Genomic DNA, 71,674 nt, shown 5'->3' with positions numbered 1-71,674 from the left:
TTAGAGTCCGACCACGAGGTTAAAGAAACCTTTGTTTAACTTTAGAGGCTTGGAGTCTTTCGGAAGAAACAAATACATTCGTCGCGAGGTGAAGTGTGCCCACTTAGTCCCCGAGCCTGACAGTAGGTGACGTAGTCACGTGGTGCCAGGCTCAGAAAATATTGAACTAGCCGAGCAGGTAACCAGTCCCCGAGCGTAGCCTCGAGATGAAAAACAAACACATTCACCGCAAGGTGAAGTGTGCCCACTTAGTCCCCGAGCCTGACAGTAGGTGACGTAGTCACGTGGTGCCAGGCTTAGAAAAAAGTAATCCACCCGAGCAAGTAGCCAGTCCCCGTGTGTCGGGCGTAAATATCGGATGAATCAAACCGTGGAGAAAAAATCAGAGTAATGGCTGTGCAGCATCGGGTACTGAGCCTCATTAAATTGCGGAGAAATCGGTGAATGTGTGGCGGCGATAAATGAGCGACGTGGGCTACTGTTGCGTGATAGCCCAATTTGCGGCCCATTAAACCGCTTTGGTGGAGTCAAAATAGCGCTAATGGTGAGAACGGTTTCCCAAAATCCCTCAGGCGCAATGAAAACTGGAAGAAGTGCTTTATAACCGCGCCGCCACATACATCGCCTCCTACCTCACTCAATCTGCCTTTCTTCCTTCCTTCGTAAACCCTACGCTCCACATTCCGCACCATCGCGAGCACTCGCCTCCAACCCAGTTCCAATCCAGAGAGAATGGCGCCGAAAAAAGGAGCCGCAAAGCCGAAGAAAGTGGCCACCGGAGCCAGCCGCGACGAGGAGTGGGTGCCGTCGAAGACGTCAGCGGCGGATCTCAATAAGATGGTGTCGGCGGGCATTCTCCCAGACCGCCTCACTGTTGGATGGCGGCCGGCTAGTGGTGAACCCTTCCCAACACCACATACTGATGAGGCTGTAGTATTTGAAGATTATTTCTGGCAAGGATTAGGGTTTCCTGTCCACCCCTTTTTGAGGGATCTTATGGAGTTTTGGGCGATTAGCCTCTGTAATCTGCATCCCAACACCATTCTGCATGTGTCTATCTTTATCCATTTCTGCGAGGCATTTCTCGGTGTTCTTCCACACTTCAACCTCTTCAGGCACCTGTTCTGTTTGAAGAAGAAGGGGGGCAGCGGTTCCAAGGTGGTCGGCGGCGTGTGTACCTGCAACTCAGGGATGGGATGGCCAGCGAATATATCAGTGTACCGCTAAATACCTCCCTTAAAGGTTGGAATGCCAGATGGTTCTATATCAAACAAAGTCACCCAATGATTCGATGCGACGTCCACCACATCCCGGTTAATCATAGTAACTGGTCGGAGAGACCCAACAATGCTGACATGGAGCAGGTAATGGAACTTCTGGACTTGATTAAGGGCATGGAGCTTAGGGGTGAACTGGTGGCGGCTAGCTTCATAGTGCGGCGCGTCCAGCCCTACAAAGAGAGGGCCCACCCGACATTTGACTATAAAGGTGACAACGACGGTACCCGGGAAAACACAGACCGTCTGACGAAGAAAGAAGTAATAGACCGTGCCATGGACCTATTTACTTCCAATGTCTCATTCAGTTGGCCAAAAGGAACGAAGGCTTTCAACTGTACCAATCCCCCTCCTCAGGTAACCCTTTCACCTTGCATTTTTAGGCATCAATTTTCGAGCAAAGGACTGACTTACTTATGTAAAGATCCATTCGCAGGATAGGGCAATATACTTTTCAAACGTGCCGAGAGTGGATTGGCCGAAAGGAGTGGACATCCGACGGTCGCTACAATCCGAAGAGGAGGAGCAGAGCACCTCGTCGGATAGTCCATCCCAAGCATTGGAGAAGATCCACAAGAAAAGACCGGCAGTAGATGAGCCGGTCCAAAAAAGGAGAAAAACCGCAAGCTCTACTGCACCAAAATCGGGTGGCATCTCGCTTGGAGAAGACCGAACCGTTCGACCACGAAGAAACACTGTGCTGGAGTGGTCGGACGATGACGAGGGCCAGGCAGCGCATCCGCTGAGCACGAAAGAGCCATCTACGGATGCTGAAGCTCCCGAGCAGCGGACAGGGAGAAGCTATGTGCGAGCAACGACAGACGTCCTAGCAGCGCAGACGACCAAAGTCCCCGAGCAGCAAGAGGGGATAACCGCAGAGCAGCACACAGAGGTGGCCCCGGGGCACCAAGCAGAGCGGCACTCTGTTGCAGAGGAGCAGGAGTCCTCCCATCAGGCGGAACAAGCAGCAGCGCCTGGGGGATCAGGCAGGCATCGCCGGTTCAAGAAATTTAATCGGAAGGCCAAACTGTAAGTATATTTGCCTTGGAGTAATAATATTGTTCTTTGAATTTTCTTGATTACTGAAATACCGATACTACACAGGGCGACGCCGAGGCCCGTACCCTCAGTAGAAAAAATGGCAACTTCCCCTATCCGGGAGTCCCCGAGTGCTCGGCCAACAGAGGACGGGCCAGCTGCTGCTACGAGCGGTCCTGGCGACGGTGAATCATTGGCGCACGCGACAGGCGCATTGGTGACCGCGACCGAGTCTACGACCGAAAAGGTCGGTACTTTGGAAGCGGAAACTGCAGCTGTTGTTGATGCACCGGAGGCTGAGGATGCAGCTCCGTCGACGGTCGAGGAGCAACCTTCACCACCCGCAGCGATGCCAGGAGTGGTCGGAGCAGCTGTCCGACCACGGAGTCCCCCAGTGGTGCCTCAATCGACGGCGGAGGAGGACGAGGTTGTGGAGATCGAGCGTGCCACGCCCAAGCCCCAGTCCGTCTGGATTCTCCGAAAACGCGGGGAGGAGGTGGTAGTTGTCGAGGAAGAAGACACCACCAGGGAGATAAAGAGGTTAAAATCTGCTGTTGCTGGTGTTATGACTCAAATCGAGGTGAGTACCGCACCTAAAACACTGATATATGTTGTTGGAAACCATGGCTTATCTCTAGTATTGTTCATCCGCAGGGGATAGCTCGAACAGCCGAGCAGCGGCATCAACTGATGAAGAGGATGGAACCCCTCGCCGAGGAAAACAAGAAGCTCTAGGAGGCGTTAAATCTTTTGGAGAAGAATATTAAGAGGGCCCAGCGCGAGCGGGACCTTGCAGAGTCTAACTCACTTGACCTTGAACATCAGAAAGGGGTTCTGTCCGAACAATTAACGGCTGCATCCGAGCAGTTGCAGAAGAAGTCCGAGCAACTGGCGATTGTATCCGAGGAGCTTAAAAATATGTCCGAGCAATTGGGCAAGAAAAACGGAGAACTCAAAAATAAATCTGAGCAACTCGATCGGAAATGCCAGTAGTTCGAGGATGTATCCAAGCAGAAATCCGGTATGCCTTACTACATAATGTACTTTGCAATAGTTTGCCAATCCGCTGTTATGATAACTGTTGTGCTTGCAGAGCAAGACGCAGAACTCGGCCAGCTTCGCCAGACCGTCGAGCAAATTCGACAAGAGAAAGCGAAAGAGTCGGAGCGAGTAGCCAAACTGGCCGAAGAACTGAAAGGTAGATACCCCCTGATCGGAAGTAATGTTGTAGTACTTTTATGGTATGATGAACCATTCTAATTTTTGTAGATTACCGCCATAAAACAAGGGCACAATTCGATGTGCTAGTACAGGAAGCCAAAGTCCAGAAAGACAACTTCAAAACTATATCTGCCGCAATAGCACCAGTACTCGACCGCGTCGACATTGAACCGGCACCCCGTCCCGACAGCAGGCAGCAAGGGCCAGACACCATCATTCAGAGATGCAAGGCAGCGTGGGAGAACTTCAAAAATTTCAACCATGACGCCGTTTTGACCGCCGCTACTCATGCCCTTGCAGTGGTTCGGTCCCACTATCCGTCTATCGACATCCAGTCGATTGGTGGTGGGTTCGCAGATGGGCTGAGCGACGCGCAAACCCAGCAACTGGAGGATGATGTTGAAGATGCGGCGAAAATGCTTGTCGGCGATATAGACCTATTTGGCGAAACAGAAGCTAGCGGCGAATCTTAACGAACTGCTCGGATACTGTCGCCTGTATTACTTACTTTATTTAGCGCTGAAGAGTCGTTTGTATTAATAACCCGACGCCGTTATGCATAATATAAGCAGTGTTTGATCAGTTAGTTTTAACTAAACCTGATGCTTTAGCTAGCCCGTAATTCGCGGGGCACGTAGCCCGTGTGCATGTTGGAAAAACAAGCGTTTACCATAGGACCATAGCCTACCACCTGATACGCAGAGCACGGAGCCCATAGCACGTCTGGTGGGATGTTAGAGCCTTGGTTTCCTCCATAATTATCAAAGCAAAACTCATGCCGCCCAGCGGCCGATTTCAGTAACTTGCCGAGAAAAATAGTTAAAGTGGCGTCCGAGCAGTTAGTCTATGCCTGAAATCTAAGCCTTGATTAGCCCATAGTCCATAACGTCGAGCGCAGAGACCCTGACACGTGTAGGATTAACAAGTATGACCAAGGAACCGCAGCCGACCAACCAAAACGCAGAGCGTGGAGCCCCTTAGCGCGTGTAGGAAGTAATCGGAGACTGGGTCTTCCCCATAGAAAACAGAAAAGATAAACGTGTGTTGCTTGGCGAGCTATGTTACGAAATTTGGAGTGCAAAAAATCGTTGTCGTTTTTAGGAGGAAAAACTTATGTAATTCGGAGAAAACATAACAGGCGATTTTTGGAGAAATCATGTTCGTCGATTTTTGGAGTAATCGTGTTCGGCGATTTTTGGAGTAATCGTGTTCGGCGATTTTTGGAGTAATCGTGCTCGGCGATTTTTGGAGTAATCGTGTTCGGCGATTTTTGGAGTAATCGTGTTCGGCGATTTTTGGAGTTATCGTATTCGGCGATTTTTGGAGTAATCGTGCTCGGCGATTTGGGCGTACTTGGCGAGCGTATTGGAGGTCGTCACGGAGTGGCGTATAGCCCGATAACGGTAAGTGAAGCTTATAATGGAGGAAAAAATGGAGGAAAATTATGGAGACCAGAACTTTATTAATATGAAAGTAAAGAATACATATCTGTGTTATTTCAGGGGTAGAAACGTATAAGGTGTTCTATGTGCCAGGAGTTGGGAACATCGAGTCCATCTAAGTCACATAAGCGATAAGACCCTGGTCGAGTAACACCTTTTACGACGTAAGGGCCCTCCCAGGGTGAAGACAACTTGTGAAGCCCTTCGGTTTTTTGTTTTCGACGTAAGACGAGGTCGCCGATTGCGAACGAACGACCTTTGATGTTACGGTTGTAATATCTCCGCAGACCTTCAAGGTACTTGGATGTGCGAACGCAAGTAATCAGACGTTCTTCCTCAGCCCGATCAATGTCTTCTGTCCGAACAGCCGCGGCTTGCTTTTCATCATAATTTTCTACTCTGGGTGCTCGGAATGCAATATCCGCTGGGAGTATGGCCTCTGAGCCGTAGACCATAAAATATGGAGATACGCCGGTACTGCGACTAGCTTGAGTGCGCAGTCCCCAGACCACAGCTGGTAGTTCTTTGAGCCATCTGCCCGGATGCTTTTCTTCTTTCTGATAGAGCCTTTTTTGAGGGCGTCGAGGATCATACCATTAGCCCGTTCGACCTGGCCGTTAGCTCTAGGATGAGCAACGGAAACGTATTTAACAGAGATGCACCGATCTTCGTAGAAGTCCCAAAAATGATGGCCGGTAAAAATTGTCCCGAGGTCGGTGATGATGCTGTTCGGGAGACCGAATCTGTGTACGATGTCTTCAAAGAGCTCGACTGCTTTCTTAGCAGTAGCTGCGACGAGTGGTTTGTACTCAATCCACTTGGAGAACTTATCAATGGCGACGTACACATACCAGAACCCTCCTGGTGCTGGTTTGAAAGGCCCGATCATATCCAGTCCCCAGCATGAGAATGGCCAGAAAGCTAGAATGGTCTGTAGTTCCTGTGCCGGTACATGTATTTGCTTGGCAAAAAACTGACAACCCTCACATCGTCGAATGAGATTTTCCGCATCAGAGATGGCCGTGGGCCAGTAAAAACCTGCTCGGAAAGCTTTGCAGACCATTGTTCTCGAAGCCGCATGATTGCCACAGGAACCAGAGTGAATTTCGGAGAGTAGCTTCACACCGTCGTCTTGGATGATGCACTTCTGCAGTATCCCTTCCTTGGCAATTTTTCTCATCAGGCGACCGTCTACCAACACGTAATGCTTACTTCGACGAATTAGTCGTTCGGTTTCGATTTTGTCGGCGGGTACTTCATCGTTGGAGAGGTATTTGATGAACTGTTCCCTCCAATCGGCGACCGGCGAAGGTACCGTGAGTACCAACTGCTCGGCAGGGGGTACTTCTACAACTTCCATATCTTCTTTAATGGATGGTGTCAAGAGGTCTTGAACGAAAACCCCCGGCGAAACCGCGGTGCGAGAAGATCCTATCTTTGATAGTTGGTCGGCTGGTTAGTTTTGATCCCGTACCACGTGGTGGTACTCGATGCCGTAGAATTTTCCTTCAAGCTTCCTGATTTCGACGCAGTATGCGTCCATTTTCTCGCTGGAACAGGACCAATCTTTATTGAGCTGATTGATAACCAGCGCGGAATCCCCGTATACCATGAGGTGTTTGATGCCGAGCTCGACGGCTATACAGAGGCCGTGGAGACATGCTTCGTATTCCGCGGCGTTGTTGGAGACCGGAAAATGTATGTGAAGAACATATCGGAGTTTATCCTTTGTCGGTGTGATGAAGAGAATGCCCGCACCAGCACCATTCATATTAAGGGCGCCGTCGAAGTACATCACCCAGTGCTTGGGGCAAGTGGCGGCGATGGGTTCTTGGATTTCGGTCCACTCAGCGATGAAATCAGCAAGCGCCTTGACTTGACGGTCGGTCTGCTTCTGAAGTCAATGGAGTATGTGCCGAGCTCAACAGCCCACTTGATGATACGGCCATTGGACTCTTTATTGCGGAGAATATCCCCCAGAGGGAACTCGGTGACCACGGCGATCTTGTAGTATTCGAAGTAATGTCAGAGCTTGCGTGAGGTAATCAAAATTGCATATAACAGCTTTTGCACCTGAGGATAATGAGTTTTGAGCTCATTAAGTACCTCGCTGATGAAATAGACTGGACACTGTACCTTGTAGGCGTGTCCAATTTCCTCGCGTTCGACGACAATAGCCATACTGACAACTCGAGAAGTGGCGGCGATGTAAACCAATAGAGTTTCATTTGGTCGTGGCGCTGTCATGATTGGAGGTTTTGTTAAAAACAACTTGAGCTGCTCGAAAGCTATGTCTGCCTCCTCTGACCAAGAAAAAAGCTCGGAAGCCTTGAGGAGCTTGAAGAAAGGTAGCCCTTTTTCACCGAGGCGCGATATAAATTGGTTTAACGCAGCCATGCAGCCTGTAAGCTTCTGTATATCCTTGACACACGTCGGCCGTTTCATGTTGGTGATGGCGGAGACCTTATCAGGGTTCGGTTCAATGCCTCGAGCGCTGATGATGTAGCATAGCAGGATACCAGATGGAACTCCAAAGATGCACTTTGAAGGGTTCAGCTTCCATTGGTATTTGCTCAAGTTTGAGAAAGTTTCTTCAAGGTCAGCGATGAGATTGTCGGCAGTTTTAGTCTTGACAACCACGTCTGGATAGCCCTTTGGTAGGTTGCTCCAGCGTTCTTTAGTCCGAAGGACATAGTGGTGTAGCAGTATGCACCGAAAGGCGTAATGAAAGACGTTTTGACCTGGTCATCCTTCTTAAGGGAGATCTGATGGTAGCCGGAGTAACAGTCAAGAAAGGAGAGCAATTCGCAGCTAGCGGTGGAGTCTACAACCTCATCTATCCGAGGCAGGCCGAAGGGGTCTTTAGGGCAATGTTTGTTAAGATCAGTACAATCAACACACATTCTCCATTCTTTATTCTTTTTCTTAACAAGAACAGGATTAGCTAACCACTCTGGATGATACACTTCTTTTATAAATCCGGTATCTAAGAGCCGTTTTATTTCTACCCTAATAGCCTCCTTTTTGTCCGGCGTGAATCGGCGAAGTTTTTGCTTGATCGGTTTGGCAGTCGGCGAGACATTCAAGGAGTGCTCGATCTTCTCCCATGGTACCCCCGGCATGTATGTAGGTTTCCAAGCAAACACATCGGCGTTGGCACGTAGGAAGGAGAAGAGCGCGCTTTCCTATTTGGGGTCAAGGTGAGCCCCAATTTTCACCGTCTTGGAAGGGTCATCGAGGCCGAGGCCGATCTCCTTGACTTCCTTGGACTTGGCGGAGACACACGGAGGTTCTGGGATCTCCATGTCGTCAGCAGACGGCATCTTGGCTTCGGCGACCATGCTAGCCATCTGGATGGAGAGGTCGGTGGCTTCGGCGAGGGCGAGACTTTCTGTCTCGCAGGCGTAGGCGACGGAGAGGTTGGCGCACAAAGACAGGACCCCTGCGGGTGAAGGCATCTTTAACACCAAATACGCATAGTGCGGAACGGCCATGAACTTGGCCAAAGCCGGTCGCCCCAGTATGGCATGATAGGCGGTGTCGAAGTCGGCGACGTAGAAGTTGATATGCTCCACTCGGTAGTTGGTTGCCGTGCTGAACTGTACTAGTAGGGTAATCTCCCCAAGCGGTCTGGATGCCCTACCAGGTACCACGCCCTAGAAGGAGAAGTCTGAAGGCGTGAGATCTGTTGGCCCGAGGCCGAGCTCCCTTAGGGCCCCAGTGAAGAGTAGATTCAAAGCGCTCCCACCGTCGACGAGGACTTTTCTGAAGAGCACCTTATGTACAGTCATGTCAAGGATGAGGGGAAAGCGCCCTGTGTAGGGTATGTCCACCCACTGGTCGGCCCTATTGAAGGTGATGGAGACTTCAGACCACGGGCGATAGCTGGGGTTGGCGGTAGTTTCTTCTGAAACGATGGCGAGCACTCGTCGGGCGGCGAGCTTTCGTTCCCTTCTGCTCTCGTTGGAGGCGAAACCCCTGAAGATGGTGGCGACCACCTTGTCGTGGTCCTGGAAGGCATTATTATTATCCCCAGGTGGTCAGCGTCCTCCGTTTCCACCATTGTCGTCATTGTACTTTTTCTCCTAGAACTCCTTAGCCAAACCAAGGCAGTCCTTCATCTTGTGTTTGGCATTCTTATGCAGGGGGCACGGTCCGTCAAGGATCTTCTTGTATTGCTCATCGTAGTTACACTTTGCGCGCGACTCATTGATGTTGGCAACAAAGTGATCTGGTCGGCGGCGGTGATTCTGACCAGGTTTGAATCCATCTGGCCGATCTCATCCGCTGTCCCGGTGGAAACTGCGGTCGTCGTAGCGACGACCATTGTGCTGTCGGTCGTCGTTGCGGTCGTCGTGGCGGCGATCGTTATGCTATCGGTCGTCGTTGCGGTCGTCGTGGCGGCGAGGCGGGCGATTAGTGCCCGTATCTTCATTAAAACACACCTCCGCTTCCTCGGCGTCGGCGTACTGGTTAGAAGTTGTGATCATCTCGCCGATGCCGGTAGGTGGCTTCCTGTTGAACTTAGAACAGAGTTCTCAGTGATGAATTCCTCGGACAAAGGCGGTGATGACTTCAGCTTCCGTGATGTTGGGAATAGAGTTCCTCATCTCGGAGAAGCGTCTGATGTAGCTGTGGAGTAGCTCGGACGGCTTTTGGGTGATGCGGTTGAGATCGTGCTTGGTGCCCGGCCGCCTGCATGTGGCCATGTAGTTGTCGGTGAAGATTCTCTTCAGATCTTCCCAAGATCTGATGGAGTCCGGGGCAAGGCTTGTGAACCAACTCATGGCGGCTGGCGTGAGCATGACGGGGAGATAATTTACCATGACGTTGTGTCTCCTCCGGTGGCGCGGACGGCAGTGGCGTAAGCCTACAGCCACTGGGTTGGGTTCATCCTCCCTTCATAGGGCTCGACTCCGGTGATTTTGAAGCCACGGGGCCACTGGAGTGTTCGGGGCACCCTGGTGAACGCTGGGGGCCCTTCCGAGCTATCAGGGCCGATATCGGCAGTATTGCCGGCGACGATCGGCTCCAGAGCTGAGTCCGAGTTACCGTACTCTTGCTCGTACTCCTGGCGACGTCGTACTTCATCTTCATGGCGCCCGAAACATCATTGATTGATACGTCGGCGTGCATCCCGAAGGTTACTGAGGTGCACTCGGGCATCCTGTTCGACCTCTTGGTCGTGCTGGCGATGATGCTCGGCGTGGTGGCCACCAACTCCCCCCTGGGGAGGTAGTGACTAGTCGGCAAAACGGCTTTGACTGGGGCGGCGATTAGATCTAGGATCGGCTGATCGGCGAATCGCGCTTGTGGAGCATGAAGGTCTCTGAACTTCTCAGATCTCGTTAACTTGACAGTGTGCCGCTTTAAGCATAGCGGCGACCTTGGCGAGCTCGGGCGCCTGCGGGAGGTGTGCAAGTTCGTTGGCGGCCACGGCTAGATTGGCGCTTGGAGTCTTGAAGACATCGTGGCCGTCAACGCGGAGGAACTCTTCATTGAGGTTGCGATGGAGGGGCCTTCCTTATGAATCAAACTGGTTATCACGAGCGGCCTCGGCCATCGCAATGGCGCGTTCGTTATCACGGCGTTGCATGCGGTTGGCGTTCCTGTTTTACGGGCGGCGCGTTCCTCATCTGTTTCGCCGTTCCGAGGGGAGCTGTCGATACTGACGTTGAAGATTGCACCACCCCGAAAAGGCAGGAGGGGAGGTTGCTTGGTGAAGGTCTCGGGGAGGGACTCCGTGGAGCCTTGAGACTCAGAGTCCGGATTTTCCTCAAGGATAGTTTGGAGGGATGTTCCGGGACCTAGGTTGGCGTGCAGCATGTTGATGGTTGGTGGAAGCTGGTCGGCGAGCCGGTCGGCGAATTTGCCACTCAGGGCATCCTGATACGTAGTGGCGGTATTGGCAAGCCCGAAGGGCAGGGCAGTGAGCCATGAGGTTTGCCGAGCACTAGACACTGACAGGTCAGGATCGGAAGGTGATCGGTGCTGAATAAGGGTGTCCAGAGCCGACTCAGCAATGGAGAGGCAATCGGCGAGTTTTAGGCCGACCTAATCGATAGACTCGATCAGATCGTCATTGTTGACGTGCCTCCTCCGATAGCAAGGAAGCGAGCGGCGAGTGGCTGATGAAGTCGACCCCGGAAGTGGTTTCGAGATTGGATCTGCGGTCGTAGGTGCGAGGGTGGTCGGCGCAGAACGGATCTGCACCGGCTCGAGAAGCTCTCTGACTCCGTTGGCGTTGATGACCCACGTGATGGATCCAACCGTGAAGATCTGGCTGGGCCGCGGGAGGAACGAAGAGCCTGAGGAAAAAGCCATCTTGTTCGACAAGGAAACAGCACGCACACCCCTACCTGGCGCGCCAACTGTCGATAGAATATCATCGGCAGTCCACCGAGGGGTATCCCGTGATGGTAGATTGATCGGTAGAGGAGCGTGTAATCAAGAACAAGAAGGCAATAGAGATACACGAGTTATACAAGTTCAGGCCGTCAGTACGACGTAATACCTTACTCCTGTGGTCTGTTGGTTTGTATTAGCTATCGTATGATTTGCCATGATTTTGTAGGGGGGTCCCTGCCCGCCTTATATAGTCCGGGGGCAAGGTTACAAGTCGGTTAGATCTGAGAGATAACCGGAAAGTAATAACAGATTACAAGAAACACGGGATCGTACATATCCTATCAGATTACATGACATCTTCCAGATATCCTTCCCATGCCTTGCGGGAGGCACTGAGCATAATCGTGCCCCGCAAGGCTCCTTCTCGTGGGCTAGACCACCCCAGGAGGCGTAGCCCATGTGGCCTACCGTGGGTATCCGGGGTCATACCCCCCACAACGCCCCCCCGGATCCGGCCGCACCAGCTCCATCCCTGCACCATGCCGCTCGGAGCTACTCGCCTACGAGAGAGAGAGAGAGAGAGAGAGAGAGAGAGAGAGAGAGAGATGAGGGAGGTACTGAGCGGAGAGAGAGGGAGAGACATACCGAGCACGACGGTGCGGAGAGGCAACCTTGCTCCCGATGCTGCGCCGTGGAGAGGCCCTCACGCCGTCGAGGGAGAGAGAGAGGGAGTGGGAGAGAGAGAGTGGGAGAGGAAGAGAGAGGGCGAGGGAGCGCAAGGGAGAGAGAGCTATAGATGGCCAACGGACCGGCACGGCCCGACTTGGCACGGCACGACATCGGGCCAGCACGGCCCGGTGGGGGTCGGGCCGCCATGGGCCATCGTGCCTCATGGGCCGTGCCGCCGTGTGCTTCATGCCTGGCCTTTGGCCCAAGGCATGGCCCATGGGCCGATGTTCGTGTCGTGCCGGCCAGTCAAGCACGCCACGGCCAACGGGTCGTGCCAGCCCGAAGCCCACTAGAACAAAGAGTCAGAAAGAGTGGAGGGGGAAGCCGGGAAGGGGAGGCTGGGACCGGGAACGACCAGTTGCGGAGGTGGCGGCGTTCGACGGCGCCCGGTGTGCTTGCCCGATTGACGCCGGATCCGTCGGGGACCGGCCACAGCTGGCGGCGGCGCTTCAAGGGGAAGGACGGAGGGAGGCGGCAGCACCCTTACGGGCTCGTGCCCTGCGACGGCGATGCGGTAGTGCCCCCCGGGCAGCGCCCTCGCGGCTCGCGCCGTCGCCCGTCACTAGCCTCGCGCGGGAGTTGCGACGCCGCGATGCGGACCCGCGGCGCGAATTGTGGCGCGTCCGCGCGTGGGCGGTGGCCGGTGGGAAGGGGTAGGGTTCGGCGTTGGGATGGAAAGGGAGTTGTATTGGTGGCGATTTGGTGCTGGCTTGTTGGGCTGTTGGCTTGTTGGGCCGTTGAGGGGTGGGAATAGAGTTAGTAGATCGTGCCATCACCGGGCTGACCTTGGATCGGGCCGTGCCTGGGTTGCGGCCTAGGCACGTCCCGCCCCTCCGGGCCGTGCCAGCCCGGGCCCGGTGGTCATCGGGCGGGGCCGTGCTTGGGCCGGGCCAAAACGCCATGCCTCGGGCCGGGCCAACGGGCCTCGGGCTGCATGGCCATCTATAGGGAGAGCCATGAGGGAGAGGAAGAGAGAGTCCGTCGCGCCGCGGGAGGAAGGGTGAGCGCCGCGGGAGAGAGGGTGAGGCCGTGAGGGACAGGAAGAGAGAGTGAGGAGGAAACCCTATCTTGCTGTATTTATATGAACACGGCTATCGGGCCTCGCTTGGGCCTCGGCCATTAACCGTGGCAGGCATTATAGGACGTCCGCCACGATAAATCGATTTACCGTGGCGGGCAAAAGTGCCCGTCGCGGTAAATAAACAATGCCCGCCGCGGTAAATCGTGGGATTTACCGCGGCGGGCAAAAATAGGAGCCCGCCGCGGAGAGCTTTATCGCAATGCTATGCAAATTCGTTTTTGTAGTAGTGTGAAGATTTTTCTTTGTCAAGTCAAATTCTTGATGTTTCGTTTTTTACAAGGAAACTATTGAAGAGTTTGAACTTGTTATTACTATTCCCTCCATCCTAAATTGTAAGTCGTTTCAAGAATCCTGAAAGCCAAAGGATTAAAGATTTACGACATCATATAGATATACTATAAAAATATAATTAGTAAAGAATCTAATAATACTTAGTGGATATCATAAATGTTATTATCTTATCATATAAATTCGGTCAAACTTGAGATGCTTTGACTGTCAAACGTGCTTCGACAAGAGTAACAGTGCCGGAATTCACAGCAACCTCTACATCTTCGTTCTGGGGCTCCTCATGAGCCAATACACGCTGTCAGTGTCAGGATACGACGCATCTGCACACATGGTAACAGAAAGAAAAAAAATCCTGCTAGCTAGTGTTATGGAAACTTATTACTGTGGTAATTAATTAAGTAGCACTGTCCGATTAACTGATACTTTGCCTCTATGATGCAGACTGATCGAAGAGACGAAAAATACAGGCAGGAACAGCCCCGATTGGGATAATCAGTATATCGCTGGTAGTAGGTTGGGGGTACATTCTTGGCATCACGTTTGCAGTGAAGGACGTCCCTTTCCTCCTGAGCACCGACAACGATGCGGGAGGCTACGCGATCGCTGGCCTTCAAAAGCCGGTATGGGAGCGGCGCTGGAGGAATCGTCTGCCTGTGGATCGTTGCCCGTCGCCATTTACTTCTGTGGCATGCGCTCATGACTAGCAACTCAAGGTGACATGGATTGGGAGGATAGGTAGGATGGTGCTGGGTTCGTTTGATTGATTGATGTACTTGCGAAAATCGAAATCGAATAGAAAACGGTGATCGAATCCGACTCGACCTCGTGAATCCGAGCAGCACTCGATCGCCGCAGCCTGCCATGTCGCCGCCACCGTGCGCCAAGAGAATGCGGCGGGGCCCTGTTGTGCTTCTGCAGCCGGCGGCGGCGGGTGGCAACGTGTCCTTGCCACCACCACCACCACCACCACAGCCGCCGTGTGCGCCGCCAGTTCTTCCGACCCTCGCCGCTGTTGGCAAGATGACCTTGGCACCACCACCACAGCAGTCGTGTGCGCCTCGCCGCGGTTCCACGGCTCGCCTGGCGACGCAACCATCGCCCGCTTCAGCTCCTCCTCTGGCGCCGCCGGTTCCAATCCGTCCTGCGATGCAGCCGCATCGCTCAGCGCCACCGCAACCACTTCCGCAGCAGGTGCCATTGCTGCCGACTCCCCCAGTGTCACGCGCCTGCCACGCGCCTGTCCCGTCGAAGCAGAGGAAGATACTTGACCCGTTTGAAGCCGCCATGCCCGGCTCGTAATACAATAAATAAAATATTCTGCTCCTGGCTTTCACGTGCTGCTTCTCCATTATTTTTTCAGATGGTGCCAAAGCTTTTGGAGGTACATATGACATTTTGGCCTTTCTTAAACTTGTATATACGAGGTTATTTTTGCCGAAAATGATCACAGTATTTTGTGAATGTTTCTATGACTGCAGTGAATAGGATATGTATTAATTTCAAATTGATAACCAGCTAAAATAGGAAATATCATATGTAACTAGCAAAATCCATCTCAAATGTGTCATACTTGAAACAAATAAATACTGCAAAGTGACGTGTTGTCTAACAACACAGTTACATCTTCTCATCAAAATTTAACTTCCTAGCGGATAAGGACATTGCGGCATCTTGATGAACACCATGTAAAAGGTCTGTATATCCGCCTTGCATGAAAGGAGCAGACATGGTAGAAGATTGCCCATACACACAGTCTGTGAAGTTTGGCACTGTAGCATTAGTATCTCCATGGATGAGTGTCGCAGCCATGGCTGAATCATTTGCAAATTGCATTATTGTACTAGTATAACCGCCAATGCTACAACCCGTCCTTGTAACATCCTTCTGTGACGACGCATTAGCACAGTGTCCTTCGTTACTGCAAACTATATACTTCTGGCATATAGTTTTATCAACTCGGCGCTTCGTATGGCTCTTTCTAATACTGAATCCGACCTTACCAACATAGGTATTATACATCTCGTAAGCTTTATCCGCTGAATCGAAAGACATTCCAACTTCAGGAGGAATCAAAGGCTGTCCATTTTTATCTAATACCTGTTGTACGATGAGAGAAAATTTAAAGCTGTTTAATAACCAGGAATAGATAGTATGATTTTTTTAATGCTTATAGTAGTCAAACTGACATCTCATACCGTATCTGATTGATGTGCCATAGATTCTGGTAACTCAAACTGATGTAGACGCGGACTCGATGACAGCAGTGCTGTTCCCCTACGTACGAGTATGTAAAAACAGTTGTTTGAGATGTTCCCGCACACAAATCTAGCTAGCACAAATAGATCTACAATGTTATAAGGGTACATGGGTTCCGCACATACCTGTCTTGCATCAACAGCACCATTGATTAGGGCAGAGTTCGTCGTTTCCATGGTGTCTGAAAGGATCAAGATGTCCAAGAGGAGATGAATTGGGCTAATTCTAAATTCTCTTGCAATAATCAAATTCTACGGATAGCCCAATTAACCCCTTGTGCCTAGAAAAGTGTTTATATCAAACTAAAGCACAACAACCTCGCAACCTATGTTCCAAACTTACTCTAGCAAGCAATTCTATGGATTGTAAAACAAGTATTGAATTGCTCAAAGTAAATACTCAAAGTAAGTGCTCAAAGTAAATAGAGAGAGAAAGGAACGCGGCGATGTTTTGTCGAGGTATCGGAGAGTCGCCACTCCCCACTAGTCCTCGTTGGAGCACCCGCGCAAGGGTGTAGCTCCCCCTTGATCCGCGCAAGGATCAAGTGCTCTCTACGGGTTGATTCTTCGACACTCCGTCGCGGCGAATCACCCAAAGCCGCTCACAACTTGAGTTGGGTCACCCACAAGCTCCGCCGGGTGAACACCAAACTCCCAATCACCACCAAGCCGTCTAGGTGATGGCGATCACCAAGAGTAACAAGCACGAACTCTCACTTGACCACGCGAAGCCTAATGAGAAGATGGATGCACACTTTGCTACTCTTGATTTGCTAGTGAGGCTACTCTCTTGGATTCTCAAATCACAAACACCTCACTAGGACCTTGCTCTTCTTGGCACTCACAAACATGTTTCTCAGCTGTTGGAATGAGCAAAAGTTACTCCACTCACGAGTGGAGCTTCTATTTATAAGGCAGCCTGAAAAACGAACCGTTATGAGCTTCTGCGGGATGACCGGACGCTCCGATCGTTTTGACCGGACGCTCCGGTCAGTTCAACCCGCGAACAGTTTTCAAGTGATGACCGGACGCTGTCAGGGTCCGGTCAGTACCGACCGGACGCGTCCGGTCGCTCTTGGATGCTTACTGTAAACGACCGGACGCTGGATACTCAGGGTCCGGTCACCACTGACCGGACGCGTCCGGTCACTCTTTCCCAAGTCTGGACCCTTACTGGAGTCGACCGGACGCTAGCCCTCAGCGTCCGGTCACACGACCTTCCAGCGTCCGGTCACACCAGACTTGTTCTTCATGGTCAAATGAACTGACCGAACCCTGCGGCCAGCGTCCGGTCGCACCGGAGCCAGCGTCCGGTCAGTGTTTGACCCTCCATTCACTTCCAACTTTCGAACATATGTGAATGAAGTTTTCTCCAAAGGATCTTAGGCATTCATAGGAGCTACCTAGAGCTAGTTTTAACAAGTGTGCACCACACCTAACTCACTAGACTCTACTAGGTCAAGCTACCCGTTCATACCCCCCTTCATAGTACGGCCAAAGAAAAAAACAAAGTCCTAAACTACTCTAAGTGTCTCTCCAACTCCAATCGACACTTAGAACTAGTTATCCTTAACCTTGTCGTCCATCCTTTGAAAACCGAAACGATTTCCATCGTAGGGGCATGACAACCTCCATTGCCCAATCGATCTCCATTACCATGACCTAACTTAATTGCCTCTGCAAAACACACGTTAGTCATAGTAATCTTGTATTGACATTAATCACCGAAATCCAACTAGGGGCCTAGATGCTTTCAATCTCCCCCTTTTTGGTGATTGATGACAATACCACCTCGAGTATGTTATGGAGTGAGGTTTTTAGACGGGCTTGATTCATATAAGCTTTTGTCAATAAGAACATAAGAGTTAGTCAAGCTTATATGACCCAAGCCAACACAATGTACTCAAAGGATATGAATTAAGCATGAGTACAAATAACAAAGCTCATTTGCTTCGAAGTATAAACGCGGAAGCAAAAGCAAATGAGCATTACACAAGTGATATGACATATAGATAAAGCAAAGTAGAAGTCACACATGTCAAATATCACAACCACGGAGATAGCACTATCACATATATATAATAGTATGCATGAAAGTAAACACACGAATGCATAAGTAATAGTGTTTCACACAAATAAAACTCCAAATGTATATAATAAGCTAATACTAGATAACTAGCTCCCCCTAAAACTCGCTCCCCCTAAGACTACATACTCAAACCCTCTCCCCCTTTGGCGTCAAACACCAATACCTAAGGGTCGGTCGGCGGGGCTGCAGCGGACGAGTCGGGCGCTGAAGTACGTGGAGCAAGATGGAACTGGGCGCCATCATCATCTGACCCTGAGCTCTGAACTGACTGACCCTCTGAAGCAGGAAGTGTCGCTGAAGCGGTCTGGGTCTGAGCTGGGGCTGGTGCTGCCTGTGAGGCTGCAAGTATGTCTGTCGTAGGATCTGATGAGGCGACAGACGAGGGGAGCCTCTGAGTAGTCATGATAGCTGGAGCTGCTATAGACGGATCGGCAGTATGCATGTGAGGTGGAGTAGGCATGCCGGTCAATTCGCTGAATGATGCTCCAAGACTCCTGGAGACTGACGTCTCAGGCACGAATAGCGAGGAAGTCTGCTCTGGTGAGAAACCCGTGTGATAAGGAGTGAACTGCGGGGCTACACCAGGTGAGGCTAACCACTGGGACACCTGTACAGGAGGTGAAGTAAACTGAGCTGGAGGCTGTCCCTGACTCTGAAGCCCGATGGGCTGTACTGCTGGAGTCGTCGAAGTGGTAGGAGGCTGTGCAAGCTGGGGCGAAGGCTGTGGCAGTGGAACCCCAATGGCTGTCACTACATGCTGCATGAATCCCATGAGTTGCTGCTGCATAAGTAACTGCTGGTGCTGAAGGAGCTGCTGCTGCCGCTGAAACTCGTCCTGACGAGCCTAAAACTGTGCGAAGTTGGTAGCTGTCTCCTGTGCCTGTCGTGTCTGATCCTGCTGCATCCGCTCAAGAATAGCAATGAGAGCGGGGTCTGTCTGCGGAGCAGGTGGAACAGAACTGGAGCTACTGGCCTCTGCATCATGTCTGCGTGGAGGCATCTGAGGTATAGGCTGGTAGTCGTCGTCGGAGCTGTCACTATACTCACTCACCTCCTGCTGTGCCTCTAGCTCCTCCTCCTCAGTGGCTGCAATTCCTCTGATGATCTCATCCCGCTGAGCTACGGACTCTGGCACGTCGGGACGACGGCTAGGCTGTCTGGGTGCTTGAGGAGTGGTGTGTCTGATCCTCTATGATAGGTTGTAAGCTGGGAACTCTGTGGTAGCACATGTATACTCATCCATCATGCCAGGGGGCTTATCAAGCACTACTCTACGGATGAGGAACATGATCTAGTGAGCATAGGGAAGCTGCCTGCGACCCTTGAACCCCTCAGCTATAGTATCCTCCATCTCTGAAAGAAGGAGGTCCCAGATGTCAAATACTGTCATCTGCATGATGGCATTGAGAAGCCAGAGCTGTAAGCGAGTCAGGCCCTCCCTGTATCCCAACCTGGGAAGCAGTGTCCTCCTAATGATGGCCTCTAGTACCCTCGCTGTAGGAGTCAAGTCACTGGGGTTCCTGCTCGACCCCTCACCAAAAGGCTCCTTGAAGCAATGCCGCACTAAATCTGTAGGGGGCACCTGCCCTCCATGAGGACGCCTGGGAGGCTCTTGATGTCCATAGCAAACCTCATGCATCTTAACAGGCTGCTCCTGTAGCCTCAGTATCTCTCTGGCTCTGCCACTCGTCACTCTATAGTCTTTGCCTTTGAAAGCAAAGTGAATGAATCTGTGATGAGGATCGATGTAGAGTGAGGCATAAAACTGACGGACCCAAGATGGTACATATATGCCCGTCCATCCAATCAAATCTGTCAGTCCTGGCAAATATGACAAGTATGGCCGAATGCTCTCTCCCGCTGCTGCCACAATAGACTCTATCTGACAGACCCTCTGAGATCTGAACACTGCCCCACTGTTAAGATATGCATTGTAGAAATCCTCCTACAGTGGCGTGTAGAACCCCTCAGCTGCTCTCTCATCCCTCCTCGGAGGAAACCAAACCTCAAACTCAACAAAACACAGCTACTGAACCTGCCTAGCTGTAGCGGCCCTCAAGTCGAGGTGTACCACTAGAGGCGGACCCTGTGGTCTGGGCGGAGGGCGTGAACCCCTGCGCTGTGTAACTGGCCTCGGTGGAACTGCAGCACTGGTACGACTCGAGCGGTGTAGCTGAGGTGCCGGCTCGGTCTCCTGACTCTCCTGAGTCTCCTGGGCTGGCTGAGGCTCTGCTGGTGGGGGCTGCTGCTGTGCTGACGGACCCTCCTCAATGGCAATCCGTTGTCCTGCAAACGTGGCAGTCCCAGCTGGACTACCGTGACGACGCTCAACCTCCTCAATCGCAGCTCTGACTGCAGGTGAAACTGGCTGATCTGCAATGACAACTCTGCTACGGGTACCACCTCTCTCGGCACGCTCTACGGCCTCTGCAACAGCTGCTGCTCTCGCTGTCTCTGCGTCGGGGTACTTCCGCTTCTTGGATGTTACCTGCTTGGTTGACTTGCCCTTAGATCCAGCTGGCTGGCGAGGCGGGGGCCTCCGATCATCATCACCTAGGCCACCACCAACATTCTTGGTGCGAGCCATCTGAACTGACAAGATGGTGAACTGCCGCTGATGAAGATCAACAGTCAAACTACCGCTTTCGAGGCTTGGCCTCGATCCTTACTCACGAGCTTGGCTTCGAGTTGACTGCCAACTGCCAGACGTAACACAACGGAACCGACTCGCTGCATGATAGAATAGATGGATATACAAATAAGTACCATATGTCTAATAGATGCGAAATCCTAATAGAGAAAGCAATGTAGATGCGAACTTGAATCGAGTGGCTTTCTACCTGACGATCAGCGATCCGAGAAGAGATAAGATGTCACGCGGGGGATCTCGGAACCGGCTAGGGTTAGGTCAAAAGCCCTGAACGCAATGGGGAATCAGTGCATTGAAAATTTGATCTAGGTCACAATTGTGGAGATCAAGATTGAAACACAAAACTTGCCTTACCAATCAAGGGATGGTAGGGCTAGGGCACTCGGCGAGATGACCGGCAGCCTTGGCAACGGCGGCGCGGCGAGCTTGGGCGCGAGGTGGCCGGCGCGGTGCTGAAGAGGCGCGGCAGGGCTGGAGCACGGCGGCGCTGCGAGATGAGCTGGCGCGGGTGAGGCTCGGTGGCTGCGGTGGGCCGGTGTTGGCGCGGTGGCGCGCGAGGCCAGGGCACGTAGCTCGGCTACGGGCTCGGCTGGAGCGCGGCGTCTGTGGGTGCGGTACAGCGGCGCGTGGTTGGTGAGGGGGCCGGGAGCGGTGGCGTGGCAAGGTTGGGCGCGAGGAGGCGGCGGCGCGACTATGTGGCTGCTCGGGCTAGGGCACGACGGGAGACAGAGGACGCGGGTACGGTTAAGTAATCCCCCAAAACGTGACAGAAAAGGAAACGGGGAAAAGAGTCCTGAAAACGCGCGAGATCCACTGACCGGACGCTCCGGTGGTAGCGACCGGACGCTACCACCCAGCGTCCGGTCAATTCCAGAGAGGTCTAAATCCTCTGGAATCGGGACCGGACGCGTCCGGTGGTCCATGACCGGACGCAGGCAGGGTCCGGTCAGTACAATTTGGTCATCCTTCGATCGACCGGACGCTGAACCCTTCCTGACCGGACGCTCAGACGCAGCATCCGGTCACTCCTTCAGTAGCAGTTCACCTCCTGTGAACTGACCGGACGCTGGACAGCAGCGTCCGGTGCAGCGTCCGGTGCACCTTTTCCAGCAAACCTTCAACCTTCCTTCGCGCTGCCTGTTCCCAATCAAGTCCCAACTTGAATAAGATCCAAATAAACACCAATTGGGACTGATGTGAGTAACCTCTCTCAAACCCTCATATTTTTCAAAATATTTTGCCTTAGGCTATAATTCTTTTTAAGAAAATAGGCAACAAGAGGGCAAATGGAACAAAACGACAAAACAACATTCATGCATATGTAATACTTGTAAGTAAATCTAGTTGCTTGTCAAGTTTGATCCAAGGTTAAGCTTCTTCACATGCTTTTCGGCGGTTATCTTAACCATGTTAGACAAGCCCTATATGCATTGCGACAAATTAAACATGTTGTATATTACAATGAATGCAAGGGACAACACAAGCTCAATTTTTAGTGAAGTTACTAAAATTAAGTACATTGAGCTCATTCCGCAATCTACAAAATGTAGCCTCATCTAGCGGTTTAGTGAAGATATTCGCTAATTGATCTTCGGATCTTACACCTTCTAGTGATATATCATTTTTAGCTACATGATCTCTTAGAAAGTGATGGCGGATATCTATATGCTTGGTGCGAGAGTGTTGAACTGGATTATTTGCAAGTTTTACCGCACTTTCATTGTCGCACAAAAGAGGTACTTTCTCTAGAACTACTCCATAGTCTAGTAAAGTTTGTTTCATGTATAATATTTGTGCACAACAAGCACCCGCGGCAATGTATTCCGCTTCGGCGGTGGACAAAGCCACACTATTTTGTTTCTTGGAGGACCAAGACACAAGTGATCTACCAAGCAAATGGCACCCTCCGGATGTGCTCTTTCTATCAACTTTGCATCCGGCGTAGTCCGAATCGGAATAGCCAATTAATTCAAATAAAGCTCCTTTGGGGTACCAAAGGCCAATGCTTGGTGTGTGCTTAAGATACCTAAGGATTCTTTTTACGGTAATTAAATGTGTTTCCTTAGGACTAGCTTGAAATCTAGCACACATACACACACTAAACATGATGTCGGGCCTAGATGCGGTCAAATATAACAAGCTACCAATCATAGAATAGTAGAGAGTTTGATCAACCGAGTTACCTCCCTCATCTAGGTCGAGATGTCCATTGGTAGGCATTGGGGTCTTGATTGGCTTACATTCATCCATCTTGAATCTCTTGAGAAGATCTTTTGTGTATTTCTCTTGAGAGATGAAGATGCCTTCTTTCATTTGCTTGACTTGAAAACCAAGAAAGAATGTAAGCTCACCAATTATTGACATCACGAACTCCTTAGACATCAATTCACCAAATTCTTTGCATGAGTCTTCATTTGATGATCCAAAGATGATATCATCAACATATACTTGACAAATGAAGATATGCCCATCAAGCTTCTTGGTGAATAGTGTGGTGTCGACCTTCCCAATGGTGAAGCCCTTCTTAATAAGGAAATCCCAAAGGCGCTCATACCAAGCTCTTGGGGCTTGCTTAAGCCCATATAGTGCCTTGGACAACCTATAAACATGATTAGGATATCTAGGGTCTTCAAACCCGGGAGGTTGATCAACATAGACTAGTTCATTAATAAAGCCATTTAAGAATGCACTTTTCACATCCATTTGATATAGTTTCATTTCATGATGTGATGCATATGCAAGAAGGATACGGATGGCTTCTAATCTTGCAACCGGTGCAAAGGTTTCTCCAAAATCCAAACCTTCAACTTGAGAGAACCCCTTTGCAACTAGTCTTGCCTTGTTCCTCACAACAACACCTTCATCATCTTGCTTGTTGCGGAACACCCACTTTGTTCCAATGACTCTTGCACCTTTTGGTCGCTCTTCAAGATTCCAAACTTCATTGCGAGTGAAGTTGTTCAACTCTTCATGCATGGCATTGATCCAATCCGGATCTTTAAGAGCTTCTTCTACCTTGGTAGGCTCATAGCAAGAGACAAAAGAGTGATGAGCAATAAATGAAGTATGTTTTTGAGATCGAGTCATCACCCCCTTTGTTGGACTCCCTATGATGAGATCTTGTGGATGATCTTGTAGGAGAGGTGTATTTCTTCTATTGACCACTTGAGGAGGAGGTTGTGGAGCATCAACATCTTGTGCTTGTACCACCATTTGCTCATGGGAGATATGAGTATCTTCATTTTCTACTCTCCCATCTTTTTCACCATCTTGTGGTACATTTGATGAAGAAGGTTGGTTAATGACTTGTACATCATCTTCATCATCTTTTGGCTTGATGTCTCCCACCGAAATATTCTTCATAGCCTCCCTCAATGGTTCATCACCTACATCATCAAGATTCTCATGTGCTCCTTGGAAGCCGTTAGATTCATCAAATTTCACATCATATGTTTCTTCAACCAAGCCAGTGGCATGATTAAATACTCTATATGCTTTGGACTTCAATGAGTAACCAACAAGAAAACCTATATCACAACGTCTTTGAAACTTCCCTAGGTGTTGCCGCTTCTTGTAGATGTAGCACTTGCAACCAAACACCCTAAAGAAGGAGACGTCCGGCTTCTTCCCATTGAGCAACTCATGCGGAGTCTTGACAAGGAACTTTTGAAGAAATAGGCGGTTGGATGCATAACATGCGGTGTTGATTGCTTCCGCCCATAGAGCTTCGGGGGTGTTGTACTCATCTAGCATTGTCCTTGCAAGAGTGATCAAAGTCTGGTTCTTCCTCTCAACCACACCATTTTGTTGAGGAGTATAGGTTGCGGAGACTTCATGTTTGATTCCAACTTCATCACAATAAGCTTCTATGTTTGTGTTGTCAAACTCTTTGCCATTGTCACTTCTTATCTTCTTGAGCTTCACTTCAAATTCATTTTGAGCTCTCTTGGTAAACTTCTTGAAACAAGATGCAACTTCGGATTTGTCATGAAGGAAGAACACCCATGTATACCTTGAATAGTCATCCACAATCACAAGACAATAGAGATTTCCTCCCAAACTTTTGTATGTTGTTGGTCCAAATAAATCCATGTGTAGGAGTTCTAGCACTCTTGTGGTTGACATGAAAGCTTTGGTTGGATGAGTATTTGCAACTTGCTTGCTGGCTTGACATGCACTACAAAGCTTGTCCTTCTCAAACTTCACATCCTTCAACCCTCTCACCAAATCATTCTTCATAAGCTTCTTGAGTGAGCTCATCCCAACATGAGCAAGTCTTCTATGCCATAGCCACCCAAATGTTGTTTTGGTGAATAGGCAAGTCTTCAAGTTTGCATCTTCGGAGGTGAAGTCAACTAGATATAAGTTGTTGTATCTAAATCCATTGAATATCACTTGATTGTCATCTACCTTGGATACAACAACCTCCTTCTCAATGAATAAGCATTGAAAACCAAGATCACATATGTCGGGGACCTAATACCAGGGTACCCCAGGAGGTGGAACCGATAACCACCAAATGTAAAAAATTCCTGGACGCATAAGAGCGCCATGTCATCCCTTGTTCGAGTGACAGGAGTTCGGTTCCGCCTCGCCCAACACCTTTGGGACAGGCTCGGTCTCGCCCGAGGGCCGAGGGATAAACTCCGTCTCGCCCGACGCCTTGAGGACGGGCTCGGTCTCGCCCGAGGGCTGAGGGATGAGATCCGTCTCGCCCGATCCCGGAGGGGTGGGGTCAGCCTCACCCGACGCCTTTGTGGGATAACCCTGCCTCACCCCAAAGGCTCAAGGCTAATCTCCGTCTCGCCCGACGCCTATAGGGCGGGCTTGGTCTCGCCCGAAGGCTAAGGGATAGATTCTGCCTCGCCCGACCCCGGAGGGATAGGGTTAGTCTCGCCCAAGAGATAGGGATTGGCCTCCACCCGACGGCCCAGAACGAGCCTCGCCCTGATCGATATCTATCCCTCATAACGATGGGTACAGGACGAGACAAGACGTTCGGGTCAACCATGGCTCCAACGACCATACCCTGCGCCCTGACAGGAAAAGAACTGCCAGGGAACGACAGGACTGATGCTTTAGACCCTTCCAGGCGCCGCAGAGCCCAAAAGGTATTACAGGTGCGTGCACCTCACTCTGTAGAGTTGTAGGCGCCGCCTTCAGCTCTGGGACACGGAACCCAACGAAGATATACGACAACCGCTACGCTCCAAAAATGGATTTGCTATCTCCACGAACGACGAATACTCCATCACCGCGCTGTGGACCTGAGGGAGCGAGGGGCCCTCTTCCCGACCCCTCAGGTCCTCCCAGTCAGAGAGCCTTGGCCACGGCGCTACACCGGACCCCGACCCTGAATTCTCCCAACAAGAATCATGGGAACCAGAAGGCGTGTGGAGCAAGGCTGGGGGGAGGCTCCTAAGTCAAAACCACTGTACTACAACCCATACCCTGGGGGCAGCATGCTGTGACTAATCTGACATCCTACAGAGATATCGACGACATCATAAGCACTTATCTTCCTTCGCACTCATCAGAATGGGGGACCTGACCAGGTAGACATGAGCCACAAGGCTAAGTAGAGTACGCATCCTGGAGCCCTCACCCTTGTAAAGCCAGCCCCTTCATCTATAAAAGGGGAGGCGCATCCTCCATCAAAACGACGGGAAAAACGATAGTACGCACTCATACACACATTCAAGCAGCTACGAAGCTCTTGACCACCTTTCAATCCTTCGATCAGAGACTTGGGACCAGTCCCTCTCTCAGCAGTTTGTATCCCTTACCACAGACCGTTCACGGTGCTAATAACACAAGCAGCAACAAACTGGACGTAGGAACGTTCCGCCCGAACCAGTATAAATTTTGTGTCCTTTAGCGCACCATCCGAGCCTAACGCGCATTACTATAAATTCACTTGCCGGTGCTTGTACGAAACACCGACAGTTGGCGCGCCAGGTAGGGGCTTTGCGCGTTCCAAATCAGGTCTCGGATGACCACCCATGCAATCACCTGGGCCCCGGGCGCACACATGCGTTTTGGCGACCTGGATTTCATCATCACACTAGAAGGAGAGCTGGCACTAACTCACTCAGCCGCCCCATCTCCCCCTTCCATCAACCTCAGCCATCTCAGGCTTGAGGGTCCACCGGGCAACTCCCGGGGAGTCCCGTCACCCAAAGAGGCCTCTCACAACGCCACCGTGTGTCCGGAAGGGTCCGTATGGAGCACCCCGACAGCGTTTCCGTTCGGTCTCCGCAACGTTGCGGCAACCGCTGGCCGTCTTCTGGCGCTACGTGTGGTTCAACCACCCACGGACATCGAGTTCGTGGGGGCGATTGAGCGGGATACGGAGACCCTCTACGAGCTCCTCAATGAGGAGCCTGTATCGCTCTCCAGCTCTGATTCCAGCAGGGGGAGCCACCACCCTTCCCGAGAATGCTACATGACACAGACCCCCGAGGGTCACGTCGAAAGCGCCTCCAGGGAAGAGGCCACCCCTACGAACAATCCTGAGAGCAGATCCGGGGAAGAGGGGACAGCCCCATCTCACCTGAGGATGGAGCAGCTAAGGGCTCGTCAGCAAGAGATCGATGAGGCCGGGCAAGGGCTCGCACGGGAATACGCGGACATCAATCGCGAGATTGAACGCCGCAAAGACGGGGGGCGCGCGCGCGCCACAGCCCGCACCGTACATCAAAGGATCCTCACCGACGATGGGGCCTTTCCTCACTTTGCTCGAGCCAGCCAGAACATCGCCGCAGCGACCGCCTTGCTACATGGTCTCCCGGAGGCCGCAACGTCCGAGGATCGACGCGCTTATCGGGAGATTCGCACGTTGCTCGAGCGCGCAGCCGCGCAGCAGGCGGAAAGTTCGTTGTCTCGACGACGCGAACCCGACACCAGCCAGCGCGCACCTTCAGTGCATCCCACCAAGGACGCATCCGTACACCAAACACCACCGGCCGGCGGGCAGCCCTCCGTCGTCCCTGTACATCAACGCCTCGGCCGTGGCCGCGACATACGTAGCATCATCGACGCTCGGAGACGTGCCCACGGCGACGAAGGAGAAGCAGCGCGCCGCGGCTATCATCCCCGACGTGGCGGGCGCTACGACAGCAACGAGGACCGAAGCCCGAGCCCCGTCCTGCCAGGCCCTCAGGCCTTTGGCCGGCACATCCTCAACGCTGCGTTCCCTCTAAGGTATCGACCGCCTACGAACATTCCTAAATATTCTGGCGAAACAAATCCCGGGCTTTGGCTCGAAGATTATCGGCTTGCATGTCAGGCCGGTGGTGCGAGTGATGATAATTTCATTATTCGCAATCTCTCGCTGTTCCTGGCCGACTCAGCACGAGCGTGGCTGGAGCACCTACCGTCCAATGCTATTCAGAGTTGGGCGGATCTGACTGAGATCTTCGTGGGTAATTTCCAGGGCACGTACAAACGCCCTGGAAACCCATGGGACCTCAAGAACTGCCGTCAGAAAGCCGATGAAACCCTCCGCGGGTACATCCGGCGCTTTTCCCGACAGTGCAATGAGCTCCCGAACGTCACCGACGTCGACGTAATAGGAGCCTTTCTGTCCGGAATGACCTGCGAATCCCTGGTCCACAAGCTAGGACGTAGGGGCCCACGAACTACCAAGGAACTCCTGGACATCGCCACTAGTCACGCCTCTGGAGAAGAGGCAGTCGGGGCCATCTTTGATCGTACCGACGGAAAAACAAGGAAGGACGAGGACGCCAGCGAAGGCGCCTCCAACCGTCCCGCCAAAGGGAAAAATAAGAAGCAACGGCGCGACAACTCACTCGCGGCCGCTGCCGACCGCAAAGGTGGCCGGAAGCCCGCGGAGGGCACTCCGAACCACTTCGAGAAAATGCTCGAGGGGCCATGCCCAAACCACGCCTTCCCGGCCAAGCACCTATACAAGGAATGCGGCCTTATGCGCAAATACTTGGCTGGGGGCCTTAACAAGGAGGAGCAGGGGAAGGAGCCTGATCCCACCACTAACGACACGGAGGAGAAGGACGACACCTTCCCAACTCCGACCGGTGCCCTCATGATCTTCGGAGGATCAACGGCCTACGACTCCAGGCGCCGCCAGAAGGTCGCACGTCGAGAGGTCTATACCGCTGGACCGGCTATGCCAGCCTATCTCCGGTGGTCGGAATCCGCCATAACCTTCGACCGGACCGACCATCCGGATGCCATCCCACACCCGGGAAGGTATCCGCTTGTCGTCGACCCGATCGTCGGTCCAAAGCGGCTCACCAAGGTACTGATGGATGGGGGCAGCGGCCTCAACATCATGTACGCCAAGACGCTCGACGAGATGGGCGTCGACCAAACGCGCCTCTGCCCCGTCCGAGCACCTTTCCATGGCGTCGTACCAGGAAGGCAAGCCGTGCCACTAGGGCAGATTGACCTGCCCGTCACCTTTGGGGATCGATCTAATTACCGGACTAAGACCCTCACCTTCGATGTAGTAGGGTTCCCGGGGACCTTCCACGCCATTCTGGGGCGACCATGTTACGCGAAGTTCATGGCCGTACCCAATTACACATACCTGAAACTGAAGATGCCAGGCCCCCGTGGGGTCATCACCATCGGCACCTCCTTCCATCGCGCTTACGAGTGCGAGGTCGAATGCTGCGGACACGCATCCGCGGTCATCGCATCCGAAGAGCTCGCCACCCTCAGGGAGGAGGTCATTGAAGGGACACCCGACGCAAAGAAGTCGTCTAGGATCGTTCGAATCGGCAGAGGGCTCCAGGGACGTCCTCTTGGATCCCAGTAGCTCCGAGGGCAAAAAAGTCCGAATTGGGACCGCGCTCTCCTCCCGCATAGGAAAGCGCGCTCGTCGACTTCCTCCGTGCCAACAAGGACATCTTTGCGTGGAAACCCTCGGATATGCCGGGCATCCCGAGGGAGGTCGCCGAGCATACTCTCCAAATCCTCCCGGGCTCCAAGCCGGTGAAACAACGCCTGCGCCGCTTCGACGAGGAGAAACGCAGGGCCATCGGCTGAGGAGGATAGCCAAACTACTGACCGCAGGATTCATTAAGGAAGTATACCACCCAGAGTGGTTAGCAAATCCTGTTCTTGTTCGGAAAAAGAGCGGGAAATGGAGAATGTGTGTTGATTATACTGGCCTCAACAAAGCGTGTCCAAAGGATCCATTTCCTTTGCCACGAATAGACCAAATAGTCGATTCCACCTCAGGGTGCGAAACCCTCTGTTTCCTAGACGCATACTCAGGCTACCATCAGATCGCAATGAAAGAGTCCGACCAGCTCGCGACATCTTTTATCACGCCCTTCGGATCATTTTGCTACGTTTCAATGCCTTTTGGTTTGAAGAACGCTGGGGCAACGTACCAGCGCTGTATGCTTAGTTGCTTCGGAGATCTCATCGGGCGAACCGTTGAGGCCTATGTCGACGACATCGTAGTCAAATCCAAGCGGGCTGACCACCTTGTCGCCGACCTTGAACGCACCTTTGCGAAACTCCGGGCGAACGGCATCAAGCTCAATCCCGAAAAATGTGTTTTCGGGGTCCCGAGGGGCATGCTGCTCGGCTTTATCATCTCCGAGCGTGGCATCGAAGCCAACCCAGAGAAGATATCAGCCATCACGAGGATGGGCCCGATCCAAAATATAAAGGGGGTTCAGCGGATCACCGGGTGCCTTGCCGCCCTCAGTCCGATTCATTTCACTGCCTCGGCGAACGAGGACTCCCCCTTTATCGACTCCTGAAGAAAAATGACCGCTTCGAGTGGACAGCCGAGGCTCAGGAAGCACTTGACATGGTTAAACAATTTTTAACTAAGCCGCCGGTCCTAGTTCCTCCATGCGATGGAGAATCTCTCCTACTATATATCTCGGCCACCACCCAAGTGGTTAGCTCCGCCTTAATAGTAGAGCGAGAAGGAAGAGGGGCACGCCTTCAAGGTGCAGCGCCCTGTATATTTCATCAGCGAGGTGTTATCCGACTCCAAAACCCGCTACTCCCAGATCCTAGAAACTCCTCTACACCGTCCTCATCACCAAAAGGAAGCTACGCCACTACTTCGAGTCACACCCCGTGACAGTAGTGACGTCGTTCCCCCTCGGCGAGGTCGTTCGTAGCCATGACGCTACGGGAAGAACCGCAAAGTGGGCACTCGAGCTGATGGATCAGGGTATCTCTTATGTCCCCCGAACGGCGATCAAATCTCAGGCACTGGCTGACTTCATCGCGGAGTGGACCGAGGTCCAGATGCCACCAGCAGCTATCGATCAAGAGTACTGGATAATGTACTTCGACGGATCGCTGATGAAGAAGGGCGCCGGAGTAGGACTAGTCTTTGTATCCCCCCTCGGGGTCCACATGAGGTACATGGTTCGGCTTCATTTTCCCTCATCAAACAATACTGCAGAATACGAAGCGCTCATCAACGGCCTACGAATCGCCATCGAGCTGGGCATCCGACGCCTTGACGTCAGGGGCGACTCTCAGCTGGTCATCAACCAGGTCATGAAAGAGTCGGGCTGCCACGATACCAAGATGGAGGCATACTGTCAAGAGGTCCGACGTCTAGAGGACAAATTCGACGGCCTCGAACTCAATCATATCCCCAGGCGCCTCAACGAAGCGGCCGATCACACTCGCAAAAGCAGCATCCAGCCGAGAGCCAGTTCCAACAGGCGTCTTCGCCAGTGACCAACACAAACCCTCGGTACGCTACGCGGGGTCGGAACAAGCCGACGATGGCCCTTCTAGTCTGACCCCCAAGGCTGGTCCGCCAACTGTTCCTCCCGACCCCGAGGTCATGGAGCTTGAAGAAGACCCAGCAATGGAGTCCGATCCTCCCAATGACTGGAGAACGCTTTACATCGACTATCTCCTCCACGACGTACTACCAACCGACAAGATAGAAGCCCGACGGCTCGCGTGACGCGCCAAATCCTTCGTTCTTGTAGAGGGCGAACTCTACAAACGAAGTCATATCGGAATTCTGCAACTTTGCATCCCTGACGAATAGGGAAAACTCCTACTGAGCGACATCCACGGAGGGGCATGCGGACACCATGCCGCACCAAGAACCTTGGTTGGGAAGGCATTCCGACAGGGTTTCTATTGGCCCACCACAGTAGCCGATGCCGAGCAAGTTGTACGCACCTGCGAAGGGTGCCAATACTACGCTCGGCAAACACACCTCCTAGCCCAGGCTCTCCAGATGATCCCCATCACGTGGCCCTTCGCGGTCTGGGGGCTTGATCTGGTTGGGCCACTTAAAAAAGCGCCCGGAGGCTTTACCCACCTGCTTGTCACCATAGACAAGTTCACAAAATGGATTGAAGCTCGGCCAATATCCACAATCAAATCCGAGCAAGCTGTGCTATTCTTTCTCGACATCATCCATCGCTTTGGAGTACCGAACTCCATCATCACAGACAACGGCACGCAGTTCACCGGTAGGAAATTCGTTCGTTTCTGTGATGAACAACACATCCGAATCGATTGGGCAGCCGTCGCACACCCCCGGACGAACGGACAGGTCGAGCGCGCGAAACGGCATGCTTCTTCAAGGCCTCAAACCCAGAATTTTCAACCGGTTGAACAAGTTCGGCGCGCGTTGGCTCGCTGAGCTCCCGGCTGTGCTCTGGAGCCTAAGGACGACTCCTAGCCGGGCCACCGGCTACACACCCTTTTTCATGATCTACGGCTCCGAGGCCGTTCTCCCGACGGACCTCGACTATGGAGCACCAAGAATCAGAGCATATGACGAACAGGGAGCCGAGGCATCTCACCAAGACGCCATGGACCAGCTGGACTGAGGCCCGCGACATCGCCCTCCTCCGTTCAGCCAAGTACCAGCAAGCGTTACGGCGGTACCACAGCCGACGGGTGCGGGGTCGAGCCTTCAACGTCGGAGACCTCGTCCTCCGCCTTGTGCAGAGCAACAAGGATCGCCACAAACTCTCCCCGCCCTGGGAAGGGCCCTACATCATCGCAGGAAATACTTCGCCCAGGCGCCTACCAGTTGAAAACCATCAAAGGCGAGGTCTTCACCAACGCCTGGAACATTGAGCAGCTACGTCGTTTCTATCCTTAAAATAAGCTTACACTTTTCCTTATCAGTTTTTGTCTTAACAGAACCCCGATCCTTAGTGACTACCGACCCCTGCAAATCGCGAGGGGTCAGACCTCACTCGGGGGCTGGCATGTGATCGTAACATATGTCATGTGTGAATACAAGTATTACGCTTGTAAAAAATCCCTCTGTTATACTTGCAAACATTTTCTAAGTTTTCCATTCGCCTCGTAAACGAGTCTCGAGGGCTAAGATCTTGGGAACCAATTCTGAATACAACTAGTAGGACTGCGAGACACCCACGCCCCAGCGGCTGCAACCTCTTTGCTCACCAGTTCAATCAGAATTAGTTCACCCACGTTCCTAGCTTCCTATGACTTAGACCATGAGAAGAGTTGGAAAGCGTTAAAATGACTTGCCATAAGCAAAGGATGTAATTTTGTTCATTACAAAAAAGTTTTGCACAAATTCACCACTTACAAAGCGATGTCATTACAAAAAAGGAACAATATACTCTGAGGACTGTTTACTCGGGGGCTTCCCCACAATGTTATTTCATTACAGTCTCGGCTCAGCTCTACCACAAGTGCTACTACGGTCGCCGTGCCACGCTCTCCATCGGCGACGTCCGGGGCATGTACATGGGCCAGCTCGTCTACTGTGGTCGCCGTGCCACGCTCTCCATCGGCGACGTCCGGGGCGTGTACACGGGCCAGCTCGTCTACTGCGGTCGCCGTGCCACGCTCTCCATCGGCGACATCTTCGCTGGATCCTCGAAGGCGCCACCATCTACGACGCCTCCGCCGGAACGTCCGGGGACTACGCCATCGTCGTCATTCGCGACCCTGGCAACGACGCCTCCGCTGGAACATCCAGGGACTATGCCATCGTCGTCAGCCGCGACCCCGACAGCAACGCCACCGCCATGACGTCTGGGGACTACGCCATCATCCCCAGCCATAACCCTGATAACGGCATATGGGCAGGAAACGCCTCCCGCCAAGGGAGGGGCGCAGCGAACGATGGCGCAGTCAACGACGTACGACGCCCACCGACCCCTCCTTTCCTTCGGCAGCAGCGACTCCTCAGCAAGGGCCGCGCACACCATCTCATCTACGTTGGATAACCTCCGGCTCGACATCACGCACCAGAATCACGAGCAAGTTTGTAAGTTCTCTATCTCTCTCTGGCATTACTCTTCCTCACTCAGGAACCACCGCGACGCACGGACGCGTTTGGCGGAAAGGAAGAAGAAGGAGAGATAGCGGCTCGGAGGCAGAAGGGGAGGTGGGATGAGAACTCCTCTCCCCCTCCCTATTTAAAGAGGAGGCGCAGTAACTAAGGAAAGGCGAAAGGTCGGACGAAAAACCCTCTCCCTTCCCCTTTTTTAATACGCAATCAATGCTGATTGATATTTGAGGGGACGCGCCAGAGGTGACGGGACGAACCCCGGTCTACGAAGCGTCCCTCTTTGGTCAAACTGAACACTGCCTGGGTATGGCCCGCCACTGACCCGCTCCGGACGCGGCGATTAAGGCGCCCACATAGGCAGACAACTTTTTTCGCCTCCCCATGCAGGACCACGGACGACTCGATGACAGGGACCCTTCAGATCTCCTGGGTCGACCGTTCGGCCCAGAAGACACGACGAACGAACGACCAAAGAAAGATAAGCCTCTCAGCTTTCACATTTTGTGCGTTAAAATTTGTTCGCAAGATTCCGACCCCGTCAAATAGCAGGGGACGCGAACATCACTCGGGGGCTGTCGAGGATGACTACCAATCCAGACATCCTCTTCACCCGACCCCTCCGTACGCTTGAAACTAAGGGCGCGATATACAGGCACAAAGCTTTGAGTAAAACTGGACGAACTAGCAAACCCTACGCCCCGATAGCTACGATGTTTCTGTTCACCAGAAAAATCATGCTCAAACGCCTCTCGCGTCTCTAGTTTCGACGTCCGCCTTTCTCAAAGAAGGGATCGGAGGGGTTCCGCCTACAGCTGTCAGGTTGCCCAAGTTAATCGAACAGCTCGGATCGTCACCGAGACACAAAAACAAAGAATGGCAATTCTTACGCAGGTTTTTCCAACCTCGTCACAAACGTCAGGGCCCGAACCCATCTGGTAGGAGCTTTTCCGCCACTCATACCACCAAGGTAACGTTACCGCCTTTATTTTCAATTAAATCTCGCATTCAAAACATTTCATATGCAAAAAATTGCATCCCAATGATTCGTGTCGCACCACGAAACGGCTGTCGCCTTATCCGATATAGGCAACCACAGGCTGAGGTTCGAAGGTCGGCCCACGAAGGGCTCGAGGCCGCCTCACGCCGAACAGAGCCAGGGAGAGATAACCGAGACGAGCCCCAGCGGCCCTGCCCGACCCCGCTCAGAAGCAAACCAGGATGTCTCGACCTTCTCTCGTTCGATTCTAACCTCGAGCCAAACCCACAGAATCTCCATCGAGGAGAGGCCATCGGGCCCCCTGAGCTTATCGAACGACTCAGGCATCTACCGGGAGGCGGGTTAAGAAGTTGTGGAGTGCCACCAGAGGGCTCTGCCGACCCCATCAGCAAATGATGGACCCGGATTCCACACGAACGTACCCGTTAGCGAGCTCGTTGAGCGCGGTACTCAAGCCGTCGAGGCAAGTGTCGTTCACTCAGCCCCTCCGATTGCGAAAACCGAGGACTGGGGTAACACGCAAATAACGGCCGACCCCTATCAGACCCTAACAAGGCTCGGGGGCTCGGGCCAAACAATGCAGGGACAAAGGCCCCACCTTGCCGAGCCCATAGAGTCCCCAGTTGGGATTTCTGTTGGAAGACAGGGCGGGGATTATTGCGAGGACATCCATTGTCACCAAAACCACGATTCCGGTCTCCAGTAACACCCGACCCCTAGGCAGGTGCGGGGGTCGGACCTTACTCGGGGGCTGTTAAGGTACGGCTACCTCCTCAATCTCCTCGCATTATAATCAGCGGCATAATTCAGGGGAACATATTGGTAAGACCGTAAAAAATCAAATCGCAAAAAATCAAACAAAACTGAAATTAAGACGCAAAAGCACGAAAGGCGTCCAGACTCGAAAAATACCGACACTTGTCCACATATTACATATAAGCTGTTCTCAAAATTGTTCGATTAATTACTCCCGCGAAGGGAGAACCATTTCTTTCAGACTGTCTGCCAGGTTCTTCGCAAGGGGAGCGACCATCTTCTCCATTTCCTCCAGCTCTTCATCCTCGTAGGTGGACGGAAAGCCTTCGCTCATCACCCTCAGGTTTATTTCCTTCTCATAATGGGCATGGGCGACGGTGAAGGCCTGGGTAATCCCGGCGTGAAAGGCACTCTCCTCAAGTTGGCCCACCCGAGCCGTGATACCTCCGACACGAGCCGCGAGCGGGCTGGTCTCCACCGGCTCCGTCACATTCAGGGCATTAAGGACCACCCCGACCGCAGCTTGTAGAAGATCATGCTCATCGCTCTCCGCCTGAAGGGCCCTGCGCGTATAGGCAGCCTCTTTCTCCAGCTTGGTGGCGACGTTCTCGGCACTCAACTTTCCTTTCACCGCGTCATCAAGCTCCGCCCGGAGAGAGCGGACCACCTCGACGTCCTCGTCCACCTTCTGCTGGAGGGCTGTGGCCCTACTCTCGGCCTTCTGCCGGAGGTCCCGCTCCATCTCCAGCTCCTTCAGGATTTCGCCGGCCTTCTCATTGGCCGCGGCATTCCTCTACAGCAGCTCGTCTCGCTCTTTTTGGAGTCTAGGCAATCTCCTCTCCATCCTAGCTTAGACCTCGCCGACAGGTCCTCGAACATCCCGTGCGCCTCCTCCGCATCCTGACACGCCTGGGCCTCCCGCTCCTGGACGATGGCGAGCTGGACGGCCATGTTTGCTCGTAGCCGGGCCTCCTCGGAGAGGCGATCCCGCTCCGCCTTCTGCTCACGGAGGAATTGGGATTTTTTTCCGGCTACGAGCAACAAGAATCTGAAGAAGAAGAAGACTGATATCAGAAATGCGAGAACCCACAAACACACGAAGAAAGAAAAAAAGAAAAAGTCTAGAAAATACCTGAGAGGTAGGGATAACGATCTCACGGAGGGCTCCTCTGGCCTGGTCCAGGGCGTTCAGCATAGGTCGAGATCCCGATGTCAAGACCTTCTCGCTCCATACTCTCGGAATGATCATCGAGCGAGAAAAGAGCCGACGTCGGGTCCTGAGCAGCCATCCACTGGAGCAGGCGGCTCCCCCCACGCAGGGGAGCGGCTTCCTCCCGACAAAGGGGCCGGTGGCGGCTCCCTCCTGACCCTGTGCGGCACCACCGCCGCACTCAAGGACCCTCCGGCTGGACCCTCCTCCGTCTGGACCGCTTCGGGCGCCACGGGCGGATCCACATGGGCACCTGGCGGCGCGGATTGCACCACACCCTCGGGTGCCACCACGACCGCGCCTCGGCTGATCCTGGCTCAGGCGCAGTCACGATCACCGGCGGCATACGGTCCTCGGCCGGCTCTTCCACGCCCGCCACGGAAGAAGCCGCTCGCTCAGTAGCCTCCGCGGGCGTGGGAGCCACCATGGACGCCGTCGGTTCGGCCAACGCGGCCCCAACGTCGGCACCACCCCTGTCCGAAACAGGGGTGACTCTAGGCGACACCGTCTGTCCCGCTTGAAGGGCGAGACTCTTCTTGGGCGCCAGCCCCAGGGGGTGACCCGTCCGCAAGAACCTACACAAAGGTAATAACCGTTAAGTCAAAATAAAAACGGAAAAAAGATGAAAACAGAGGAGTCAAGAGCTTACGTTGACGTCCTCGGCCGGCGGAAGCGTTTTGGGGACGGATCCCCAGATTCCTGCCCTGACTCGTCTGGACGGTACCGTTTCTTGCCTGCCCCCTGCTCCGGGGCAGGGGGGTTCATCTCGTCGGGCGCAGCGCCGGAGTCGCTCCCCTCCATCGTCTCGTCGAGCGCGGCACCGGAGCCGTCCCCCTCCCTCGTCTCGCGGGGCGCAGCACCAGAGCTGCTCCCCTCCATCACCTCGCAGGGCGCGGCATCAGAGCCGGGCGTGGCTCCGGTACTACCCTCTTCCACAATCGCCTCAGGGTCGGCGGCAGCAAGCCCAGCGTCCCCCATCCACCGATCCTCGACCGGCACGCCGTGCGAAGCGGCAGACTCGCCGGCCTCCACTGACCTCATTGATTCACTTCCCTCTGCGTGAAAAGCAAAGGGCCCCTGCACGGGTGGGTGGCCACTTGTCAGCGTTTCCTCATCCTCCAGGACGCCCCTAATCCACGTCGACGGCTACCTCGTCGTCGCCGTCGTCATCATCATCATCGTCGTCATCCTCACTGCTCACGTCCTCTCCCCGATCCCGTGCCTCCTGCTTCAGTCGTTTCGCCTTCTTCATCTCCTCCTTTGCCTTCTTGTCCCGCTCGGCCGCGAGTCGAATTCGCCGCCGCCACAGCCCTGTCCTTCGGCAGTGGAGCCGGACTATCCTTGAAGACTAGCCCCCTCGGCTAGCCCCAACATCACAAAAGCAAGTATTAAAAAAGGGAGATTCAGGAGAAAGAAAAGAGTGCAGGGGAAGAGGGCTTACGAATTCGAAGAACCCAGGCTCCGGCCGCATTGGAGGATGCCCGGGCACCGGATACACGATGTCGAGGACCATGCCGGCAGAATCCTTCGTCGGCTCCGTCGCCTCCTTGACACGCTGCGCCACTTCCGAATAAGGGAGCGCCTCGTCAACGAGCACCGTCCCCTCGAACGATATCCCTGGCATCATCCGATGCAGGGGAAGCACACGCGCCATCAGTGGCGCCACCCTCCTCGCGTGGTAGGCACCGATAATCCCCGACCCCTTTACACCCCGACCCTTCAGGGCATGGAGGGCGGAGAGAAGGTCAGGAGATGTGCTTCTTGTCTTTAGTCTAGACGCCCCTAGCCCCACGACGCCGGAGCATCCACAATAAGACGTCCGGTGTACTTCGGTAGGGTGGCACTCACATCATCCCTAACATAAAACCACTGCGAATGCCATCCCTTGTTGGATGTAGCCAGACGCATGTACGGGTAACCCTTCGACCGGGTATGGCGCAGGTGAATGCTGGCACACCCCATCGGCGCGTCTACTTCTTTCCCCCCAATCTTCCTCTTCGACAGACTAACGCTAAAGAAATACCACCACAGATCAAAATGGGGATCGATCCCCAGGAAACCCTCGCACAGGGCAACAAACGCTGCCATATGTTGTATCCCATTGGGAGTTAGATGCTACAGCTCTACCTCATAGTAATCTAATAGCCCCCGAAGGAATCTATGCGCGGGTACCCCGAATCCCCGCTCATGGAAGAGGGCAAAAGAGACGACATACCCTTCAGGCGGCACCGGCTCACCCTCGTCGCCAGGAAGCAACCACTCCTGGACGGCGGATTGTGGGCGGAGAAGGCCACGGCGGACGAGGCCCTCCAGACGCCGGGAAGAGATGCTTGATCTGCCCCACAACTCCATTGAAGCAGTAGGGGGGAAGGGCAGGCGCGAGCTTAACGGCGGTTGGAACACGAACGCAGGCCGGTCGACTGTGGCGGTGCGGGCGTGAGGGGCTGGGAAGATTGGCGGCGGATGTCTCAGAACACAAAGGAAGGGGAGCGAAATACGGAACCCTAGGGGCGAACCCCGTGGTTTTATAGGGGGCGACGGACACGAGAAGGGCAACCGTCCGCCTCGATCCCCGGGCCTGCCACGCGCACCACCGCGTCACATCGCGGGACACGCGCCCGCAGTCCCTATCCTCTCACCCCAAAAATCTCGGCGGACGGTTCCCCTTCCCCGAACAAATCCGGACTCCCTACCCACCGGGGAAGCGCAAGCCACAAAGGCCTGTTCTTTTCTCTTTGGCCCACCTAGGGCCCAGGGACTCGCCGGCCGGCCCAACTAAGAAGGAATCCGCGAAAGATCCGCCATCAAGGGCAGAGACACCCAGTTGATGTAAAACTAAGTCCTTCAGCCTTACCCACGAAGGGGCCGATACAAACCCCCGGGTGACTCTACTTGAGTCACCCGGGGGCTCGGGGGCTACACCCATCGGGTGCGCTCGCGCGCACCCTCCGGCAAATTAGCTTCAACGAAATCAAAAAACACCCTCCAGGCGGTTCTACCCGAATCACCTAGAGTCTCGGGGGCTACTGTCGGGGACCTAATACCAGGGTACCCCAGGAGGTGGAACCGATAACCACCAAATGTAAAAAACTCCTGGACGCATAAGGGCGCCATGTCATCCCTTGTTCGAGTGACAGGAGTTCGGTTCCACCTCGCCCAACACCTTTGGGACAGGCTCGGTCTCGCCCGAGGGCCGAGGGATAAACTCCATCTCGCCCGACGCCTTGAGGACGGGCTCGGTCTCGCCCGAGGGCTGAGGGATGAGATCCGTCTCGCCCGATCCCGGAGGGGTGGGGTCAGCCTCACCCGACGCCTTTGTGGGATAACCCTGCCTCGCCCCAAAGGCTCAAGGCTAATCTCCGTCTCGCCCGACGCCTATAGGGCGGGCTCGGTCTCGCCCGAAGGCTAAGGGATAGATTCCGCCTCGCCCGACCCCGGAGGGATAGGGTTAGTCTCGCCCAAGAGATAGGGATTGGCCTCCACCCGACGGCCCAGAACGAGCCTCGCCCTGATCGATATCTATCCCTCATAACGATGGGTACAGGACGAGACAAGACGTTCGGGTCAACCATGGCTCCAACGACCATACCCTGCGCCCTGACAGGAAAAGAACTGCCAGGGAACGACAGGACTGATGCTTTAGACCCTTCCGGGCGCCGCAGAGCCCAAAAGGTATTACAGGTGCGTGCACCTCACTCTGTAGAGTTGTAGGCGCCGCCTTCAGCTCTGGGACACGGAACCCAACGAAGATATACGACAACCGCTACGCTCCAAGAACGGATTTGCTATCTCCACGAACGACGGATACTCCGTCACCGCGCTGTGGACCCGAGGGAGCGGGGGGCCCTCTTCCCGACCCCTCAGGTCCTCCCAGTCAGAGAGCCTTGGCCATGGCGCTACACCGGACCCCGACCCCGAATTCTCCCAACAAGAATCATGGGAACCAGAAGGCGTGTGGAGCAAGGCTGGGGGAGGCTCCTAAGTCAAAACCACTGTACTACAACCCATACCCTGGGGGCAGCATGCTGTGACTAATCTGACATCCTACAGAGATATCGACGACATCGTAAGCACTTATCTTCCTTCGCACTCATCAGAATGGGGGACCTGACCAGGTAGACATGAGCCACAAGGCTAAGTAGAGTACGCATCCTGGAGCCCTCACCCTTGTAAAGCCAGCCCCTTCATCTATAAAAGGGGAGGCGCATCCTCCATCAAAACGACGGGAAAAACGATAGTACGCACTCATACACACATTCAAGCAGCTACGAAGCTCTTGACCACCTTTCAATCCTTCGATCAGAGACTTGGGACCAGTCCCTCTCTCAGCAGTTTGTATCCCTTACCACAGACCGTTCACGGTGCTAATAACACAAGCAGCAACAAACTAGACGTAGGGACGTTCCGCCCGAATCAGTATAAATTTTGTGTCCTTTAGCGCACCATCCGGGCCTAATGCGCATTACTATAAATTCACTTGCCGGTGCTTGTACGAAACACCGACAACATAATTGCCCAACGGATAGCAAGTTGAAACTCAATGAAGCAACATAGAGCACATTGGAGATGGAATGATCATTTGATATTGCCACTTTGCCCAATCCTTTAACCTTGCCCTTTGAATTATCTCCAAATGTTATTTTCTCTTGTCCATCTACCTCTTCATTTAGTGAGGTGAACATACGAGGATCACCGGTCATATGTTGAGTGCAACCACTATCAATAACCCAATGACTTCCACTGGTCTTGTAGTTCACCTACACACAAGAGATTCAAGCTTTAGGGATCCAAGCTTGTTGAGGGCCCTTCACCTTCTCAACAAGTGACTTAGCCACCCAAATTTTCTTAGGCCTACTCTTGTTGGGGGGACCTAAGAACATGACTTTCATCTTTCCACTCGAATCTTTTCTAAGCATGTAGTGAGCATTGAAAGCAAAGGGTCTAGCATGCTTAGGCAAGGGTTGTGGTGGTGGAGTTTGACACTCATGAGCAAAATGGCCTTCTTGTCCACACTCAAAACATCTCTTTGGCTTTGGCTTTGGCTTTGATTGTTGGTGTTGAGCTTGAGCCTTTTTCTTCTCTACACTTGCCATATATCCAATGCCACTTCTATCCATCTTCATGACGGTATTCATGAGTAGCTCACTTTGGAGATGCTTGCCTCTAGCAAACTTGCTCAATCCCATCTTGAGATGCTCTTTCTCCATCTTGAGCTTCTTGTTCTCTTCCTTGAGAATATCATTGTTCTTCTCCTCCTTGAGTTTCTTGATTTCTTCTTTTAGCTTCTCATTCTCAAGGATCACCTCTTTGTCATGATCAAGAGTTTCTAGCACAATGGTGTTGTGACTTTTCATCTCTTCAAGATCTTTCATGAGCTTCTCATTGTCACTCTTGAGCTTGACATACTCATCATAGTCATTGCACTCAACCACTTGCTTGCCCTTGCTACTAGATCCATGCTCAAAGCTTTCATCAATTAAATCTTCACATGAGGTAGCTATATCAATCTTAACAACATGGTTAGTAGCATCATGTGGCTCATTTGGTAAGAATTCTTGTGCAATAATAAGGGTATCATAATTGATCTTTTGAGTTGTATATTCATCTTTTAGCTTATTGTGACTAGTGATAAGCTCATTGTGCACCCACTCAAGTTTATCATTTTTATCTTTAAGCTCTTTCTTAGAAGATTTGAGCTCCTTGAGTTTGGATGATATAGAATCATTTGTTTCTTTGAGCTCATCATTAGCCTTTTCTAATGTATCACACTTAGCTAAAAGTGAATCGTTTTTAGCATCAAGTTTTTCATTTGTAGCTCTACTCTTTCTAATGATCTTAGTATATTTTCTTAGTATTTTGACAAGATCATCATATGTATGTGAGTCATCATCATCGCTATCACTATCATCATCACTAGCATGTTCATCATCACTACTATCATCACTCTTAGTTACCTTGCGTTCACCTTTGGCCATAAGGCATAGGTGTGTAGAGGATGATGGCGATGGTGGCAGTGAAGATGCAAGATCAATAGCAATGGCGGCCACCTTTTCATCGTCACTATCATCATCGGATGATCCACTTGATGAATCAATGTCCGTGAGCCAATCACCGACAATGTAGGCCTTGCCACTCTTCTTCTTCTTGTAGAAGTCCCTCTTTTTGCCATCTCTCTTCTTGTATGGCTTGTTCTTTTTCTTTTCATCTTCATCGCTTGAATCATCTTTCTTGCCCTTGTTCTTGAACTTGTCTTTCTTGGGCTTTGTGCATTGATGAGTTAGGTGGCCAAGTTCACCACAATTGTAGCAATCCATCTCGGAGATTGGCTTCTTCTTGAGCTAGTGAAGAACTTCTTCTTCTTGCCATCAAACTTGATGCCACTCTTGTTTAGCCTTTTTAGCATCTTGGTGGTCTTCTTCACCATGAGGGTAAGGCTTTCTTCATCATCTTCATCACTTGAGCTCTCATACTCAAGTCTTGCTTTACCCTTGTCTTGGCTAGCTTTGAATGCTAAGTCCTTCTCTTTCTTCTTTGTATAGGATGAGCCATCTTGTGGTGTGATGTGCATGTACATCTCATGAGCATTGATCTTTCCCAAGATTTGTGTCGGTGTAACGGTGGAAAGATCACCTTGATGTAGCACGGTCACAATGTGCCCATATTTATCAATGGGGAGGACACTCAAGATTTTTCTCACAACGTCGGATGGTGACATTTGAGTAAGTCCAAGCCCATTGACTTCCTCTACAAGAACATTTAATCGAGAATACATCTCATTAGCACTTTCTTTGGGAAACATCTCAAAAGAATTTAGCTTTTTAATCACAAGATGATAGCGTTCCTCACGCTCACTCTTGGTTCCCTCATGGAGCGCACAAACGTCCGACCATAGTGCATGGGCGTCTTTGTGGTTCCTTACACGATTGAACACATCTTTGCAAAGGCCTCTAAAGATGGTGTTGCGAGCCTTTGCATTCCATTTTTCATAATTCACTTCATCGCCTTGAAGTTGTGCGGCATTCCTAGGTGTTGGGAACCCTTGAGAGGCGGCTCTAAGAATTCCAACATCTAGAGCTTCTAAGTATGCCTCCATGCGGATTTTCCAATATGGAAAATCATCTCCCTCAAAGATAGGAGGAGGTCCATCCCCGTGAGACATCTTGCTCTAAGCGATTAAGCTTAAAAACATGAGCACGAGGCTCTGATACCAATTGAAAGGATCAAGATGCCCAAGAGGGGGGTGAATTGGGCTAATTCTAAATTCTCTTGCAATAATCAAATCCTACGGATAGCCCAATTAACCCCTTGTGCCTAGAAAAGTGTTTATATCAAACTAAAGCACAACAACCTCGCAACCTATGTTCCAAACTTACTCTAGCAAGCAATTCTATGGATTGTAAAACAAGTATTGAATTGCTCAAAGTAAATACTCAAAGTAAGTGCTCAAAGTAAATAGAGAGAGAAAGGAACGCGGCGATGTTTTGCCGAGGTATCGGAGAGTCGCCACTCCCCACTAGTCCTCGTTGGAGCACCCGCACAAGGGTGTAGCTCCCCCTTGATCCGCGCAAGGATCAAGTGCTCTCTACGGGTTGATTCTTCGACACTCCGTCACGGCGAATCACCCAAAGCCGCTCACAACTTGAGTTGGGTCACCCACAAGCTCCGCCGGGTGAACACCAAACTCCCAATCACCACCAAGCCGTCTAGGTAATGGCGATCACCAAGAGTAACAAGCACGAACTCTCACTTTGCTACTCTTGATTTGCTAGTGAGGCTACTCTCTTGGATTCTCAAATCACAAACACCTCACTAGGACCTTGCTCTTCTTGGCACTCACAAATGTGTTTCTCAGCTGTTGGAATGAGCAAAAGTTACTCCACTCATGAGTGGAGCTTCTATTTATAAGGCAGCCTGAAAAACGAACCGTTATGAGCTTCTGCGGGATGACCGGACGCTCCGATCGTTTTGACCGGACGCTCCGGTCAGTTCAACCCGCGAACAGTTTTCAAGTGATGACCGGACGCTGTCAGGGTCCGGTCAGTACCGACCGGACGCGTCCGGTCGCTCTTGGATGCTTACTGTAAACGACCGGACACTGGATACTCAGGGTCCGGTCACCACTGACCGGACGCGTCCGGTCACTCTTTCCCAAGTCTGGACCCTTACTGGAGTCGACCGGACGCTAGCCCTCAGCGTCCGGTCACACGACCTTCCAGCGTCCGGTCACACCAGACTTGTTCTTCACGGTCAAATGAACTGACCGGACCCTGCGGCCAGCGTCCGGTCGCACCGGAGCCAGCGTCCGGTCAGTGTTTGACCCTCCATTCACTTCCAACTTTTGAACATATGTGAATGAAGTTTTCTCCAAAGGATCTTAGGCATTCATAGGAGCTACATAGAGCTAGTTTTAACAAGTGTGCACCACACCTAACTCACTAGACTCTACTAGGTCAAGCTACCCGTTCATACCCCCCTTCATAGTACGGCCAAAGAAAAAAACAAAATCCTAAACTACTCTAAGTGTCTCTCCAACTCTAATCGACACTTAGAACTAGTTATCCTTAACCTTGTCGTCCATCCTTTGAAAACCGAAACGATTTCCATCGTAGGGGCATGACAACCTCCATTGCCCAATCGATCTCCATTACCATGACCTAACTTAATTGCCTCTGCAAAACACACGTTAGTCATAGTAATCTTGTATTGACATTAATCACTGAAATCCAACTAGGGGCCTAGATGCTTTCAGTGTCTACGAGAGGATTTGATGGGGAAAAATTCTCCTCACCATCTGAATGATCTCCGAAGGTGGAGTCCCTTTGGCTTGCATGGCTACAAGACATCAGGCAACCGGCGGCAACTCGCACAGCCGGCCGCAGTATGTGTATCGTCGTCGTCGTCGGCGGCGGCGTGACCTGTTTCTACGATCTTTCTCTGTGGATGGAACCAACTCACGAAGCTATCCTATGATTACGGCGCTGACTACGTGGTGATGAGCCGGGCGGTGCAAAACTGAAACCAACTTGCGAGCCACGCGCTGGGAACGGAGCCGAGCGGACATCCTACTGGACACGCGTCATCAGTAGGAGGCTGGTGCCCACGGGATCCGCGTGCGGGGAGGACGCACTGAAATTTTTTCCCAAATAAATGGACTTCTATATTTCTTGTTTATCTTATTAAAAACATTTAATAAATATTATTTGTTTTATTATGTCTTATTCTATCATTAGAGATACTTTCATAATGATTTATTTATTTTATTATTTGCACAAAAAATTTAAATAAGATGAATGATCAAACAAGAATTGTAAAAATAAAAAACGTCCAATTATTTGTGGGACGGAGGGAGTAGCTAGCTGCACAAGATCAAGAATGTATGACGTGACAGCAAATTGGGTTGAGATAGTACAAGAACTGGTGGTTGTATGTTGCATTTGTTTATAGTATATATATTTGTATTTGTATGAACAAGATCGAGAATGTATGACGTGACAGCAAATTGTGTTGAGATAGTACAAGAACTGCTGGTTGTATGTTGCATTTGTTTATAGTATATATATTTGTATTTGTATTGGCAAGTTCTAAACCTAAATATTTCTGTTGCAAGTTCCCTGGTCTGTGAACTGTGTCGGTACCACTGTATCAAGCACCCTAAAAATTATACTGCATTACGTTTCTCAAGGGAAAAAAAAAGGCAGCGCATTTTGAGACGATAGATGGTGCTAGAAACTACCCCGGGCGCCAATTCAATTTCCATCTCTATTCGTAGTGGAATATCTCTCGCAAAGAAGATAACAAATATTTGCCATTTCTCATCCAAGAAATTGAATTATGATGAACCGAAGCACACTCATTACAGTAATGATACATGATGATCCAAAATTTAAATTTAGAAGAGAGAGGGACTCAACCATATTCGTGAGATCGAGACCTGGACATTGATTTTTTATTGAACAATAGAGCTCAGAAACGACATTGGGCACCTACTTTGATTTTTCATCGATGGAAATTGCAAAGCCACATGGTATGAGTAAGTTGAAAGGAGGAGTGAAAGAGAGATAACGGTAGCTTAAACCAAAAAATTGATCGAGGCCGGGACAATCATATGAAGTCAGTTCATGTCATGCCTACCCGATGGATACTATGGATGTGCACGAATGAGAGCGATCGAGGACCAATGCAATCAAACCAATAAACAACTACTCGTAAAAGTTATTTTTATGCAAAACAAATCTATAGCGAAAAAACTAATCCCTATATTCCAAATTATAATTTATTTGTTCTGACGACATTTTTAGGTACGTAGGTTTTGCTACAAAGTTATTATAATAAAAGCTAAAATGACTTATAAATTGGATTTTGGAACCGGAAGGAATAGTTACCGCCACGGTTTATGTTTATGTACGGTGTTGATGGCGTCCAGGTACTCGGCGTTAGGGCCGAAACGTGCGTGAGGATTTCGGCCCAGAAGTCACCCTGCACTCCGTCCGGATGAACCGAGCTCTGGGTCCAGCCGGAGCACGTCGTGGACGGCCGCGTGCATCGGCCTGTCGGCCGGCGGAGTGCCGAAAATATCCCATCGGCCATCCGGAAGCCGACAGGTTACACTGGCCTGTCTCCTGGTTGGTGGGCCAGTGGGGCTGCCGGATAGTGACCTATCGGTCATCCAGGGCGTCTGCCTGGCTGCGAGCGCTCTGGCTTCGATGTCGGCGGCGGGCGAGGTGGCCCCAGTTGCGCTGCAGGAAAAGAAGACTGCGCGGACGCGGCCGTACGCGAACGCGGCTCCGATGCACAGCACCGCCTGGCGGTGGTACACGCTCTAGGACGCGTCCTGTACGTGGCCGCCGCCTCCTGTAGTGGCCAGGATCAGCTTGGGCTCGCCGTCCGGCGATGAACTCGGAGATGGGGTGCACGGAGCCTGACAGGATGGGCGACCTGTCGCCGTTGGCGATGCGCAGGGCCAGGATGTACGGCTTCAAGTCGTCGTACGTCAACCATGGGCGCACCTTGGCAGTTGGCACGGAAAGTGGAGAGGTCGGCGGCGCCGGCGTGGCCACATTTCGCAAGGTACTCGGCGTCGCCGTTGCGGGCGAGGATGTCCGCCGCCAGCACCCGCTCCTGAACGACGTCCACGTTAGTGGTCATCTCCTCGATGGACTCGAGCATCTCTGCCGCCATGTCCTCCGTCGCCGGCGAGTAGGCTGGGCTCTGGGGTGCGGCGCCGTTGTTCGGCACATCGTCAGTCATCTCCGCCATAGATTGCTTCCAAACACTGACTGTGGACACTAGCTAGACTTGAGCGTTAGCTAGATGCATGTGAAGGTTAGCTTTATACTCACTCCTGTATAGTAGTCGATCGAGATATTTTTAGCCGTCATGTTGTCAATATGCACGTTCAATTACTCTGGTCCCAAAATAAATCCACTTTTAGACCCCGACCTATTTGGAACATAAAAATTAAGTTTTTTTTCTATCAAATCAACAATAATGTTCTAGACACCAAAATTGTATAATTAGATTAGATGCATTATGAAGTTGTATCCTTTAGAGGCGAATGAACAGACTACTCTTTCATTTAGTGTTTGGTTTGGGTGCTAAACTTTAGCTGGGTAAACTTTAACCCATTTAGTCACTTTTTACCCAAACACATGGACTAAAGTTTAGCACACGAGGTGATGAAACAGTCAAATATGAGAGGGTTTCTCACTCCTCAGTGCTTACCTGGATGGAGCTTCAAAATATGACATCTATATTTTCAGTAACACATACGCAGCGCAGAGAAGGTTTACTTACTTCGCTATCAAGCAAATCAACGAATACTGTATCATTGACACACAGACCAAACTAGCAACAGCTAATTCAAATCACTTATCTAATGACATGACAGTCAACACACGCACCCTAAACTAGTAAACTATCAACAAACAATGGGTTTTACTTACAGCAAAACTAGCTACTAGCTAAGTACAAGGACAACCAACAGTCCAACACGCATTGGGAAGATTAGTGCTCGAGTTACAAGCAATTATATTCACTTACGCCTGTGCTGTCAGCAGTCTAATGCTGGTGCTCACGTCCCTCTGCAACCACAAGGTCATGTTACAGCAACTGCATAATCCTATTTGTAGGATAGGGGGCCAGATCTAGACACCGCGAATCTCTGCAGCGAACCAGCACCATGGCTGCTCCCGGAGCTTGAGCCCTCGACAAACTTCACCTTCCTGCTCGCACTGAAGTCGAGCGGTCCAGAGCAATGTTTATGAGTCGTCCGATTAATCACGATTAATCGCGATTAGTCGGTCTAGTCGGTACCATAACCTCGATTAGAGACTTCGACTCGATTAGCTCGACTAGAAACCTGGTCGTCCGACTAGTCGACGACTAATCACGATTAGTCGGACAACCTGAGGGCTGCACGACCAGGCTAGGCACTGCCTTCTTTGGGCTTACCTGACTGGGCTTCCAGGTGAGTAGTCGGGCTGCCAATTTGACCCACTAGGGTCTATAATATATATACAAGAGGCTGCTGCTCTGCTCTTTCTCTCTTCTCCTCTCTTGTGCGTGACGGCTGATGTTGCTCTGTTCTTTCTCTCTTCTCTCCTGGCTGCTGCTGCTCTCGTCTCCTCTCCTGGCTGCTGCTGCTCTCCTCTCCTGGCTGTTGCTGCTCTCTTCTCCTCTCCTGGCTGCTGCTGCTCTCCTCTCCTCTCCTGGCTGCTGCTGCTCTGCTCTTTCTCTCTTCTCTCTTGTGCGTGACGGCTGCTGCTCCACGCGCCTCCAGTCTTCCCCGTGCGCCTCCAGTCGCCGTTCTTCGTGATGAGCTGCTCCGACGACGGTATGTGCCTTTCCCCTCTCCATCTTCTTCCCTCCTCCCCCATCCCTCACTTTGCAGCCTCTCTGGCTCTCTGCTAAACTGCTAGGTTGCTTGTTGTGATGTACTGCTGCCCCTCTGCTATTCTCTGGCTCTCCATCGTCCATCCTAAGAAGTTGTTCTTCTGCAGATGTGGACCGATGATGTACAAATGTGGAAGTGTACATGCCTCCGCCTGACCTTGAAGGAGGTGTTCTAGATTCATCAGTTGGGTCAGATCCTACTGTCACGGCTTCCTCATCTACTCTAGATGAGATTCCTTCCCTAATTGAGAGGGCTATAGCAAAACTACCTCCAGATCTTGCTGCCCATGTTGTTGACACAAAGAGAAAGGCAAGATCTCAAGACCCAGGATGGAAGTATGGGTGGTGGTCAGATCCTTCCAAGAAGGACTTTGTGCAGTGCATATTTTGCAGGAAGGTAGTCCCATCCAGAATATGCAGATTCAAGCAAGCACCTTGCTGGGGGGTATGGAGATGCAATAAAATGTCCTAATACTCCAGCAATAGTTAGGAAGGAGATAGCTGTTTATCTGAAAAAGAGTTCAAGGACTGTTCTTGTGGAGGTACCTGCAGAAGATGAAGATGAACAAGATGCTGCTGGTGCAGAAGAACCTACAGTTATACCAGTACCAAGTTCTGGAACAAAAGTTAAGCAAGCCAAGAAGAATATTGCTCAGGCTGCCATCACTTCTTTCACTATATCTGCTGCAGCAAAACCAGCAACTCAAAAACAGTCCAGGTCAGTGAGTTCCATGCTTTGCAAGTCACCAGAAGTATTTGCAGAGAGGCACAAATCCAAGCAAAGTCAACCTACACTTGAGCAGTGCACAAGGAAAAATAAGGAGGCCAAAGTAATTATTGATGATCATGTTGCCGATTTCTTTTATGAGAATCGCATTTCATTGAACGTCATTAATTCAAGAAGCTGGGAAGTTTTGCTTGAGTCAATTGGACAATATGGTCCTGCGTACCGCTCACCATCATATCATGATGTTAGGACTCCGCTGCTTGAAAGAGCTGTGAACAGAACACGGAGTTGAGGAAGAAGCATGAGGAGGCTTGGAAGGAATATGGTTGCACCATAATGTCCGATGGGTGGACTGACACAAGCCACCGCCATCTCATCAATTTCCTTGCTAACAGTCCAGCAGGGACTTTCTTTCTAGGGTCTGTTGATGCTTCAAGTGAGATAGCAAATGCGAATATGTTGGCTGACTTGTTGGAGAAGCAAATTGATGAGGTTGGGAAGGAACACGTGGTGCAGATTGTCACTGACAATGGAGTCAACTTCAAGGCAGCAGGGAGGCTTTTAATAGAGAGGATCCCACATCTATTTTGGACACCATGTGCAGCCCATTGCTTGGATTTGTTGTTGGGGGATATTGGGAAGATCAAGGAATTTCACACTTGCATCAACATGGCACAAAAGGTGACCAGATTTATGTACAAGCATGGGAGGGTTCTAGATCTAATGCGAAACAAGATTGGAGGAGATCTTGTGAGGCCAGCTGTAACTCGCTTTGCCACTTCATTTCTCACATTGGCAAGCCTGCATAAGAACAGAAGTGGATTGAGGAATTTAGTGGTTAGTGATGAATGGCATGCTACCAGTTTCTCTACCACTCAAGAAGGCCGGTGAGTTGAGAACATTATCCTTTCAATGCCATTTTAGAATAAAGTGGAATTATGCCTAAGAGCTTCACAGCCACTTCTTGTAGCTCTAAGGATAGCAGATGGAGATGAGACACCAGCAGCTCCTGAGATTATGGCAGCCATGGATGTTGCAAAGGCCGCAATCAAGGATTCTTTGCAACGCAAACCAGATTTACTCAAAGAGGTACTAAAATACTATGACAACAGATGGGAAAACCAAATGGAGCAGCAGCTGTATGGAGCAGCCCTATACTTGAATCCAAGCAAGTTCTTTGCCCTAAAGGAAAAGGATAGGAGACAAGCAGGAAGGCTGAGAATCATGTTTAATCAAATTATGTGGAAGATGGTGACTAATGATGAGGAGCAGAACAAGATAAGCAAGCAGGCAGAAGACTATGAGAGGGCTGAAGGCGAATCCTTCTTACAGCCAGGAGCAATAAGAGACAGAGATAGAAAAAATCATAGTAAGTTCTCTAATAACTATTTCCTTCCCTTTTTCTAAAAGCAATCAGCAATGAACTAATAATGGAATTCTATGTTTGAAATGGAATTATGGAAATTACAGTGCTTTGGTGGGGTGCATATGGTGGCCTCACATATGAGCTCGAATGTTTAGCAAAAAGGATTGTTAGCCTTTGTTGCGCTGCATCTGGATGCGAGCGTAGTTAGAGTGAATTTTCTGCTGTAAGTGCTAGTGTACTACTGCTGAGTAATTAAGTATGGTAGTAAACTAGTAATATTGATATGTGATTCTGCATTATATTTTGTGTAGGTCCATACAAAAAAGAGAAACCGATTAGAGCACCAAAGGTTAAATAAGCTGGTATATGTCAGTTACAACCGCAAGATGGAAAATAGATTTAAAAAAATTAGAGAGCTGGGTTCCAAAGGAAAGATATGCAATCCACTCTTGCTTGATGAATTTCATTGGGAAAATGAATGGGTCAATGAAAATTGTGAACCAGAACCAGTTCAGGAAGGTGCTGGCGATGCTATGACTTGGGCTGTTGTGGATGAGGCTATTGGTACAACTCAGGGTCTAGAGGGACGTAACTTGCCTAGGGCTGTTGCTACTCGTGCTGCTGTTGCTGCCCCTGTGAGGCGTACTTATGCTAGGAACAGGAAGCGTCCAAGGAACACAGTGACTCTGACTCAAGATATTGATGAAGTTGATGATGAAGACCAAGATCAGCATGTAGATTCAGCAATAGCAATGGAGGAGGATGAAGAATCTGCACCAACTGAAACTGGAGATGGACCAACTGGAGATGGAGATGGAGGCTTCACTTTTAATGTTGATTTGCTTAATTAGATGGCTAGTTGCCTACTTTTGTTGGACTGTTAAATTAGATGTCAATGTTTGTGACTGTGTTGAACACTTTAGCAGTTTAGCTTATGTGTACTGAACTTGAACACTTTAGCTTATGTGCACTGAACTTGTTTGCTAAATGCTAGTTATTTGCTACTGCAGGCAGTGCTTGCTACTGCAGCAGTGCTGCTGTTGAGCTGTGTTAAGATCAAGACTACATTAGTGTTGCTAATTATGATCTTCTTTGGTATTTTAGGCTTCCAGCAGCAAGTCAGCAAAGAAATGGAGTTTGGAACAGGAATATGAACCTCTAGACATGGTAGAAAAGAGAAGAAAACAACTTCCACAAGTAAGTCACCACCTAAACTCAGTAGGAGACAAAGATGCTCTTGATGCTTGCTTTATTGTGTATACTATATAGTATATATAGGTATATATATAGTAGGTATATATACCCTGATATATAGGACGACCAGGGGTCGATTAGGTTCGACTAATCGTCCTGGTCGACGACTAATCGCGATTAGTCTTCTAGTCGGTCCTATGGCGACTAGGTTCGACTCGACGACTTGAAAACATGCTGTTCAGGATGATCATAGTGGTTAGTGGTCATGTTATTTGCTAGTATAAGTGGTACTTAGCCCCCCACCCCGTGTGTCCTTTGTTCTTTTTTACTACATAAGTGCCAATACTTAAAAAGCAGCATGCTCGGGCTGACTGTTGGCCTTCAATTTTGAATTGTTTTGTACTGCACGCATAGTTGTATTTTCATTTTAGCAATAATCAAGAATAATATTAACACACATGATTAACTAGTAAAGAATGATCTATATTTGTTTTCATGCAATTTTATAACGCGCCACTGCACCAGCATCTGGCATATAGAAATGACAAATTACGATGGACAATATAATCATAGTATTAAAAAAGGTTTTAAAAGGTGGAAGCAACTTTTATTTTCCATACCGGTGATAAAACTCACAATCACGACCACCCTTTAGCATTACGTGCAAGATGTTGTAAACCTGGAGGATCATCTTTCTTGGCATCTGCAAACAGAAGTTCAGGTAGGACATTATTTTGGTAAAAGAGGAAAAACTACTATTTAGAGTAGTAACATATTTCAGATATAATGAAATTAAGAACATAGTTACCTTGTCAGAGAAAAGATTCACCCGGACAAATGAACAAAACAGATCCATAAAAGCATGAAGAATTAAAGAGTTCTGGTGTGGCTGTGAAAATAATGCAAACATAATCAATTATGCAGACAATAAAGACAGGTTATTTCAATCAAGACCAAGAGATCTCTTACCAGCAATGTTATGACCGTACTGCTCAAATCCAAAATAAGTCGCAAAGCTTGTTCACGAAATGCCAGCAAATCAAGAAGCAATGATAGGATGAAAAATTGGAAGGAAATAAGCAAAATGTGGAGAAAGAAAAACATCGTCAATGGGAATGAAGATAATTAACTAAAATAGTAAGTCAGTAATTTCTAAATACACTTTTATGGCATAGAAAGACAACGTTTAGTTCAGGGCAGTGCATCACCAGCTACGGACTACGGTACCAATTGTTGGCATATATTGTAACAAGCCTTTTGTAAATTGCAAGTACAGCTTTTTTTTTTCTGGTTCATATAGTAAGCTCGATACTCATGCAGAATTAGGGACAGCGAAGTTACGCTACCAAAAAAAAGGCTGACCGTGCAATATCTGATGAACCCAAATTTGGAAAACATATCAGGTGAAACGACAAATGGAAAATGAGCAGTGCAATAAGTCATACAGAATTAGAGTAGGTGAGGTACTATGTCATGTAAGTTCAACAAAGATGCTTGGTTACTGAGAGCAGGGGGCAGACCCAGTGCCGGAGGCTCCCACATGAGTGGGCTCTGGGGACGGGATAAACCGAGGCAAGCCTTTCCCCAGCAAAATCTACGAAGAAGCTGCTTCGAACCCATGACCTGGTGACTCAGTGAGAGCAGAATATAGTAAAACTCATAGATCAATTGATGCAATCCATTTTCCACAGTTTGGACAGACTTGGGTGATACCATACACATATGTTTTGGATTGCAACACATTTTTCATTAACAGAAAGAGTGGGGGTTTACCCTAAAGGTTCAGATTTGTTTATATGCTTGGCACATACCAGGATCCACTGCTCAAGATTGTGCATGTAACCTTCAGCATTCTCGTTTAAAGCATCAAGAGCAAACTTATCTACCTGCAAAGCATCAGAGTGATTGACTCACCAGTCACCACCATATTAAACTAAATGAACTCTAGGATGGGAGCCAGATGAGCTATGAACAGCTGAAGAAAACTGAATCCTTACCCTTTCCAGCTGCAGCTTGTTTGGATGCTCAGGAAACTTTTTTGACAGCGTGATGCAAATTTTTGGGAAATTTGGAAAGACACCAGCTTTCCAAAATGAATCTGAGAACGTGTGCGTGTTTGGATCTGGATAGTCCAGGATGCTGTTCAGCAGGTACATTTTGGCCAGCAAGCCTTCCGCAACCTTTGACAGCTGAACGACCGGCTCCATCTGAAGATGTTTGTGGCTACCGGCAGAAGAGCCTTGCGGCCCATCAACACCCATGTTCCTCCAGGTTGCCAGTGCCGAAGGAATGGGTTCTTCAACACTTAGATACTCGGACCATCGGGACATACCGCCGTCCACATCCTTGCTTTGGAACGAAACATGGGCCATCTCTTCCTTACGTAGAGAACAGCAGCTGCCTGGTCTTCAACTGCATTGCAAGTGCAGACGCATAAGTCGAGGAAAAGCATACACTGCCCACATACACATGAGTTAAATTGGAACGAACGACATAGTCAACCTACACTACATCAGCCCATTTCATGCCCTGGTGAACAAAACAGGCAATGAATTCACATTTTAAAAATACAGGCATGCCACCATCGGTTACCATCAAAACATGCTCACTAGTAGTAGCCTAATGGATAAATGAAGCTGTTTAAAATTAAATAAAGCATAATGGAAGAGGAACGGGGTGTAGCGAGCTCGAAACAGCAAACACAACCTATGGCCACTATCCATCCATGCATGTGTCAAAGTAAACACCCTAATTTTAGCCGCCGCATCGACGCTGCCCTATGTTCAGCAAAAGCGGCTGCCTTTCCCCACTAGTGTGGGTTGATGTTGTGCTTCACTAATCACTAGGAAGCCCCTTCCCGACACAGCCAGGCCGGAGCAACCAACCATCGGAATGAAAGTTTGTCGTCTCCTTCCTCTTCCTCGTTGGCCGTTGGTACGGGTGTCCCAATGAGAGAGAGAGAGAGAGAGAGAGAGAGAGAGAGAGAGAGAGTCAGGGAGAGAAGTTCTCCCCGTGCGCCGCCGTGTGGATCTGAGCCGCCGGTCAGTAGGCCGTCGGGACGGCCCCGCTCGGCCTCGGCTTGGCCGCGGGCGTGGGCGTGGGGTCGCGCCGCCCCGCCAGCAGCCAGCGCGGCTCGGCCGCACGTACGTCGCCGCGTCCCCCCTGGAGCCCACTAGCGGCGAACGCACGCCAGGCAGCGCTGAACAAGCTGGTTTGGAAATGGGAATGCGCGCGAATCGAAGGAAGGATAATTCGCAATTGAAGAGCACAGATACTCTGGAAAGCGAAGCAGATGAGCAAGCTGGAGCGAGCGCCTAAATCGACATGGAACCCGGCGGCATTTCACTAGTGCAGGGATTGCTTGGGAACACGCATCAGCACACACCCCGGGCCGGGCGGAGAGCGAGCAGCAGCAGCAAGGAGACGAGCTCACCTGCGGGACGGCAGCGCGGATTCGGAGGTCGACCCCCGGGGGCTCGCTCTCGCTCAGCGCGAGGATGTCGGCGCCATTGCGCGGGGAGGAGGGAGGAGGGAGCAACAGCGACGGCGGTGGCGAGGCGTCCCTCTCCGTCTGTCGGACCAACCCCGCCTCGTCCATAACATGGACGTATCAGAAAAGAAGTTAACCACGTCCATGTGCGACAGGCATATTATTGTTTGCTTAAATTGAACACTAGATAATGCAATGCAAGTCGCTCTAGGCGAGATCGACTTGAGAAATATGATATCATCCCTTACGAAAATGAGTTGAACCACGTCCATGTGCCAATGTGCGGCAGGCGTTAATACAAAGCGTTATGTATTGTTTGCTTTAATGAATATGACCACGAAACATATCATCGGTCCTTATCTTGTCGAGGCTAAATGAATTCTATCTCCTTTCGCCAAGCAAAGGGCCCTACGGATCCTCCTCAATGCAAAGAGAGTTTTTAATTTCTTAGCATGAAAAGAGAGTTTTATTGAGTGATCAACTAATTGGCCGGCATACTACATGCCTACCATAGTACCGTGCATTGATGCGCCAAGCTTGATTGATCAATGTGCAGTATTACCTACGTACCATGCACGTGGACGCAAAAAAAGCAGTCATGATCATCATATCCTTCCGCTCTCCCTCGCTCCGTTCGAAATTGTGTATTTTGTTTCGACAGGTCAATCACGTACTTGACCAACGGTCTCATACCATAATTCACAAGATGAATTTTATGAGCAAAATAGTTTTATTAGATCTATATAGGAAGTTGTGTATACGTACTTATAACAGTGGTATTGTACCATATAAGTGAGATATCAACAATAGTACCCGAAAGTCTTGTTCCACAACAAATCATTGGCATAACGTACAAGAATGGATGGGCACCAGCATAGGTGTACTTTTATAAAAGGTCCCTCAACAAATCATTGGCACTGCAAAGTTGTTGCATTGCTTGGCTTCAATCTGCTCCACGGTGCAAGGAAAAAACAAACGCTTCGCAGTACATCACGCGATCTGCTTCACACTTCACAGTACATCACGCGAGGGAGGCTATAAATGTCTTGCTCCATGGCGAGGCCTAACGTTCACAGTTTCTATCATCTGTGGGTTGAGCACAAATTCTATTGAAAGACCGACGTGCCGACCAACGAACGTCGCCGCGCCTCAGAGCCCAGCAGGCTCGTCGCTCCTCGCCGCCGGCAATGCAGAAGCAGGACATGGCGGAGAAGCTCCAGTGCATCGAGGAGATGACCACGAACGTGGACGCCGTTCAGGGGCGCGTGCTGGCGGAGATCCTCGCCCGCAACGGCGCCGCCGAGTACCTCGCGAGATGCGGCCTCGCCGCCGGCGCCGCCGACCGCGCCACTTTCCGTGCCAAGGTGCCCGTGGTGACGTACGAAGACCTGAAGCCGTACATCCTGCGCGTCGCCAACATGCAGCGACACGTCTCCCGTCCTGACGGGCCCCGGCCACCCGATCTCCGAGCTCATCGTCACCACCGGCACCACCGGCGGCGAGCCCAAGCTGATCCCCGCCGTGGAGGACGAGCTCCACCGCCGCATGTTGCTCCACAGCTTCATCACGGCAGTCATGAACCAGTAACAGTTCATTCATCATGAGTTCACTCATGTACGTGCTGACGTGCTCCCGATTTAAACTGAACACGCGACGATCGCAGGCACGTGCCGGGGCTCGACAAGGGCGTTGGTCTCTACTTCCACTTCGTCAAGTCGGGGACGACGACGCCGGGCGGCCTGCCGGCGCGCACCGTGGTGACGAGCCTCCTGCACAGCGACCAGTTCAAGAGGCGCCCGCCGTACGACCCCGCCAGCGGCCGCGCTGTGCGAGGACGCGTCGCAGAGCATGTACGCGCAGATGCTGTGCGGCCTGCGCCACCGCCGCGCCGTGCTGCGCGTCGGCGCCGCGTTCGCGTACGGCCTCGTCCGCGCTGTCTCCTTCCTGCAGCGCAACTGGAGCCACCTCGCCGACGACATCGAAGCCGGCGCGCTTGTAACCCAGCGCGTCACTGACCCGTCCGTGTGCGAGGCCGTCAACGCCGTGCTCCGGCCGGACCCCGACCTCGCGCGGTTCATCCGGACCGAGTGCGGCGGCTCGGAGGAGGGTGACTGCTGGGCTGGCATCCTGACACGCCTTTGGCCAAACGCTAAGTACTTGGACGCCATCTGCACCGGCACCATGGCGCAGTACGTCCCGACGCTCCGTTACTTCAGCGGCGGCGGCCTGCCCATCGTGTCCACCGTCTACGGGTCATCGGAATGCTACTTCGTCCTCAACCTCCAGCCAATGTCCGGCGAGCCGTCCGAGGCGTCCTACACCATCATGCCCAACATGGCCTACTTCGAGTTCCTGCCCACGGACAACGCAGACGACGACGGCGCCGCGGCGGCGAGCCAGAGCCAGCTCGTGGAGCTGGCCCGCGTGGAGGCCGGGCACGAGTACGAGCTGGTGGTGACCACGTATGGCGGGCTGTACCGGTACCGCGTCGGCGACGTCCTCCGCGTGTCCGGGTTCAACAACGCGGCGCCGGAGCTCCGGTTCGTGCGCCGCCGCAACGTGGCGCTGTCCGTGGACGTCGAGAGGACCGACGAGGCGGAGCTGCAGCGCGCGGTGGGGCGGGCCGCCGCCGCGCTGCTCGTCCCGCGCGGCGCGGCCGTCCTGGACTACACCACACGGGCGTGCACCGAGACCGTCCCGGGGCACTACGTCGTCTACTGGGAGTTGCGTATGCTGTCTTCGTCTTCATCTTCGACCGCCGCCGCCGCCGTGGACGGCGACGTGCTGGGGCGGTGCTGCTTGGTTATGGAGGAGGCGCTGAGCTACTCGTACCGGGAGGCACGGGTGGCGACGGGCTCCATCGGAGCGCTGGAGATCCGGGTGGTCCGGCCGGGCACCTTCGAGGAGGTGGCGGACTACGCCGTCGTCTCCCGCGGCGCGTCTGTCGGGCAGTACAAGGTGCCCCGGTGCGTGACGGTGCCGGTCATCGTGGAGATGCTCGACTCCCGCGTCGTGTCGCGCCACGTCAGCCCCGCGTTGCCGCGCTGGGACTCTGCTGCTCTGCGGTTTGAGGAGGAAACCACAGTTTAGGCGGCTGCACTGCAAATCCTTCTCCAATTTCAACATTTATCGACGGTGCACCGTATATAAACTAGGGAGCTAATAATAACAATAATGCTAGGAGGCTCTCCCCTACCTTCGTTGGTCATCTGATTGAAGTTGAGCACAGGCACAGCATCGTTCGCTCTGCCTAGCGCACCTATTAATGTTCCATCAGTAACTCCTCCATCAGGACTCAATGCTTGGTGCCTCATTTCGTGGTTCGGTGTAGCATCATTTCCTACTGACGAGGCTCCCCGCGCGGGCGCACGTCGCGATGACGTGCTAGCGCTGCTGGCACATGCCGGCGGCCGCGCCGCTAGTGGCCCTACGATGGCGAGGAGCCACGAACGGTGTGGCCTCAGACTCCGGATCGGTGGTATGGATCGAGTCTGAGCAGCTCACTGAGCTGGGCGGAGCAGCGCGTGGTTCGTGGATGAGTGCTGTGTTTCGCGCGTTGCGTTTGGGGGCAGGGCGGCGACTGTGACCACGTCACCATCGACCATCTCGATAGCAACCGCGCCACCGAGATTGGGGACAACAACGAGATCGCTCAACTGGATCAACGTCTCAAGGCCAGCGAGGAGAAGCTGGCACGCCTCCGCAGAAATGCCATCACCAACTCCGAGGGCATTGAGCAAGCCCACCCCTATGGCGCCACCATCACCGGAGTCCAAGCCAGATTAGATTTGGACGCCGCCATCGACAACTTTGCTGCAGAGACACAACAAGTTAAGATCGCCGCCGACAAATCCTTTGTCAACACCAAGATGGAGGAACCCCTCTCATCCGGCACCCCAAAGATCGTCAAAGAGGTGTCGAACAACGCGTTCGCAACAACATCAACACCGCAGTCGACCACCTGGCCAATTGCGCAACAGGCGCCTACTCCACCACCACCAGGGATGCCCCTCAAGGCGTCTGTACCCCCACAATAGTTGCTGCAATTGGCGGCAACGGAACCGCCACCGATCCCCCAACAACACCACGACAGGTCATCTCTCTCTATGAACAACGACGTGAAAGATCCATCGTCGTGGCTCAGCTCAGCAGCTGCGCATTCTCCTTCAAAGGGCAACGTACCCCCAACAACATGACAATCGGGTATGAAATCTTTCATCTAATAGAACAACTGCAGTACATACACCTGACAGAGAACAAGAAGGCAATGGACGAGGGATACTTCGCCCCCGACGCTAACAACTACATCAGCCCTCCCATGAGCTGGCACCAAGGTTTTTTTTATCGGCCGAAATTCACCGAAATTTTCGAAATTTTCTTTCTATCCACAGGGTCCGATAAAATTTGACATCGGCTAAATTTTTCCCTTTTTTCCTGCTTCCACACAGACAACCAAAATTCAGCCGTGCGATAATCCCACACTATAATATTTTATTCTTGTTTTTATCTATGAACAAGTGATGTTTAATAGCTTAGAAATAGTTTCAAGTTAAATTCTACGGAATTTTTTCAAAACAATTTGATTTTTTTTTGAATTTGGTCCGATATTTCCGATATATCTTGCTTATCCTATTTATCCATGACCTCCGATAAAATTTTATTTCCGATAATGAAAACCTTGGCTGGCACACGCTTGGCGACCTGGCTCCTCCTCGGTAGCAAGGCACGCTGAACGACTACATCGACTCCTTCACCGTGTCCGTTCGGCATGACGGAATCACCAACGACCCCCACCAAGTCCGCTTCTTCGTCAACAACCTTGCAACCTTGAGGATATACTCAAGGCGGCAGTCGAGCAGCACCGGCCGCGATAGATGGAGATGGCTATCCTCCTGGCCCGTGCCCCGGAGGCCCCAGCACCAGCCGCACCCAAGGCGGCGCACGTCCTCAGCAAGCCCATCTTCCTCGACAACGACAACCAACCAAATCATCTATGGGAGACAAACGCCCACCTCTCACCTGAGATGGGAGTCGCACCATCCCCAACCACGCCGGCGACAATGTCAGCACCCTACATCACCCCAGCAACGACACTGCTACCACGAGTCGACCACAGCACCAACGCAACACACGCGACGCCAACATACTCGGCCTCCACGACACCAACATTGCTGCTGGAATCCAGCATGCACTGGACGTCCTACAGCTCACCAACGAGGACGACAAACCGACTACACCTTCTCCAGCAGTGGCGCCTTCAATTCTCCTGGCGCTCTCCGACCTCGCCGACCCCGTCGATCCGGCTGCCTTTTCACAACTTCGCCTAGCTGCTGCGTACGACCGTGAGCTCCAAAACACCTCCACCACTATTGAGCTCCAGGCCGTGGCTCCAGCATGGCGTCATCCTCTACAATGGACGCTACTACATTCCAGCGGCCTCTCTATTGCTAAAAGAAGTACAGGAATCCCTAGGGATGACAGCTCCACAGCCCCTAGTAGTCGTTCTTCCCACAATGACATCCACGCTGACAGCACCAGACGCCTCTCCGACGACCGTGCTACGCGGGCGACCATGGTCACAGGGCACCGCCTCGCCAACCATGATCCTCTTCATCAACGACCTCAGCTGTCAACTATCTACGTCGCGAACGTCCGCATTGGCCTCCGCAACAATGAGCCTCGCCTCTCGCTGAACGCCTTCACTAACGGTGAGTTTATTCTTGGCGACATGCTCATTTTGGCTACTTCCTCCTCGTCATCGACAACCGTCTACACGACTTCGTCTCTACGCCACGAACCATGCACCAGCTCTACATCGACAACAGCATGGGAGGCATCGGAACCTCCAACCACTACGCCTTCGGCTCCTTCAGCTCCTATGACATCAACATTGGGCATGCCCATGGAGCCCTTGCACGTATTATTGTCCAAATCATGGAGATTCCTGGGGACACCAGACGGCCACCGAACAACTCTGGCACTTGGCAGATGTTTCAGCGCGAGGACGTGCTGATAGGAGAAGTGGGGAGTGATGTCACACGCCCAACGCGGGCCGCTCCTCATGGCGGAACAAACGGGCCAGCGAGGGCCCAAGAGAAGGGCGCCAGGCACCCCCGGCTCCACACCCTAAAGGGGCCGCGCTCCAGGGAAGGCGGGCGCCACCGCCACCGTCGTCGTTAATCGATATCTAGTTACCATATCGAGTCCTAGTAGATTTGGAAAGAGTCGGTTAGTTAATGGAATTGAGTTTGTTAGATGGAAAGGAGAATCCAAATCCTTAGATCTCCTGGAGTTTGCTTGGGGGTCAGTCTCGTTGGGACTATAAATACTAGGGACATATAATCGTTGCAGTTAAGAAAGAAATAGCTGAAAGGCTTTATCCCCTTCCTCTCTTCTTCTCTTCTCTCTACATGCCATCTCTTTTCTCTCTCTCAAGCGCCGCCGCCCCTCCCAACCTAGGCCCCGCCCCCACCACGCCGCCGGTAGCCACCTCCATAGCCGCCGTCGCCCCCACCACGCCGCCGGTAGCCACCTCCATAGCCGTCGTCGCCCCCACCACGCCGCCGGTAGCCCCCGCCGCCACGCTTGTTACAATTTCCCTTCGGCCAATCAAAATAATGTCTCGAGAAAAAGTTTTGAATCGTGACAGGTCTCACGAAGAGTCTACTTTGCTCTAGGCCTTTCTAGACAATAACGAATTTGTTAGCAAACGACACTGTTGTGCAGACCTCTGTTCAAAGTCTTCTCCCTCATATTGGAATTTCTTGAGGAGGATATTTCTTCTCTTCTTAGAATAAGAAAATAGGAATTTCGCATCTTTTTTCAGACTAAACAGGGTCACCGAAGACTGGGCTTTCCCCTGACGGCAAAAGCTCGCCATGGAAGACCTCTTTTTTTTTCTCTTTTCTTTTCTTTTTTTTTCTTTTCTTTTCTTTTTTTTTTTGAAACCGCCATCGAAGACTTGGGCTTTCTTGATTTCACACCAGAATCTCTGGATGTTTTCACTTTTATAAAATCCAGATATTTACAGCGAGTCCTTATATCTGCTTCAACGTTGGATCTGTCACCGTACTAAAGGGCACTGACAGTCATAGCAGATGACACAAGCAGGGCTATTGCAGTGGCGTCATAGTGACACGTAACGTACGCATTATTACACTCCATATAGCGTCTGGAATTGGCGCAAGGAGAACGCTTCAACCACTGTTCCGTTTACTGTTCATCAATCAGCCGTCTCCACGTGCCTCGTGCGTGTGCTCGCCTGCATTTGCTCTCTCAGGGTTCATTCAGGCCCGCACGTCTACAGCCATTATCAGACAAAAAAAAAAGAAACTGGCAGCGCCTCGAAGCCTCCGCGTCGTCTTCTTTCACTCCCCCAAAGCCCCCAAAGAAAATCCGCGCCTCGCCGCCTCCACCTCTCCTCTCGATCCTACTCTTCCTCTCCCCCAGCAACCGCGTGCCCGGAAAAGTTGGCAATGGGTACCCGAAACCCGACTACCCGATGGGTTTTACCCGATAAAGAGCCGGGTATGGGAAGAATTCTTCACCCGCGGGTACACTAGTGGATAAAAATCTCTACCCATCGGGTATGCGGGTACGGGTATGGGAACATACTACCCACACCCGTGTACCCGCGGGTAATTTATACCCACCTTGACAACACATATTTATTCATTAATTACTACGGAAAACACATATATATGATATATCTATGATGATTATACTATTACTCAGTATAGTTTTATTCCTATGTCATAATTGTTGATATCTATTGAGAAAGAGTTGACGATATATGATTCAAATAATATAATATAAGTATGTTGTTTTAGTTTATAGCAGGGTATGTACTCGGGTACGGGTTACCCGTCGGGTATAAATTACCCGCGCGGGTGCGGGTATGGGAGCATTTTCCTACCCGCGCGGGGTACGGGTAACCCGACGGATAAAATTTCATCTCGCGGGTACGGGTATGGGTGCCTACTACCCGTCGGGTATGTACCCGTTGCCATCGATGCGCGCCCAGCCACCTCGCCATCGCCACCTCCGCGTGTCCTGCGGGGTGTTGGCCAATCCTCGACATAGTCATCATTGGCGTCAGCATTATGATCGCTGTTACTCCCGTCGTCACTACCACCCCCATTTATCATCGTCATGGCCGCCATCATCTCCATTGTCAGAACCCGGTGGCGTGCTCCAATCTTGGAAAGCAACCAGCCACATATGTACCAGGTACCAGAGTCCGGGCGACTCAGTACGGGCAGCATCGTCCACCCCGGGCAGGCGCGGCTCAGGGATGAAGATCGTACGCTGCTGCTCGATGAAGGAAGGGTGCCAGCACCAAGCGGTGACGAAGAATTCCCGGTCATCATCATCAGGAACGCCCCGCAGTCTAGTGACCTGAACATGTGAGCACGAGGGGCCAAGGATGGTCTGCGCCACTGTCGCGTTCCGGGCATGCAGGGGCACGCGTAGCATCCCGACGACCACCTTGTAGCGGAAGGTGGCAGCGCTGGCCAAAGACGTGCGACGCCACGGCCGCCAAACCAGCGGCATCAGCGCCCCGCCAGGCCTGGAGGCGAGAACGCGATCCCGGTCCGCGTCCCGCCGAAAGTAGGCAACGAAGTCTTCCGGGTAGTGTTGACGAACCACAACATCATCTCTGGTGAGCTCAAAGCGGTTGTAGAGGTCGGCGTAGACCACAGCAATGGAGACGTGTGGCCTGGTCCCGCCAACGACTGCCACCGGTGCACGTCCCAGGGCATCTCAGCCGCCTGAATCACGTCGGAGCGCGGTACCACCACGAACGTGCCGCGAGGGCGCCGCGGCTCTTCCTCCCCACCGATGACCATCGCAGCAGTTGATGAAGACGGTCAAGGCAGCGGCGGAGGCGGCGGGGGGGGGGGGGGGGGGGGGGAGGGGAAGCCGCGCAGCACCATGGCACCGAAGTGGAGCGTCCTGTGGATGCAAACGTTGGCGACGCGGAGTCAGCCGACCCACGGCCATGACCAGAATGCGCGCGTCGCGGCCAGGCACCGCGGCCATGACGTGGCGGCAGCGGCGGAGGTGGCAGCGGGGGAGAAGCCGCGCAGCACCTCGGCACCGAAGTGGAACGTCCCGTAGAGGCAGACCGCGGCGACGTGGTGTCGGCCGACCCGGGGCCGTGGCCATAGTTGCCGCGCCGGGGCATAGTCCCACGGCGAGGCAGGACCCTGCGCCCCTCAGTCGGAGCGCGGCGGCTGGCGACTGGCGCATGTTGCCTGCCAGCTCCCTCCGGATCGGGAATGGGCAGCTGGTGACACGGTGACCCTCGGTCCAGCAGTTGTAGCACTTGGCCGGGAAGCGGCAACTAGCCCGGATGTGGTCGTCGGCCAGGCAGTTGAGGCACCGCCCATGGAGCCCCGGCGGAATGGGCCTCGGCGAACGTGGGGGGGGGGAGGGGTGCTGGCGTCCGAAACGGCGACTGCGGACCAGGTGGTAGCCTTCCGCATCCGGCGGACCCCGGGCACGAGCCGGGTGAGCCGGCGGAGATCTGTGACGTGGTGGTGAAAACCCAATGGCGGCGGCCTCTGGATGGGAGCGACGGGCAGCCGCCATGACGCCCTCCGGGCGTCCCCGCCGCTTCCGGTGGCGGCGCGCACGCTAACGTCGAGCGGAAGGCTCCACCACCTCCTTCCCCTTTCCCGGCGGCGGTGGAGATGGAAGTGGATCTGCGGCAGAGAGGTCGTCCTCCGAGTCACTGAGGACATCCTCAGGACCACGGGCGAGGAGACACTCCAGCGGCAAATCTGGCGACCCAGCGCCGAACGCCCACGGCAATGGCGGCTCCATGTCCGCCTCATCAGCCCAAGAGCGACGGCGAGAGGGGGATCCGCTCTCCATAGCACCCCTCCCCAGATCCGAGAGGCGGGGAGGCAGGCGGGTCCGGATGGGCCCCAATTGCGGCGGCGGGAGAGCGTGCGGTGGCGCGAGAGGAGGCGGCTCGGCGACGGCGACAGGTGGGGTGGCAGTGACGAGGTCTTCAAGAGAAGACTTGACCTGGTAAGTGACCATTAAAACATGTGTTATAGTCAATTATTCATAATGGTTGTGTCAAGCATAGATGAATTAGTCTTATCACATATGTAGTCAAGTGCTTAATCGGTCTTGCATGCACATTTGAACAGCCTGCTAGCTTCCGCTTGCTGCCATTAGCGCGAAGCCAAAACGGGCGCGGCGAAGCGCGCCCACCGTCCTAGTATATTATCTGGACATACTCCACGCTCGACTAGGAAGATCTTTTGGTAAGCCTCCCGTCATGCATCCTCATCTGAAGTATTCCTCCTCCGAGCAGCCAAAAATGATAGGCTCGCTCCAATCAAATGGTGTCGAAGCAAGCCTTGATTGAGACAGTGACTTGATGTAAACATCTGGGTTCTGGAAGCCATTGAAAAAGGCCAAACAGATTCAGAGGAAAATACCAAGAAAATACAACCCTCAAGTCTTCGATGGCGATTCGAAGGCATAAATCACAAAACAATAATATCAAGTGAAAATAAAATCCCAGTGACGATTGAAAAATATGCGAAAATTCCAACTCTCCTAGTCCACAAGAAGCGAAGTAGTGTCCGTTAAGAACCCCCACTACTACAACGCAGAAGTCTTCGAAGAAGCGCTGCTTTTTAGCTGGATGCCTGGCGACGGAGCAGAGCAGAGGAGGGCGCGGAATATCACGTATTCACGTACACCGCAAGGTAATCCGCTACAACAGAGTTTATATATATCAATTTTTTTTTATTTCTAAAGCTGTGTCATCACAGTTCATTTTCTGATGTGGAGCTTCATATAGTATGGACCTCGAATTTATCGAAGTCAAATTTGATGATCCATAAGTAACTGGATGCTTGTGTACTTGTCTCTTTGTTCTGTTAGTACAGCTCAATACATGTTCAAAGCATCATATGTTCCTACGTACCCAGCTTACCCGCGCGTTACCATTCTTGCTAGCCAAACACGGTAGGAAATGCAACACCTCAAGGAGCTGTTTGGAAGGCATGTTTTAAGACCAATACCCCTGTAAATTACAGACCCTAATGATTATTTTTTGAGGAAACGACCCTAATTATTTTCCAAGGCAACCTCTGAAATTTTGTTTGGATGAATGGTTATAGCACACAAATTTTACAACCGGTTTGGCATAATATCGTTGGGGAAAAAAAATAATCACCTGAGGAGGTCTGTAAAATAAAACGACAATTGTTCCCTCAAAAAAAAACGACAATTGTAGAGGGCCACCTCGTCCGCGTGGGCGTCGACGAGACCTTAGCGGTGGTGCTTATGGCGATCACACCGGTGCTATTGCAGAGCTCATCGGCCAAATTCTCCTCCGCCGAGGCTATTCTGGCTTCGATCAATCCGTAGTTCCGCACCGCAACTGCCCCAAACTCAACCAACCCCGCCCTCTCACATCTCAATCTCCCCCATGGCCGTTGCTTTCGTCCTTGGATCCTCAATCCTCGATCCATGGCACCACCTCGTCCACAACTTCCTCTGTTGTCATCGTCCTTGGATCCTCAATCCATGCAGCCATGAAGGCAATCGAAAAGTTGGGGACCCCCTCATGATCTCTTCACGGACACAGCCTCTGGTAATCTGAAATTTCTTCAGTTTTGTATCTGACTTTTCAAAGCTCTAAATACTTGGTACATATAAAATTCAGACAGCTTTCAAAATCAAATATGAGATGATTTGTGGATCAAATCAGGCACAAGGTAAGCAGCGCTGCAAAATTTCGTTTCAGAGTTGGGGACTTGGGGTGTTCGGTTGCTTAGAAGTGAAAATCTCTATCTCTGACATACTTTGCTGAAATATTTGAAGTAGCCACAAAACCTGAGAGATGTTACAGGGGAAAAAGTTTGCAGAGTTTTTTTTTTGTGCAGAAGAAATACAGGTGGAAGCTAAAATTATGTTAGAACCGTCCCCGGCTCCTCCGGCCGGTGCCCCCAGGTTCTGTGGAGCCGGCCCGGCCCATCAGCCGGTGCCGCTCCCCCTAGGTCCACTGAGCCACAACATATCAAGGCCTTGGGCCTTACTCAATCCAAAAGATGGATCTAGAAGTGGGTCTCCGTGATGGTGATAGGATCTAGACGGCTAGAAGGGGGTGGATGAATAGCCTATAAAAATTATCTACAAAATCACAAGTTCACTAGAACAATATGGTTAGTACAACAAATGATCCTAACTAGCTTCTACTTTGCTCTAGCTCTATTTCACACAAGCAAGCCCCTAATCAATTCTAGTAGCTTAGTCTCTAGATTGTGTCACACAACAAACAAGCTACAACTAGCTAAAGCTACTGACAAAACCAACTAAAACTAATTACAACTACACTACTACTACTACTACTCTAGCTAGTCAAGCAACTGCCACACAAACAAGATAGCTATAAATGTAAATGCAAAAGTGATAGATAGCAAACCACACGGGGCAGCAAGTGAACACAAGATATATCCCTGAGGTTTAGTTGCTTGCCGGCAACCTATGTCCTCGTTGTGGCGTAATTTGGCGGTTCACCCGCCAATTGGCCTCACACGCCAAGCCGCCCACCGCATGGGCACTGCAAGAACCACACAAGAAGTGAACTCCAACTATCCACGATTCCACTAGAGTTGCTCTTTGCGAATCTCCCCGCAGGGAATGAGCACAAGAACCCCTTTTACAATCAATCTATTGGAGCCGGCAACAATCACCAAAGCCGCTCAACGATCATCCAATCCACCGGTCCAGCTAGGTGACAAATCACAAAGAGTAACAAGAGATCAATCAGCCCAAGTAGCTCAACTAGTGCCACAACATGCAAGATCACGATGCTAATGCACTAAAGGCTCTCCGGTCTCACCCAAAAGAAGAATCAAAGAATGCAAGTGAGTGGAGTGTGTTTCTCAGCTATCAAGAGGTATGCACAAGTGTATATGGGGTGCCAAGAGGGTCGCCAAGGCCGGCAACACCATCTATTTATATCAACACAAGCAATCCCACCATTACCCTCTTGATGGGGTTGCTGTGTGGGCACCAGACATGTTCGTTGCAACCTGGGTGCCCGCACCGGACACGTTCGGTGAGGCCCAATAGCTACTTCCAACGTTCCAAAAACTAGCCATTTGGACGCTTGGTGCGCCACCGGTTATGGCACTAGACACGTTCGATGCGTGTTAGAATTGAACGCCCGATTTAAAGTTGACTGAAACCCCTGTCTAATGCGGTGTTCGGTGCCACACCAGACACGTCTGTTGAGTATTGCGTCTGAAAACCACAATTACATTGTCTTTGGAGTCCCCGTCCAGTGCCACCTGTTCAGTGTACACCGGCCGGATCCCAATGTACTCGGCTGAAACAAGTGCATCATCAAAATCACATCCTCTGTGTCAGGTGCACCATGTCTAGTGCATGTTGAACAGTAGCACCGAGAGCACACAAACATCTCTTTGCAAGTGCGTCAACTCTCATATGTTTTGTCAAATGCATGTTGGAGCCAAGTTGGCATTTTCAAAGTGTTTTTTATAAACATTTTCAGCTTGCTCTCCATTGTGACACTAGGCCCTAAATGCACATGCGTAGAGCTCTAACACCGAGTGGCACTAGATGACCGAATTGTCCAATGAGAGGTCCCCCTCTTAAAAAGTACGACCATCTATCCTAAATTCAATTATGCACTCTATTGCGTCTTGACCGTCAAAATAAAATGCCCTAGTTTATACCTTTGCCTTGAGCCCTTGCATTTTTTTTCTATTTCTTCTTTTCCAAGAATTGAGCACTTATCTCCATTTGTGGCCATCACCATCACCATCACCATGTGTGCCATCCTTGCTCAACCTTGGATGTAGACCTAACCTATCTCATACACAACACTAGAGTAAAGGTTAGTGCCACTTGGTTGTCTCAATTATCCAAAACCAAACATAGGGCTTGACTCCCGGACCGCTCCCTACTATCTTCACTATCGAGATTTTGGCCAAAGTTGCCGCGGGTCTTGTTCCTTCCGCTACACGGTGGCGGCCACACTATAAACGTGATAAGTATGGTCTCTCAAGACTACAAGCCCCTTCGATGTACAATAATGGTGCGCAAGCACCAAGTGGTAAGAGACATGTAAATCTCACTAAACACTCGACATAAACCTTAGAGCAAGCACATAAGCGGTGGTCTAACTAGCTAGCCTAAGCACTTCGCATTGCACCTACACTAACAACCAAGTGATTCACTAAGCACTATGGAGAGAACTAGAGTGGTGCTTGAACTCCCTTGGTATGGTTTCCCAACTCTCACACACTTCAACTGGCCAGTTGGGGTGGTATAATATAGCCCCACCATAGCCATTGCTGACCGTTGAAACAGTGTAGGTCTCTGGTGCTCTGGTCTGGTGCATTGTGCAACACCCATTTGACTCTATTTCTTTGCGTGTCTTCATTCAGGCTTCTTCCATCTTGTGTCTTGAACTTTTGCATATACATATAGATCTTTAACATTGCTCCTAATCTCTTGCTTGAAGTGTTGATCATCTGGATTACCATATTACCGAAGTCCAAGCCCACTTTGCATCCTTTGAACTTGAAAGGATCAAGATGCCCAAGAAGGAGGGAGGGGGTGAATTGGGCTATTCTAAAATTTCTTGCGAGAAATAAACCCTACACTAGCCCATTTCACCCCTTGTGCCTAAGTTGTGTTCTATTGTTCTACCGCACATAAGTTTTGCACCCTAAGTTCCAATCCTACTCTAGCATAGCAATTCTAGGAATGTAAAGACATGAATGAATTGCTCAAATGTAAATGCTCAAAGCAAAGGAGAGGGAGAGGGGCACGGCGATGTTTTGCCGAGGTATCGGAGAGTCACCACTCCCCACTAGTCCTCGTTGGAGCACTCGTGCAAGGGTGTAGCTCCCCCTTGATCCGCGCAAGGACCAATTGCTCTCTACGGGCCGATTCTTTGTCTCTCTGACGCGGTGAATCGTCCACAACCACTCACACCATGAGTTGGGTCATCCACAAGCTCCACCGGATGATCACCAAGCTCCCAATCACCACCGAACCCTCTAGGTGATGGTGATCACCAAGAGTAACAAGCAAAAACTCTCACTTGACCATGACAAGCCTAATGAGAAGGTGGATGCACACTCGCTACTCCCTATGCACTAATGAGATCCTTAATCTTAGATTATCAAATCTCAATCACCTCACTAGGCTCATGCTCTCTCTTACACATCAATATATTTTCTCACCTGAACAAATAGGCAAGAGAGCCTCCGTAGACGAGTTGGACAAAAAAAAAAAACCCCCTTCTCAGCGTATGCAACGGACGCAGTTTAAAGTGCCATCGGAT

General features: G+C 51.6%; 2 protein-coding genes and 1 pseudogene across 4 annotated transcripts in view; 2 read left to right on the top strand and 1 right to left on the bottom strand.

Moving 5' to 3' along the window:
• Nucleotides 1-14,998: 14,998 nt before the first annotated feature.
• LOC136509535 (probable protein NAP1) lies at nucleotides 14,999-56,427 on the bottom strand. 3 transcript variants are annotated; one of them, XM_066504304.1, is made up of 11 exons: nucleotides 56,266-56,427; nucleotides 54,830-55,244; nucleotides 54,644-54,718; nucleotides 54,353-54,455; nucleotides 53,802-53,848; nucleotides 53,641-53,721; nucleotides 53,453-53,535; nucleotides 15,809-15,864; nucleotides 15,623-15,701; nucleotides 15,428-15,524; nucleotides 15,140-15,181 (listed from the first exon to the last, which is right to left on the bottom strand). In XM_066504304.1, exons 2-8 carry the CDS (start codon nucleotides 55,202-55,204, stop codon nucleotides 15,819-15,821), a joined length of 810 nt encoding a protein of 269 aa, XP_066360401.1. In that variant the 5' UTR covers nucleotides 55,205-55,244; nucleotides 56,266-56,427; the 3' UTR covers nucleotides 15,140-15,181; nucleotides 15,428-15,524; nucleotides 15,623-15,701; nucleotides 15,809-15,818. The 3 variants fall into 3 exon arrangements, with proteins under 3 accessions (XP_066360399.1, XP_066360400.1, XP_066360401.1); XM_066504303.1 differs by having other exon boundaries at nucleotides 15,057-15,524; XM_066504302.1 differs by lacking the exons at nucleotides 15,428-15,524; nucleotides 15,623-15,701; nucleotides 15,809-15,864 and having other exon boundaries at nucleotides 14,999-15,181.
• Nucleotides 56,428-57,427: 1,000 nt separating this feature from the next.
• LOC136508896 (indole-3-acetic acid-amido synthetase GH3.8-like) lies at nucleotides 57,428-59,563 on the top strand (annotated as a pseudogene).
• Nucleotides 59,564-66,931: 7,368 nt separating this feature from the next.
• The window catches only part of LOC136509189 (uncharacterized), an 11,888-nt gene continuing 7,145 nt past the window's right edge, over nucleotides 66,932-71,674 (top strand). Inside the window, exon 1 of the mRNA XM_066504016.1 lies at nucleotides 66,932-67,052. The gene's annotated coding sequence lies outside the window, so the exon portion shown is untranslated. The remainder of the gene's footprint in view (nucleotides 67,053-71,674) is intronic.

Source organism: Miscanthus floridulus, chromosome 15, assembly GCF_019320115.1.
Source record: "Miscanthus floridulus cultivar M001 chromosome 15, ASM1932011v1, whole genome shotgun sequence".
In the NCBI taxonomy this organism is placed as follows: Eukaryota; Viridiplantae; Streptophyta; class Magnoliopsida; order Poales; family Poaceae; genus Miscanthus; species Miscanthus floridulus.
Note: the sequence above shows the minus strand (reverse complement) of the source record. Positions and strands in the feature narration are given on the sequence as shown.

Coding starts and splice junctions, on each gene's coding strand:
- LOC136509535 (XM_066504302.1), bottom strand. CDS start 55,204: ATGGCCCATGTTTCGTTCCAAAGCAAGGATGTGGACGGCGGTATGTCC. Junction 53,849..54,352: donor GTGGGAGCCTCCGGCACTGG/GTCTGCCCCCTG, acceptor TTCGTGAACAAG/CTTTGCGACTTATTTTGGAT. Junction 15,182..53,452: donor GATTGTGAGTTTTATCACCG/GTATGGAAAATA, acceptor CAAACTTCACAG/ACTGTGTGTATGGGCAATCT.